The sequence below is a fragment of the Odocoileus virginianus genome, chromosome 25 (genome assembly GCF_023699985.2).
Source record: "Odocoileus virginianus isolate 20LAN1187 ecotype Illinois chromosome 25, Ovbor_1.2, whole genome shotgun sequence".
NCBI lineage: Eukaryota > Metazoa > Chordata > Mammalia > Artiodactyla > Cervidae > Odocoileus > Odocoileus virginianus.
In genome coordinates this window covers 47677764-47749852 of record NC_069698.1, presented here as the reverse complement: position 1 = coordinate 47749852, position 72089 = coordinate 47677764, and the positions used below count along the sequence as shown (strand labels likewise).

Genomic DNA, 72089 nt, shown 5'->3' with positions numbered 1-72089 from the left:
CGGTCCCCCCTCCCACCTCCCTCTCCACCCGATCCCTCTGGGTCTTCCCAGTGCACCAGGCCCGAGCACTTGTCTCATGCACCCAACCTGGGCTGGTGATCTGTTTCACCCTAGATAATATACATGTTTCAATGCTGTTCTCTTGAAACATCCCACCCTCGCCTTCTCCCAGAGTCCACAAGTCTGTTCTATACATCTGAGTCTCTTTTTCTGTTTTGCATATAGGGTTATCATTACCATCTTTCTAAATTCCATATATATGTATTAGTATACTGTAATGGTCTTTATCTTTCAGGCTTACTTCACTCTGTATAATGGGCTCCAGTTTCATCCATCTCATTAGAACTGATTCAAATGAATTCTTTTTAATGGCTGAGTAATATTCCATGGTTTATATGTACCACAGCTTCCTCATCCATTCGTTATGACAGTTTTTAAATTTCTTGTTTCAAAATCCAATATATGGCTCACCTTCTGGTTACCTTATATTGCTGGTTGATTCTTTTGTGTTGTTTTATAGCATTTCATGAACCCAACATTTGATTAAAAAAATTGTAGAGGATCCAGAATGATATTATACTGATATTTCACCATAGGGATTTTTTTTTTTTTTTTTTTTTTGCCCTTGGCTATTAGGAAAAATCTGATTGGTTTAACCTAAAGAAAGACTAACCTAAAATGAGGTTCCTGATATTTTGGTAAGGGCTTTTCTACTTCTGTTTAGCTTCAGGTTAATGGAAAATTTCTTCTAATTTAAATATGGAAACTCTGAAAGAAATAGGTTTTCAGCCTCTTTCAACCATTCAACTGTTATTATTTGTTAACAACTATGTGTCAACCATTTTTAAGACATTGCATTACTGATGCTTTCCAACTGTGGTGCTGGAGAAGCTCTTCAGAGTCCCTTAACTGCAAGGAGAACAAAACAGTCAATTATAAAGGATATCAACCCTGAATACTCATTGGAAGGATTGTTGCTGAAGCTCCAATACTTTGGCCACCTGATGTGAAGAGTCAACTCATTGGTAAAGACTCTGATGCTGGGAAAGGTTGATCAACAAAAGGAGAAGAGGGCAGAAGAGGATGCCATGGTTGGATAGCATCACCAACTCAGAAATGAATTTGGGCAAACCCCAGGAGATAGTGGAGGGCCCAGGAGTCTGTCATGCTGCAATCCACAGGGTCACAATGAATCAGACCTGATTTAGTGACTGAGCAACAGCAATTGTTCCAGTGTCTCCTTTTGTCACTTGCTTTCCCATCCATGAGACTCTAGAAATGGCAGAAGGACATTAGCCACACTTCCAGAGAAAAGGAAAAAAAATGTCTTCTTTCTTTTGAAGTTGAAAAATAATCCTTATTTTCTTCATTGGGTAAAATGTATCTCTGACTTTATTGGAACACTGCACATTTCTTCAAATAATTATGACAAATTTTCAGGTTTAAAAATAATGCTTAACATCTATGTTAGTCAATTAGACTTGCAATGGTAGTACTTACTTTTCATATATAATGATGCCTAAACAGTTTTGGGGTAAAATATATTAATTTCTTTAAAAAATGTAATGAAAAATCTATTTAATCAAAATCATCTTTTGCTTGTCTGACATCATATTTCATAAAATCTTGTTTTTGCTTGTGTTTTGTCTTTCACCATTTCCCAATGTCTTTAGTCTTCTTAAGAAAAAAAAAAAAGCAGAATAAGTGGACACATTCATTTTTGGGACTTCAAAGGGAAACTGTGGATCAGCAGTATAAGAGAGAGGCAGTGATTCAGTGCATTGAAGACTGTCCAGCTGAGATGGTGAACCGTGGGCAGATGCTTCCTGGCGTATTTGAACATCAACCTTCAGGCAATGAGTCAGCAGCCATCAGACACAGGATGCTTTGTGAACGATTTTGTGAATGACATGTGGAGGATAAATAGAAGCATGTGAGGTGAGAAGAGCGAGTTATTTCTTTTCAGAGGACAGTTTACCTCAATTCAGCCAAAACTAAGGTATCAAGAAATAGACAAAGACAAGGGTTTTAAATGTGGTGATAGGAAAAAGGGCTATTTTGATAAGCAAAAGTTTCATTTAAAATTTAACATGTGAATGTAAATCAGTAGCAACATCAGATATAGCTGTGGCTGCTCAATCATGTGAAGCCTGGGTCATGTATGGCCTCAGATAAAAAGAACTGATGCTCAGATCTTTGAGTTTTCTGGTACATCAAAACCTTAGGAGACATCCCAAGTCAGTGTTTGTCCTTTGGCTCTTTTCCCTGTTTTTCTCATTGTCTCTTTTCCTCTCTTTCACATACTTGGACTCATGCTCAGTAGCTTCAATCGTGCCTGACTCCGTGCGACCCCATGGACTGTAGCCTTTGAGGCTGCTCTGTCCATGGGATCCTCCAGGCAAGAATACTGGAGTGGGTTGCCATGCCCTTCTCCAGGGGATCTTCCTGACCCAGGGATTGAACCCAGGTCTCCTGTGTCTTCTACATTGCAGGTAGATTCTTTTATCCACGGAGCCACCATGCTGCACACACATATATATTTTAAAAGGGGGAAGTGATGGAGTGGAAATTAATATAAATATAATATTGGTGAAAAAAATGATTTTAATACAAGATAAAAGTAGGATTTCCCTAGTGGCTCAGATGGTAAAGACTGCCTGCCAATGCAGGAGACCAGAGTTTGATCCCTGGGTCAGAAAGTACCCCTGGAGATGAGAATGGCTAACCACTCCAGAGTTCTTGCCTGGAGAATCCCATGGACAGAGGGCCCTACATTCCATGGGGTCACAAAGAGTTGGACACAACTGAGTGACTAACACACATACACACACAAGATAAAAGTAGCATTTTTCTATAAATTTGAAGACACTCTTTTGGTTTTGGTTAATGAAAATGGTGCATGTTGAATCTGTATTACTTTTTTCCCAGTAGGCAGAAGTGTAGCTGTCTGATGTGACTGTGGAGGTTCAGTTACAGAACACAAGAGAAGGAGTCCAGCGGATCAAATTACTCAGGAAAGACCTAGATAGAACCCAAAGGACAAGAATACTCTGCTGGAGTATGAATGGCCCATAAGCAGAGGTAAAGCACCATAGAGATTGCCATTATGACTCTTGATGACAGAAATGAAAGGTTCAGTCAAGAAGAGGGAATCTGTTCCTCAGATTGAATGTCGCCAACTGCATGGTACAGGATCTTTTATCTTTAATTTTCTAAATTGAAGTGTCATTCAATTATTTTATTGTATAACTCATTATACAATATATAACTTGCAAGTATATAATATAATGATTCACAATTTTTAAAGGTTATACCCCTTTTATAGTTACAAACCATGAATATAAAATATATTATAAACTAATAAAATAGTAACTATAAAATAAAGTGGTTATAGTCTATGTGAGATATTTGAACTAATGAACAGAGAATAGATTCATAAATAAAATAGAAGTTTCATACAAAATAGTAAACTCACCCAGACCTACTCAAGGACTTAACACTGAAGGGAAGAACGGAGAGAATGAAACCAGAGTTGTTCTTATAGGAAAATAGATTCAGAGACTAAAATAGACTCCCATTTTATAAGAAAATAGACTGAGAATGCGGAATGCTGCTGTCAAAGAGCAATGAAAATAATTAAAATTTAGAAAATGAACATCCTAGCTCAAGCATGTGTGCGTGTGTATGGGTGTGTGTGCTCAGTCACTCGGTTGAGTCCAACTCTTTGTGACCTCATATACTGTAGCCCATCAGCCTCCTCTGTCTATGGGATTTTTCAGGCAAGATTACTCAAGTAGGTTGCTTTTCCTACTTCAGGGGATCTTCCTGACCAGGGATTGAACCCACATCTCTTGTGTCTCCTACACTGGCAAGTGGATTCAACAAAATTGTCCTTTGTCTACCTTTTTGTTCTAGTCAAGCCCTCAGTGGACTGGATAGCACTCATCCATGTTGGTGAAGGACGTCTACTAATTCAAATCTCTTCCAGAAACACCTTCACAGACACCTAGAAATAATGTTTTACCAGCTGTTTGGACATCCCTTAGCCTAGTCAAGTTGGCACATAAAACTAACCCTCACATCATCTCATTTGCCAATACACCAAAACACACACAAACATACACATACACAATGAGGAAAAATAAACCTAAGCACAATAAATTAATATATTCAAAGATATAGAGGTTTATTAAAATTAATTTAAACACTTCTCACCTGAGGTGTTCATCAATATTGTAAGAAAATTGAAAGAAAATACGGTATCAAAGGAAAAGTGTAAAAAAAACTGTGGAACTTTTCAGAGGATTTCAGTTACTCTAGATGAGGCTTTCAGAAAAAGATCTCTCTCTCTCTCTCTCTCTCTCTTTTTTCTAAAAGACAGTTTAGGATGTTGTAGACTTTTAGAATAGAAAATGGATTTATTCATAGGAATACAGATTCAGGAAGCTTAAATGGACCAATTAGTTGAGTTTCTCTGGAATTTTCTCAGTAGAACCCATATGACCAGTATCTTCTGCAACAGGATGGATGGTAGCAGCCATACCCATACATGCCATAGCCACAGCCTAGACTACTGTAGCCACACCCGTAACCACAGCCCAGGCCACAATAGCCATAACCCAGGCCACCATAGTAGTTGCCGTAGTAGCACATGGTTTCAAGAGTGGAGGGTTTGGTTGAAGAGCAGGGAATCTGTCTCGACAGTCTGAGTATCATCATCTGCATGTGTCCCTTTATATGCACCCTCCACTGTGGGTGGACACATCACAGGGCTTGTTGACCACATGTATCCTACTAATTTATGTTAGTACACTTCCTGAATCTTTGTTTCATTAGACAGTCACAAGCAAGATGACTTTGCTATTGAGTCAGATTTTCTTTGATCAAATTGTGTGCCTTCCATATGCTTTCCTTAACCTCATTTGAAAACCCTCACTCACCCTTTATTTATTTAGCTTAAAATATGTGACTATTATCCAGTTTAAGTGGTGACAAGGTTCTAAAATGTTGATATTTAAAATTTTTCATTAATTCTGCCCTTGTTATGTGAGAATCTTCTATAAAGTGAAAAGTAGCTTTCTTACCGATAGAGTTTATTTTACTAGAGTCAGGTAATTTTTTCCATATTTATTATTTACCTTAACAAGTAAATTTCATGCAGGCTTAAAAGCAAATAGAATAGTATTTTGAAGCATTATAAACACATCCTCAGGACTTAATAACTGTTGATATTTCACCATAAGTTCCTTCTTTCCCTGTGTGCCTTTTGTAGTTATTGTTATTTTTGCCAAATATTTAAAAACCAATCCAAGACAATGTATCATTTTTTTCTTATAAATATTTCAGGGTATAGCTCCATCACAAATGAGTTTAAAAGTATGTCTATTAACATAATACTATCATCACAGAGATGAAATTTTTTAAAGTTTTATCATTCAATTTCAGACCATTGTACCTGTAGCCCAGACTGCCATTGTAGTTGCTGCTAAGATAGTTGTTATTAGTGGAAGGTTTCATTGAGGAACAGAAAATTAATTTCCTGACTTTGAATGTCACCATCTGTAAAGGACATTTTATACAAAATAAGTAATAGATGGGATTAACCACAGACAATGTTGACCTCATATTTCAGGTTAATTTACAATAGAGCTTCTCATGAATCTCTATTTCTTTCATTACGTGACATAAGTTCCCCAAGCCATGACTACTTGATAACGATGCCTGGGTTCTTGCAATCTAGTCACTTCTATCAAGGGAAGATTCTATTCTATTTTGAACAGCTTTGTCCATTCTATGTGGCCTACATTTGTTGCACAGTCCTTGACTCATGCTTGCCTCTTTGAGATCCCAAGGACTGCAGCAAACCAGGTTTCCTTGTCGTTCACTATCCCTGATGTGCTGTGTGTTTAGTCACTGGCATTTGCTCAAATTCATGTCCATTGAGTTGGTGATGCTATCTCACCATCTCATCCTTTTGTCCCCTTCTTCTTTTGCCTTCAACCTTTCCCAGGATCAGGGTCTTTTCCAGTGAGTTGGCTCTTCACATTAAGTGGTCAAAATAGTGGAGTTTCAGCTTTAGCATCAGTCCTTCCAACGAATGTTCAGAGTTGATTTCCTTTAAGATTGATTGGTTGATCTCTTTGCAGTCGAAGGGACTCTCAAGAGTCTTCTCCAGAACCACAGTTTGAAAGCATCAATTCTTTAGCACTCAGCCTTCTTTATGGTTCAACTCACATCAGTGCGTGACTACTGGATGTCACCTACACAAAATATATATTTAATATTTTGGATAAATCTCTACATAATTCCATGAAACATGTAAGACCTTATTGTGGTTTTGCCCCCATTTCCATTTGAAGAATATTAACTTCCAGTACATAATCAGATACGCAGTAGATAGTTGGAAATGGAAAGTTACTTGAAGCCATATGTCTATAAATTTTAAGAACTGTTTTCAGTTACAGCAAAAGATTTTTCACACCAAAATGTTTTTCATTGACTAATGGCATTGACTAATTGACTAGCTACAAACATATTTCTCTCCTACTATTAATACACCTTTCTTTAAATATGATTTTAATTTTTTTCAATGTATGTTTGATCATATTTCATGAAGTTGACACTTACCCATGATATTAGCATTTATTTTATATATTATTTTTCATTAATTTATCATGGTTCCACATCCAGAAAGCTTTTAATCTATTTATTAGTAGAAATTGATGGCATTTTATGCATTCATCTGCACAGTGTGACTAAATCCTATGAAATAGATATGGAAAATGAGGAAGTCTCAGTTTAATGATCCTGGTGGAGTTGTTTTCTCTTTAATCTCCTCTTCATCACTGTGAGGTTCCTAGGGTGTCTATTTACTTTTCTGGGTTGTCTCTGAAAGATGCATGTACAGGTTAACTTATCAGTAGCAGAGGGTCCTCTTGTATCATAAGACAGATGTTATGCTCAGGAATCCGCTGGATGTTCTTGCTGCATACAGAGAAATATTTCTTGCTTATAGGAGAGCATGCTTTCATGTTTCCATGTTTAATAGAATGTTTACTCTTTATAACTCAGCTGGGTTTTGTTTTTCTTGCCAACATTGGTTATATCTGTGCATGTGTGCAGGCTCAGTCACTCAGTCGTGTCTGAGTTTGTGACCCCATGGACTGCAGCCCACTAGGCTCCTCTGTCATGAGATTCTTCGGACAAGAATACTGGAGTAGATTGTCATTTCCTCCTCCAGGGGATCTTCCCTACTCAGAGATAAACTTGCATCTCTTGTATCTCCTGCATTAGCAAGGATATTCTTTACCAAACACCTGGGAAGCCCCTGGTTATACCTAAATGTGAACTAAAAAGGAGAGGTAGTATTTGTCCAATTGGCTGAAGTCTACTGAAGCAATGGTGCATGCACATTATCACTTAAAAAGGGTATCATGAACATAAGAGAGAACTAATGACGTTTTCAGCCTAGGTATAAAAACTAATTTTAGCTTATTTTATATTTTATTATTTTATTAGATAATTTTAAACACATAATACAATTCTCTCATTAGAATCATCAGAGAGAGATTTGATATTTTGCACTTGTCTTCCAGGTTTTCATGGCCTTCGGAAGGTAAGGTAAGATGGTGGAGTGAGAACCCTCTTCTCTCCCATAGCTACTGAATTCACCTTTCCCTCCGAGGTTTCCCTGGGAAGGATATGAATGATACCAATTCGATAAAATAGAATTATTTGAGTGTTGAGGCTCTGGAGAGAGATATACATTTGAATAGCCATGTTTTTTTCACATGCCCTTAATTTTAAAATTAAACTCTCAATTTTAAAACAACTTTAAAGTCACATAAAGGATTAACAAAGAATCACCAGTCTTATTCATTGATTCATTTATTTTCTGTTTATTCATTTAAAAAATCTAGAAATGAAAAGAACTTGATTTCTTATAATTGCCAGGCACTGCCTTTGGTGCTGGAACCATGTAAATTCCATCAGTGGTGCTGTGTGTTCTTACTATTATTTGATTTTTCTTTCATAACATCATCACTGTAATATTTTTAGAAAGGCATTTGAGAAAACTCCATTATACTAGAGGGATACATGAATTAAAACATTTTTCATACTGAGAAAGTGAGACCTGACTTCTAGTACTTTATGGCAAACCATAATGTTCTTATTGAATCTTATGACCCAGTTTTTAGAATAAATTTAATTTTGCAATTCTATATTAGTCTTAATAATATCTGCATCACACAACATGTTGATATTTCATATTGTTAAAATGGCTTTGCCTTACCGGTAATTTGGGGAAAAGTTTATAATTTTAAATGAAGGTTGAAATGAAACAAAATGTCAAATCAAAATGAGTCTTCAACAGACTAATGCTGAAATTATATTATTCTGATTTTTTTTCTTGATAGAGTTTGAAGAAAGGTTGCATTCAACATAAAATTAAGTTTGATAGCTTCAACAGAGAATTTGAAAATATAAAATTCAAAACTACTCTTCTGCAAAAGCAGTGATTTAATTTCTAATGCCTGCTGTGCTGATGTGGTCATGGGGTGGTACTTTCTAGAGTTCCTCAATGACAGAAATAATGTGCAGACCTACTCTGTGCTACCATCACCCAGAGATGGGACATAGAGGATAATTTAAAGACTGTGAAGTGGAAAGTCCAAGCCTACCACCAAGAAGCACAGTCCTAAATATCCAGATATATAAAGAAGGAAATAGCCAAACACACAAGTACACAGAATATGGTGACAGGGTGTAAGAGTACTGTTGTGGAGTTTACACATTATTTCAAATCTTAGCTTGTGGGCTACTGTTTTAATATGATAATGTGTAAATGGTTGCAGTGAGGACAGTTTTATTAAAAGCAAGTTTCATTTAGAAATAACTTATTCTTAGTTTTTGACTTCTTAACATATGAAGGAAGACAGTGTTTCTGTCACAATAACACTCTCACACTTGTGCAGGAAACAGATATAAAAAAAGTCATGTTAAACACTCAATGTTGTCAATACAGAAGATTTTATTGAAAATGGGAATAATACTTTTTCCTGCATGAAGGATTTTTGTGTTTGTTGTTCAGTTGCTAAATTGTGTCCAACTCTTTGTGATCCCATGGACTGCACTCCAGGCTTCCCTGTCCTTCACTATCTCCTGGAAAGTGAAAACAAAAGCATTAGTCACTCAATTGTGTCCAACTCTTTTGCAACTGCATGGGCTGTAGCCCACTAAGCTCCTCTGTCCATGAGATTCACCAGGCAAGAATATTAGAGTGGGCTGCCTTTTCCTTCTCCAGGGGATATTCCTGACCCAAGGGTGGAACCTGGGTCTCCTGCATTGCAGGCAGATTCTTTACCATCTGAGCCACCACCACTGGCTCCTGGAGTTTGCTCAAATTCATGTCCATTGAGTTGGTGATGCTATCTAACCATCTCATCCTCTGCCACCCTCTTCTCCTTTTGCCCAGACTCAGAGTCTTTTCCAATGAGTAGTCTCTTCTCATATTCAGAGTAATACTTGTAATACAGTAACAGCAGAAATATTTTGTATTATAATGCAAGATATTTCAGATGATTAGTCAAGTGAGATGATACAGCTAAATGTCAAGGATTCTTTCCTTTCTAATAATAGCCTGGAAATTAAATAATCTCTATTTCCTAAAAAGAGCTCAGAAAGTGGAGTCAAGGGAACACAGGAGTCCTAGAATGTCTCTAGAAGTTTCTCAGTAAAATCCATAGGACCAGTATCTGCTCAGCAAGGTGGGTGACACCTGTCGGAGCCACACCTGCCTTAGCCATAGCCATAGTCACAGCCTTGCCCACCAAAGTAGTTGCCGTAGTAGCAAAGGTGTCAGAAGTTGAAGGTTCAGTGGAAAATCAAGGAACCAGTGTCCTCAGTCTGAATGTCACTTTTCCTAGGGCCTTTTTTTTTTTTTTCCACACAGAATTTCTAATTTTTATTGGGTGGCAATCAAGAACATTAATTTAACAACGTGATAGAGGTTAGCAGTCATATTTATTTATTAGGACAAATGTGTCTATGTTTTATATAAACCTTCAGTTAAGCAACTAAACTGGTAATAAATGTAAGAGTTATCTTTTTATTTAGATCTACTTCACATTCCTGTTTCTTTCACAGGTTAGGAAAACACATCTTCCCATAGGAACTGATAGAGCAAAGGAAAGGAGAAGCTCCTTACTGGCCGGGATCCACTTCTGGCACTTGTTGCAGAAATAGGACAGATGCTCCTCCATCCACGACACGTCCCCTTCATCACTGTTGAGGGAGTCCCCGCTCTGGTCGTGAGACAAGTCCACGGATGCCTGGTCCTCTGACTCCACAATCAGCAGGGTCTCCCCCTCCACCTCCCCCTCCTCCAGCCCCTCCGACGTTGATGTTCTCGTGGCTTCATCGTCGTGTCGACTGATCAAACCGCTCAGGTGGATGCTACCCTCCATTCCTCCCGGCTCACAGGGTCAGGGTTCTCAGGAACAACCCCAATCCCTGGACACCAAGCTTGAAGTGCTCCTCGCTGACCACACAAACAGAAACTCACAAGAATGTCTGCCCACCCCTACTCAGACACAAGGGGCTCTAAAGACAGTATTTAGAATATATGAGCCATTGTCCTTTTTCTGACCAAGTTTAAAAGGTCAGTGAGCAAAAAAGCTTTCACTAAGCTGTTCTTCATCAACACACACATCATGCTGTCTCTTTCATCAATACTTCACACACACTTCAAGTCACGTTTCTTGAGATCCCTTTGCCAACACCATTTTCTCTCTTTCTGCTTCAAGCTGCTCAGTCAGAAGAATCTGTTCTCCCAAAAGACGAATATTTTCTTTTTTCCAATTTTGCCTTTCAATGTCTCTGATCACTCCATCACGAAGCCTAGCTGGAAGTTGGCTCCTGGTGCAGTTCTTACTCCTCGGGTAGTACTGCCAGTTTTGCTGGCTTCCTGTGAGGATGAATGCTCCCTACAGCGCCGCCTGCCGGTCCTGGCGCTGCTTCAGATGCACGGCCGTCAGCAGCACCGAGAGGCCCAACACCACCTTGGAGCACCTCGACATCCCCCGCGCCTGCCTGCCTGCCGCGGCCTCTGCTCGCAGCGCCTGAGACCCGGGGCCGCCGCCGCCGAGTTCCCTACAGCTTCAGTGGTGGGTAGGCCAAATCATAGGAAGGTGCTGAGCTGGTAATTCACGCCAATATACATAATATGTGTGTGTGCTAAGTCGCTTCAGTTGTGTCTGACTCTTTGCTCCCCTATGACCGCAGCCTGCCAGGCTCCTCTGTCCATAGGATTCTCCAAGTATGGATACAGGAGTGGGTTGCCATGCCCTCCTCCTGCAGATGTTTCCAACTTAGGGATCAAACTCGAGTCTCTTGCAACTCCTGCATTGGCAAGCAAGTTCTTTACCACTAATGCCCCCGAAGTCCAAATTATGTAACTTGCAGAATAAAATTTCCTTAAGCTCATTTGGTTTTATCAAAGAGGCTCTCATAGGCTAGATTTTATTTTTCCTTCAGGTTAGGCTTCTTAAAGTAAAACCATAAGACTCTAGTAATAAATCTTTGTTACATTTTCAAATCTGCATCAAAGCAGGATAGTTAGGGAAAATTCCTAGACCAGGTTTTATGGAATTTCTACAGAATGCTGACCCCTCATTAGGGTTTATAAGTGCACAGGCAAATAATTTAACTAAAGTAAAAATTCTGCCAAAATGCTTATGCATTTTTTATATAATTTCTCTCCCCAAGGGAAATATTCCTTCAATGTTTCATAATGGATATACTGTTTAAATGCCACTATAAAAGCACCTGTAGTTTTATCTGAAATTATGCTTCTTTTTTTATTTTTAGGAAAATGTACAATCTTTTATAGAATGAAACATCAGCTCATGTATTTGCTGTTCTTGTGTGCTGCATGCTAAGTTGCTTCAGTTATGTCTGACTCTTTGCAACTCTGTGGACTGTAGCCCACCAGACTCCTCTATCCATGGGATTCTCCAGGTAAGAATACTAGAGTGGGTTGCCATGTCCTCCTCGTGGGGATCTTCCCGACCCAGGGATCAAACCCCTGTCTCTTACATCTCCTGTATTGGCAGGCAGATTCTTTACCACTAGAATAAAAAAATGTTGAAATATTGGAAGCTTTGTACACTGTTTTGGGTAATATAAAATGCTGTAGTATGACAGTTGTTCAAAAATATAAAAACAGAACTAATAAATAATCCAACAACCCCACTTTTGGGCATATAACCAGGTATATAGTCAAAAGAATTGAAATCAGGATCTGGAAAATATATCTGCACTCCCATGTTTAAAGCAGCATTATTCACAATAGTAATGCCACATTAAGAAATCCAAATGTCTATTGATGGATGAGTATATTAAGACAACGCAGTATAGATACACAGTGGAATATTAGTCAGCCCTAAAAAAGAAGGGCTTCCCTGATGGCTCAGTGGGTAAAGAATCCATTTGCCATGTAGGGTCACAGGAGACGTGGGTTTGGTCCCTGGGTCAGGAAGATCCCCTGGAGAAGGAAATGGCAACCCACCCCAGTAATCTTGGCTGAAAAATCCCATGGACAGAGGAGACTGGAGGGCTACAGTCCAAAGGATCACAAAGAGTCAGACATGACTGAATGCCTAAGAATACACACACATTAAAAAAGAAGTAAATTCTGCCTTTGTGACAACATGGTTGAATCTGGAGGACAGTTAATTGCTAAGTGAAACAAGCCAGTCACAGAAGGACACATAGAGCATGATTCTTATAAGAAGCATCTAAAATAAACAATTCATAGAAATAGAGTGGAATGGAGGTTCTATAATACATTGTACCTGTAGTTAGCAATACTGTCTTGTGTACTTAGAAGTTTGTTAAAAGTGTAGACCCAGAGGGAGCGGGTAGAGAGGGAGGTGGGAGTGGGGATCGGGATGGGGAATACATGTAAAATCATGGCTGATTCATGTAAATGCATGACAAAACCCCCTACAATATTATAAAGTAATTAGCCTCCAACTAATAAAAATAAATGAAAAAAAAGTGTACATTTCATGTTGAGTGTATTTACCTCAATAACAATAAGAGAAAGAAAAAGGCAGGAGGAATCTTTTGGAGGTGACGGATATGTTTATTACCTTGATTGTAATGACAGAGTCACAGGTTTAGTCATATGTCAAAATTCATCAAAGGGTACACAGTCCTTTAAGCATATGCAGTTTTTTTGCATATCAATTACACCTCAGTAAAACTATTAAGACTGATCTTTCTGCAGAGATTGGGCAGGATTTTTTTTGCTGTTTTCTATCACAGTGTCAAATTTGTTCCAAAGTAGGGTTCTTCTTTCATCAGCCCAAGTAGAGGTCTGAGGACTCCTCCATCCATCTCCCCCACACTGCTCTGTCTTCCTCAGGGTTCTATTGCTCTTACAGTTGTCCTGGGAATCTGGAGTGAGGTGTCCTCCCAAGGCTGCTAGGTTTCAGCACAGGGAGCACATAATTACTTGTGTGCATATTGAATTCTGTTCTGAAGGCAACTATAAGGAGAGTGCATGATGGAGACAAAAAACACTTCTCACTTGTGAAAAAACTGGTTCTCTCTTAGTAGAGGCTATGGGTCAGGTTAGACTTTAAAATGAACACTTAAATTCAGTGTTGGAGGCATTCATTCTTGCTGACTTTGCCTGGAAACTGGATGGGGAAGCAAAAGAGGTTGGCTTGGAAAGGCTGAATGGGGAAGACACAGTGATCTATTCGATGGAAACCGAGCTCCAAGATGATATGCAAATAGGACCTTTTGAAAAGTAGCATAGATTTACATAGGCAAATTCATACATCTAGTCCATTATAGATTAAAAAATAGTTTTTATCTACCCTACCTGTGTATTCAGAGTCATCTAATTCTTGTCTTCAATCTCTTTGCAGCCATAGCACAGTTGAGTGAGGGTTGAGAGTGTCTCTTTTCCTTTTATGATAAAACTCTGTTCCATTCTGAGTACGCTACTGAGAGCACACAATGAGATGAGCAATACTTTGTGGGTGAAATAACATTATTTGCACATCAAGACTCTGGAGATAGTTTATATTCCTACTTTCTCATCGTCTGTTAAAGTAAAATATGAAATTCCAGGGAGACATTTTTTGACATTATTCAGTGTCTTTATTTGTTAAAAATATTTATTAGGCACTTACTATGTACTAGCCACTCTTCTAGCTATAGCATTTCAATCCCTTGCTTGTGATATTGTGTGGAATAATGTCTTTTTTATTATTCATTACTTGATCATGTGTCAGTTATGCAAAGTCCTTTGAGAAAAATCCACCATCCCACAGGAAAAATTGGAGGAGAATTCTTTAAATCAGTTGCTGAGACAATGAAATAAGACTTCTTATAATGTAAAGTGTTATACTGTTGAAAGTTCTGCAAGGAATAATAAATTTTTTGAAATATCTGGAGTGCTTCTAGCCATATGTGTTGATATCTGAGAATACTGTCTGGATGGTGCCTGGAATATTCAGATGTTCTGCTCCTCACTGATGTCTCATTAATGGAGATTTCTTTTCCTCACTTGCCTGGGGAAGAGAGCTAGGATAATTCAGAAAAGTCATTTTGTTTTATTCAAATTGAAAGTGAAAGAACAACCTGAATATCTCTAATGCAAGTGAAAGGTGGTGATCTAGCCTGCTGAAACATTGTTTACCAAGAAGGGAGCCAGGGGCTTTTTCTGGTAGATCTCATTACTAAAATGTGAACAGACCCAGCAAAGATGAAGGCATGCATTGTATTCTTTTTCTGTTGAATTCAGAGGAAGAGCTAGAAATAGGAGAGGCAGAGTAAGCCATTTTCATATACCCTAAGGCAAAAACCTGAAGATACAACCTAACTGCAGAATTTTTGAAAAACAAGCCAAAGATAGATACTTCCTGCATATGTCATAGAAAATAGGGCTATTATTGTGTGAGATGGCATTTAATGTGTTTACATTTGAATAATAATGCTGCCTATAAACACAGGTTTTATACTCATGTTGTTATAAAGAACTGATTGTCATAGCCGTACTCTTTCAGAAAATGGTTGTCTCAGAAAAAAAAAGCAAAGGGAATATTCAAATGCAGTTTCCCACAGAGACATGCAGATTAATGTAAACATAGCAAAATAATACTGAATATAAGAAAATAAGTTCATTAAAAATTAACTTAAAATTGTTGCATATGAAAGCTAATGATCAACAGTAGAAAACAAATATATTGGTGTCAAAGATAAAGCATCTATAATTTTTAACACGTTCCTGGCTATTTTCATCAGCTGAGAAGTGTATCAGATTTGAACTTCATGTTTTCCAGGTTAACCCATAAAGGGTAGAATTATTATAGAATTTTTATAATTATTATAGAATTATTCTTGCGACCTTCTTCCCAGTGACCCAAAGGGTAAAGAATCTGCCATAATGCAAGAGACACAGGAGACACAGGTTCAATCTCTGGGCTGGGAAGTTTCCCTGAAGAAGGAAATGGCAACCCACTCCAATATTCTTGCCTGGGAAATCCCATGGACAGAGGAACCTGGCTGGCTACAGTCCACGGGGTCGTAAAGAGTCAGACATGACTTAGTGACTAAGCACACACACACATTCTGGTGGTTAACCAGGTATGGTACCACCATCCCTATGGCCAGAGCCAGAGCCAGAGCCACATCCCAGACCACCGTGGCGATTGCCTGGTATCAGAGATGAAAGTTTCATTTGTATAGCAGGGGGTTATTTTCCTCAATTTGAGAGTCACCATCTGCACATGGAATTTTATACACTTTCTATATCATATTTCAGAAAACTTGAATAGTAAAGCTTCATAATAATAAAACTTCAAAGCTTCAGCAGCATATATGTGAGGCTGCCAGGGCTAACACCATGACAGGCGGCCTGGACCTAAGTTTAGATTTCCCCCCGAAATGGTAAGATTCCCTACCCCCATCAGGCCACCTGGAGCCAGCCAATCAACATGCGTCCAGTAAGAAAAAGGGAACCTATCAGGGGAAAGCTGAAAAGCCCTCAATTACCCAAGTTTGAAAAAAGGCCCGCGAAAGTTTGGACCAATAAAATTGCTTTGCAAACATGTAACCAATCCACGTAAGCCAGCTACCAACTGCTTATGTTCACCTTATAAATTTGTGTAACAGCTCGGGCTCGGGGCTCTCTGACCCGGCACCACTGCGTTGGATGCAGCAGGAGCCCTGACTCCAGTCAGCAATAAACTTCCCTTTTTGTGAGTTGCATTGTCTTGGAAGCCTTCTCTCTTCCCGCTCAGGGATTCGGACATCGGGCATAACAAAATATACAAAAAAAAAAAAAAAAAAAAAGGAATGATACAGAGATTAGCATGGCTCCTGTACAAGGATGACATGCACACTCATGAATCATTCCGTATTAAAAAAAATAAAAATAAAAACAAAACTTCCTGAAACACTTGTTTGAATAAGTAAGGATAGGGCCTTACAGCATATATTATAAACTGTCTGTCTGGTCTCCAATAATCCTTTCACAAGTCCTTAATTTTAGAGACTCCTTTGTATTTTGGAGATTTTCTCATTCAGTTTTAAAGTCCATACTCAGGTTCTTTGAACTGTTGTCAATTTTAAGCCCTTTGGTTCAATTTTAATAAATTTTTTCATGTGCAATGATGGAACCCAGAGAATGTCTATTTGAGCAGTGAAGTGATAAAGTGAGGAGGTACCTGAAGTAAATTATCTTTTAAATTATGTAATTCTTTCTTTCAGGTAAATGACTCTTCAGACCAAATAATATTTTCTACTCATTATTGTCAATAAATTAGTCAGTAAATAAAATATTTACTACATTCAAGTGTTAATATAAAATCATGTATCATTTTTTATCTTGAGAGTTTTATTTAATTGTTACCATGACTTGATTCATTTCATGAGTATACCATTATATTATGCAATTAATCATTTTTTAAAAAAGAAATCAAAGTATTAATGCTGGGTTTTCCCCTATATTTCACCTTTTAGGTTCCCAAATCCTCAACTTGATTTTAAAATTGTCCTTGAGTTTTTTAAGAAAAGTTTTCTAGAAATAATGGCAGAAGAAATGTGTGGCATGGGTATCTCATATTTGCCTCTGTATTTAAATCAGTTGTGGTAGTATATGTTCTATTATAACATATATCTGAAAAATGTCTATATATTCATGAGTTTATTAGATTAAAAAATGAACAAACATGTGAAAATATTTTGAGTCTTACAGACCCCTTGAAATTGTCTTCAGTTCCCACAGATGTCAAAAGATCACACTTTGAGAATTCCTGGTCTAGAGTAGGAATTCTTTAAACTTTTAGGTGAGAAAACCATGGGACTTCCCCAGTGGCTCAGCGGTAAAGAATTCACCTGTAATGCAGGAGACGTGAGCTCCATTTCTGGGTAGAGAAGATCCCTGAAGGAGGGCATGGCAACTCAATCTAGTACTCTTGCCTGGAGAACCCCATGGACGGGGGCTACAGTCCATAGGGTCGTAAAGAGTCAGACATTACTGAAGCGACTGAGCACGCATGCAAGAAAACCATACCAGCCAATATTTTGAGGTTGAATCTCAAACTTGAATATAACAATTTATCTCCAAACTTTTATATGCATTAATAACCAACAAATACTCATTAAGTACAAAACATACAGACTTGCTTATAAGAGAAATAATTTATATTATGATAGATCATGGTATAGGACATTAGGAAATTTTTGTTTAAAATTTTGTGAAAACATAGATTTGAAATTTATTATCAAATTCAATTTATTTTAAAAGTTGGAAAATAAGTTACACCAACCAAATCATTTTTACTTTTTAATAAATTTTAATTCCACTATCTAGTTATGCAATTTGTTTTTTAAATTTGGCTAATAATTTAATACCCTCTTTAATTTCAACCGTGTGTTTTTACAGACTAATTGAGAAGTTTTCTTTTTACAAATGGGGTCAAAGCCCATTAAAACTGTTCATTTAGCAAAAACTTTAAAATGAATTAGAATATTCTACATTCACACTTTAATATTACATGGATGTCAGGATTTTATAAATGTTATACCCAAATAAAATGTAGTAGTGTCACAATAAAAATATTTTACAAAACATTTTACAAAAATTATTTTTACAAAGTAATCTTTTACAAAATGCTCTCTCCCAACACAGCAGCATGTTTGGCATACTTTAGGAGCTGAGTATTGAAGGAATGAATGAATGGCTGAACACGTGAAATGAACTTTGTAATCAAAATGGTCTATGATAAACTTGCTCAGTTGCTCAGCCATGTCTGGCTCTATGTGACCCCATGGACTGCAGCATGCCAGGCTTCCCTGTTTGTCCTTTACTATCTCAAGAAGTTTGCTCAAACTCATGTCCATTGAGTCGATGATGTCATCCAACCATCTCATCCTCTGTCACCCCTTTTGCCTCCTGCCCTCAATCTTTCCCAGCATCACAGTCTTTTCCAGTGATTCAGTTCTTCACATCAGGTGGCCAAAGTATTGAAGCTTTATGATAAAGAGATTTATTAGAAGGACATCCAGGTTCTTACGGCTGCCTCGGGACTTTATATATTCAACTTCAAGCTTGACACAAATTCTATATGAATGACATCAAGCAACTGAGAGTATACCAGCAAATAGAAAACAGACACCTGGAAAACTCACAGAAGCACCACTTAAAACATGCTTGTGTTCCTCTGTGTTCTAGGGAAACAGGGACAGACAACCCCATGCAACTATCAGACTTCATGTGTGTTTTGAGCCATTTTGTTTGTGAGTTAAAAGGAAGTTGAATTTATTGATGAGGAAGCAATTAACTATGTCACATGGAAATTCAGCTTTAAACATGAGAAATATGTAGAGGGACAAAAACTAGGAAATAAAGGATGGAGGTAAGCTTTGGGTCAGTCAATCTCTTGGGATAGTAAATACAAGTTTTTATGTTACAGTCATCCATATGCAATGATGTGAAAGTGTATCATGTTTGAAAAGAGATTAAATTTATTTAAAGAAATACTTAGAGAACAAAAGGAAACTTTTCATTGCATTTAAGAAAAAAAAATCCTTATGATCTTGCATGATGGAACCAGGGAAAGATGAGATCTGAATTATTTTCATGACGGTTTAGATTTTGATTTAGATTGTTGCTATTTTGAAGAGACAGGATGAGATGAGTAAGCCCAACAGCAGAATCCATATTTCACAAGAGGGAAAATAGGGGAGGTTCGGTGGATCTAGAGTTTTTCAGTAGAGCCTTTGTGACCAATATCTTCCATAGTAAGATGGGCAACAGCAGTCACATCCATAGTCACCATATCCTTGATAGTCACAGCCAATCCTGTCATATTCATGGCCCCATAGTAGTTGCCATAGTAGATCATGGTGGCAGGAATAGACGGTGCCAGTGTAGAAGAGGTGGATGGTTTCCTGAGTTTTAACATCACCATCTTCACATCATCTTCTACATTTCCTCAGTAGTAGGTGTGGCAAGTCACAGGTAACGCTGTCTTCAAGACAAATTATTCTGCCTTAACCACAAACCATACCAACAAGAAGTTCTCGTAAAGCCTTTATTTCACTAGGCATAGTGAAGCCTTCACAGGGAAGTTTACACTGCTGTTGTGTCAACAAGATATGCACAATCAAATCATGTGCTTTGAATGACAAATATTTAACTTGATTTGAAAGCCCTTTCTCCTTAAGGGCTCAAATTTAAATTTTGTCATGAAATTCTATGAAATCACAGAAACTATGCAAACTGGAATTGATTAAAATTGTTCTGAGGTTATTAGTACCTTCAAGTTCACCTACCCACTGCAGTAGAGGAAGTCATTTTCTTTAGTTTTGAAGAAATAAAAATGCTAAAGTCAAAGTGAAAGTTGCTCAGTCACATCCTACTGTTTGCGACATCATGGACTATACAGTCCATGGAATTCGCCAGGCCAGAATACTGGAGTGGGTAGCCTTTCCCTTCTCCATGGGATCTTCCCAACCCAGGGACTGAACCCAGGTGTTCCACATTGCAGGTGGTTTCTTTACCAGCTGAGCCGCCCGGTAAGCCCAGAAGTGCTGAGTCACTTTCTTTACTTCAAGTATGAGGTGTGTGATATTGCACAGTATTTCTTTGTAGAAAAATATACATTTTATTTTAAATGCATAATTCAGATAACATTTTTTCAGAATACAACTTTGCAAGTGCACAAATATGTTTCATTTCTCATATTTTACCGAATTCTATTTTGACTTGATGTTTATCCATTATCTGTGCTCACACTCAGTTGTGTCTGATGCTTTGTGACCCTTTGTACTATAGCTTGCCAGGCTCCTCTGTTCATAGGATTTTCCAGGCAAAAATACTGGAGCATGTTGTCATTTCCTCCTCCAGGGAATCTTCCTGAACCAGGGACTGAGTTTGCATCTCCTGTGTTTCCTGCATTACAAGCAATTCTTTACCTGCTGAACCATTGGGTAAGCCTGCTATTTATACTGGATGTCAAAACATTTATTCTTGGTTCTTCCAAGTAAACTCAATGAAATTCAATGACATTCTAGTTGTTAGGATTAAACTCATTTTTTTAAAGGTTTGCCATTCCTTCTGTGCATTCTGAGGTGGACTTCAATGTGCAATGGGTACGTTATTAATTGAAAAGGAGTGTCTTAATCTGTCTCATGCTAATATCTATGGATGGTAGAGTGGAAATTGCCACTTTGCATGGCCATAACCAAAAACTCTTCTGATGAGTCAGTTACCTACCATTTAGTGTTACATCTTTGTAGATCTACAGCCAGAAAGGTCTTTTGTTGTGCCAGGGAAATCAGTGAGTCTGCACTCAGATCCACATAGGTAGGTACCAACTGTTGCATTCTCTACTTGCCTGTGATATGTTTGTTGAGTAACTCATGGGACTTGCTCATTCATAGTGTGATTTCCACTTTCAGATGCATAGTCTTAATACATGGTTTCCCTTCCCTTCAGCTTCAATGACACAAAAGGAGGACTTAACTATAGTTGAGTTCTCTTTATCAACTCAACATTTCTATGAACACCATTATCAGATGAAACAAGTAGTAGCCAGTGTTAGCCTAGTGCCTACAATGTGCCAGACACTGTTCTGAATGCTTGATACATATCAGCTAAGTCAGTTCTCAAAATTGCTGTGGGGGGTAGGTATTACTTACCATCCCATTTGCAAATGGAAAACAGAGGCACACAGTTACAGTGGTCACTAAACTCTAAGTGTTAGTTGTGGGTCTTTGCAGACCCATAGAATGTAGCCTGCCAGGTTCCTCTGTCCATGGCATTTTCTAGGCAAGAATACTGGAGTGGGTTGCCATTTCCTCCTCCAGGTCATCCAGCTATAAGTGATGGAAATAATATTTCAATCTGGAGAGCTGATTCCAAAAGTTTTAGTTTTATCTATTAGGCTCTGCTGACATCTGTGAAATCATCTTTCTAAGAACACGAGTTTAGAGGGCTTTTTTACTTAATCCAAGGGGTCACAAAGAGTTGGACATGACTAAGTGACTGAACTGAACTGAACTTTACTTAATTACTCAGCTCAGATTATTCATTGCATACAAAAATATATATGTCATAATGTTTCTCATAGTCTAAGCAAGTTTACCAAGGACTCCTAGTCTACTAGCATCATGAAAGGTATCTCTGCCAGTATCATTGTTTTAAATAAAATAATATTCACCTTTGAATCAAAACACAAATATTACAAATATGTTGAAATTTGAAGAAAACCCTTTCATGAAAATGCAACTTTATAAGTGAAATCACTTAATTTTTTGTTTTCTGGTGGTAGATTCAAGATATGATTTTAAAACTATGGAAAAAATTTAAAATATAGAATTTAAAGTATAGAGTCATAAGAAGAAATATTAATGTAAGTGAGAAAGAGAAGTCCAGTTTTCTCAGACCTGGTGGCCCAGAATTTCAAACTACCTTAACTGCAGTATTGGATTTTTGTCAATTGTCACATGAAGCTGAGTGATACCCTTTGGCTTTTTCATAGTAAGCCATCTCTTACATGAAAATAAGGAGAATTTCTAAAGGAAAACAAAAAAATTTGGAGCAGCAGATAGAAAAGCTCAAGGTTAAGGTAGATTATCATGATGTATTGAATGCCATCAAAAGAATATATAATCATTGATTGTCTGGGAAAGGTTAGAATATTTACTCAAAACGCTATTTCTTGCCATAAATATTGGTTCGAAATGGATAATTTGAAGATCTTATATGAATAGAGTTTTGAATATGTGACAGTTGTTTCTTACTAATGGCTCACAAATGATTCAGGTGTGACTAAACATTAGCAAAGATCCTCAAGCCCGCTGAGGCCATGACTAAAAGCCAGGAATCAGCAAATTACTCAAACTGGTCCTGCAAATTAGCCAATAGCATTATGACTTGTGTAGTGGTTCCCATCCACACTAAGTATATAGAAGAGGCCCTCTGCAGGGAAGTTGTCTGGGCTGAAGTCACCTATGCTCCTTCTCTGTCCACGGAAAGCCTCAACACTAATATCATGTGTAGCTACTATGAAAACTACTATGGGGGCCATGGTTACGGAAGCTGTAGTTACGGAGGCCTTGGCTGTGGCTATGGGTGCGACTCTGGCTATGGCTCTGGCTTTAGCTACTACTATTGAGGACACCGTGGAAGAGTCTCCCCTTCTGCACCTGGACATCAAGATTCACCAGTTCTGAACCCTATATATTCTGTGTCTTTCCCTGGATGATGATTATGTCGTATCATGGAAATCTAGTACAGTCTGTTGTTGCTTGACCATGTAACCTATAAATTCCCTGAATTTACTCCATTAAGTGGGAGATAGTGAAATTCACATGCAACCTCAGACTTCTGCTTTCATTAGGATGATGGTGTCAAGAAATTGCCTTGACATTCACTCTGGAGCTTGCTTCTCTGTTGACCTAATAAACTTGTTCAACCTAAACAGAAACTCTGGTCACTATGTCAGTTATTTGATTTTCAGTATTTCTGATAGTGTTTGTGTTTCAGTTTTTAAGAAAACCAACAATTACTTTCTTGGGGAGCTATTTTTCTCTTATTATTCTTAGGTTAGTTTCTTTATCAGTTCAAATATAAGTTGTCTTAGGAAAGTAACTTACTTTCTGTAGACTTCAGTTTCCTCCTCTGCTTCTGAGGGAATAAGGAAAGTTATGTCAGAAAACTCTTAACACAAAGCCAAATATCACTTCTAACCATTTTAAAGGTATGAGAGATATAACATTAAGAATAAGTTAATAATGAGTTGCATCTCAAGCTAGCAATAGATTGTAAAAATATTTGGCAGGCATAGTGGACTATAATATTAAGATAAAAACACTATTTTAGATATGGGCTGAAAAGCTTCAACATCTCATAATGTCCTAATTAAAGATGCTGGCTTAGCTAGGGTAGGATCCACTTCCAAGTTCACATTGTTGTTGGCAGTTGCTTTTAGCTGTAGAAATGAAAGACTTATTTTCTTGCTGGCTGTTGATCAGAGTCCCTTGCAGGATGTCTTCTAGAAGCTATTCTTGGCAGGAAAAGACTGCCCATATTCCCTTCCCAAATAAATTCCCAAACATGGGATGCTTGTTTACTCAAAGACAGCAAGGAGGAAGAGAGACTCCAGCAAGAGAGGTAATACAGTCTTGTGTAACATAATCACATAATCACACATAATAATATATATTTGCCATATTTTACTGTCTACAAATAAGTCACAGGTCTCATACTCAGAGGGAGAGGATCACACAAAAATATTTACATCAAAAGGTAGGAATCAAAGGGGCAAGTTACCTATCACAGACTCAATGCTACACATTTTTCATACAAGAAATTAGGAAGTTGTTCATTTTCAGTGCTCTTTAACAATTCTTACAGTATTAGGATTTTCTTGTGCTTGAAAATTTGATAGAATGCTGAGAATTCATCTGGGACTAGGCTTTTATGTAGGCTATCTTGTTAATAATATCCTCTTTTCCTTCCAAGGAAATTGGTATGTTTTTGATCTCTAAAATTAGCAGTGTCCATTTTGGTAATTTGTATTTTGCTAGGAAATTATCCATTTCACCTTTGTTTTCAGATTTATAAAGTTCTAAAAAGTAGTTTCATATGATGTTTCAAATTTCTTCCATTTTAATGTTCATTTTTCTTTTGCTATTTATTTTGTATGTGATTCCTCTCTTTTTTATTCAAGTTAGCAAGTAGTTTATAATTCTGTTAATTCTTTCCAATGACAGCATTTTGGCTGGTTATTTAAATCACTTCTTATTCTCATTACTTTCTGTTTTTTGATCTATTTTTTCCTTTTCTGGTTTCTTTATTTCTCCTTTATGAAGTGTTCTGACTGAATTATTGATTTTTCTTTTATTTTTAGTGATAAATGTGTTTGGTGCTATGAATTTTTCTTTAAACACTGCTTTAAATATTTCTCAAAGACTATTATGGATCATTTTCTTTAGTTATTTAAAAATCTATAATTTCATTCATATTTCATCTTTTACCCCCCAAGTTTTCCTAAATAGAAGACTTTTTATTTTATTTTATTTATTTTATTTTCTAGGTTGTAAAGAACTCATTGTTTTCCCTACTGCTTGATTTTGTTTTTAAAGGGATTTTGTATTCTTTCCTTTCCCCAGTAATTATGAGTTTTGCTGCATGAGGTAAAGAAGTATTCTTGCTTGTATTTCTACTCTACAAAAGATGCTAATTCTGTGTAACATAATATTAAATATATGATCAATTATGGTGTTTGTTCTGTGGGTGTTGGAAAAGAAGATTCACTTTATATTATGGGATGCGAAGATCACTATATTATAAGCTTTATCTAATTGATTATATTGTTTAGGCTTTACTTATTATTTCTACTTTATCTGTCTTGTTCTGAGGAAAGTAATCCATTATTAGTGTGTTTTTATCTGCTTCTCCTAGATATAGTTAGATAGATAAATATAAATGATTCTTCATAAAGATAGTTTTTGTGTTTTTCATGTATTAAATAAAATACTCATAAGTTAAAAATATCTCTTGCTTACTAGTGCCTTTAGAGAAAAATATTTGAAGTCAATTTCCCAGTCTCTGTAATTTTCTTAAAGCAAAACAAGCAAGTAATTTTCTTAAGGTACCCATAAATATGCTGTGTAAATATTTAATAAAATTTACCACTGAAGATATCTATGCCTAGAGTTTATTTAGGGGAAATTTGTTTTTAACTATGCATTCATTTTCTTTATTAGATAAAGTGCTACTCAAATCTGAATGCAGGCCAAGAAGCAACAGTTAAAACTAGATATCAGCAGACTGATTCCAAGTTGGAAAAGAAGTATATCAAGGCTGTTTATTGTCATGCTGCTTATTTAACTTGTGTACAGAGTACATCATGAGAAACGCTGGGCTGGATGAAGCACAAGCTGGAATCAAGATTGCCAGAATAATAACTTCAATAACTTCAGAAATGCAGATGACATCACTCCTATGGCAGAAAACAAAGAGGAATTAAGGAACCTCTTGATAAACGTGAAAGAGGAGAGTGAAAAAGCTGGCTGAAAACTTGACATTCAAAAAACTAAGATCATGACATCTGGTCCCATCACTCCATAGCAAATAGATGGAGAAACAATGGAAACACTGACAGACTTAATTTTCTTGGACTCAAAAATCACTGCAGATTGTGACTGCAGCCATGAAATTAAAAGACATTTGCTCCTTGGAAGAAAAGTTATGACCAACCTAGACAGCATATTAAAAAACAGAGACATTATTTTAACAACAAAGGTCCATCTAGTCAAAGGTTTGGTCTTTCCAGTTGTCATGTATGGATGTGAGAGTTGGAATGTAAAGAAAGCTGAGTGCCAAAGAATTGATGCTTTTGAACTGTGGTGTTGGAGAAGACTCTTGAGAGTCCCTTGGACTGCAAGGAGATCCAACCAGTCCATTCTAAAGAAGATCAGTCCTGGATGTTCACTGGAAGGACTGATGTTGAAGCTGAAACTCCAATAATTTGGCCACCTGATGTGAAGTGCTGACTCTTTTGAAAAGACCCTGATGCTGGGAAAGATTGAAGGCAGGAGGAGAAGGGGACAACAGAGGATTAGATGGTTGGATGACATCACCAACTCAATGGACTTTGAGTTTGAGTAGCCTCCAAGAGTTGGTGATGGAAGGGAAGTGATGGAAGGGAAGCCTGGCATGCTGCAGTCCATGGGATGCAAAGAGTCGGACACGACTGAGCAACTGAACTGAACTGATGTATGTATGTGAGAGTTGGACTATAAAGAAAGGTGAGCATCAAAGAATTGGTGCTTTTGAACTGTGGTGTTGGAGAAGACTCTTGAGAGTCCTTTGGACTTCAAGGAGATCACACCAGTCAATCCTAAAGGAAATCAACTCTGAATATTCATTGGAAGAACTGATGCTGAAACTGAAACTCCAATACTTTTGACTACCTGATGCAAAGAACTGGCTCATTGGAAAGCCCCTGGTGCTGGGAAAGATTGAAGGCAGTAGGAGAAGGGGACGACAGAGGATGAGATGGTTGAATGGCATCACTGACTCTATGGACATGAGTTTGAGCAAGTTTTGGGAGTTCGCGATGGACAGAAAAGCCTGGCTTGCTGCAGTCCACGGGTTTGCAAAGATTCGGACATGACTGAGCAGCTGAACTGACTGACTCAGATTTACTGGAGTTGGTTTTGGTAATTGGTGTGTTTAAAGGAAATTTTTCCATTTCAACTGTGTTGTGGAATTATGACTAACGTCTTTCATGTTATCCATTATGTTTGGAGCTTGTGGGATCTTAAAAAATGTTTATTCTTTCATTCTTCACACTCGTAATTTGTAGTCTCTCACCTATATTCTTGATCAAACTCTAGAATTCGTCATTTTGACAGATCTGTTCAAACTACCAGCTTGAGGAATTACTGATTTTCTTTATAGTTTATCCATTTTATATTGAATTAATTGTTCCTGTGTCTTCATTTTTCCTTTATTCTCCTTACATTATACTTAAAAGTATTTATAGTAAAAATTTCCCTTACTATTTGCTTTTCAAAGAGGTTTGGAACACTGATGTTTTAAATATCCTCTTCTTTTTACATAAATATTTTTTATTCAGTGATAAGCCATACCTCTAGTTATTTAAAGGGAATCATTTCCAAATTAAGGAAGGCTCTGTTCTCATGTACCTGACACTCTCCTGTCCTCTGCAAACACATCTTGACAGTGAAGAAGATATACGGGGAATATTGCTATCCTCCTACTCCACCAAAAGACAGAGACTTGGCTGATGAAATTCCTTCTGCACTTTCAGGCAGCAATGTCAGGGATCAGGGAGACAGCCAGTGACACAAGATGAGCCAAACAGACTGCAAACATAGCTGCAAAAACTCTGAAAATTATTAATCATACTCCACAAGAACTTTGAACTAACTGAAACAGAGTGGCTATCCTTTTTTTTTTTAATAAAAAAGATTTTAAAAAAATCAAGATGCTTTTAATAAAAAAAAAAAAAATTATCTTGTACTCAGACGGTAAAGCATCTGCCTGCAATGCGGCAGACCCGGGTTTGATCCCTGGGTCAAGAAGATCTCCTGGAGAAGGAAATGGCAACCCACTCTAGTACTCTTGACTGGAAAATTCCATGGACAGAGGAGCTTTGTAGGCTACAGTTATGGTGTCACAAAGAGTCGGACACGACTGAGCAACTTCACTCACTCACTGATAGACAGTGAAAGGGCCAAACACCTCACATGAAACACACAATCAAAGAAATCTACATAAATAATATATGTCAAAGTATTGTAGGTAGGGAAAACAGAGAAATTTGAACAAAAAAATCAATTTAGACATTTTCCTAAGGGAAGTGGTTAAGACTATTCTTCTGAGAAACCTGTATACAGGTCAAGAAGCAACAGATTGAATTAGACATGAAACAATGGGCTGGTTGAAAATTGGGGAAGGAGTATATCAAAGTTGTATATTGTCACCCCACTTATTTAACTTATATGCAAAGTAAATCATGCAAAATGCCAGGCTAGATGTATCACAAACTGGAATCAAGATTGCTGGGAGAAATATCAACAACCTTAGATTCAGATGATACTACCCTAATGGCAGAAAGGGAAGAGAAACTAAAGAGCCTCTTGATGAGGGTGAAATAGGAAAGTGAAAAAGCTGGATTAAAACTCAACATTCAAAAAGCTGATCATGGAATCTCATTCTATTCCTTCATGGCAAATAAATAGGTAAAAAGTGGAAGCAGTGACAGATTTTAAGTTCTTGGGTTCCTAAATCACTGCTGATGGTGACAGTAGCCACAAAATTAAAAGACACATACTCCTTGGAAGAAAAGCTATTACAAACCTAGACAGCATATTAAAAAACAGAAACATCACTTTGACAACAAAGGTCCATATAGTCAAAGCTAGGGCTTTTCCAGTAGTCACGTATGGTTGTGAGTGCTGGACCATAAGGAAGACTGAGTGCTGAAAAATTGATACTTGTGAACTGCAGTGCTGGAGAAAACTCTTGAGAGTCCCTTGGACTGCAAGGAGATCAAACTAGTCAATTATAAAGTAAATCAACCCTGAATATTCACTGGAAGAACTGATGCTGAAGCTGAAGCTCCAGTCTTTTGGCCACCTGATGTGAAGGGCTGACTCATAGGAAAGACTCTGATGCTGTAAAAGACTGAGGGTAGGAGAGGGGTGACAGAGGATGAGATGGTTGAATGGCATCACTGACTAAGTACATGAGTTTGAGCAGGCTCTGGGAGACAGTGAAGGACAGAGAAGCCTGGCTTCCTGCAGTCCATGGGTCTCAATGAGTCAGACCTTAGTGACTGAACAACAATAAATTTGCATTGAATCATATAGTAGTAAGATAGATCAGATGAATATTTTTTATAAATTGTTGGAAACTGGCAATTCAATAGAAAATTCTGATGTTGCATAGTAGCTTAGATTTGGTACTCATTTTTTAACAGACATGAACATCCTTAATATATAAAATGAGGGAGGTATACATGGATCCTCATAAGAGAACATTCTGAAAAGATGAGCAATCTAGAATTTGTCAGAAGAAACCAGAAGAGCGGTATCTTCCATAGCAACATGGATGATAACAGATATGTCTACAGCTACCATAACCATATCCATAGCTACATCTCAGGTCGCCAAAGCCATAACTCAAACCACCATAATAGTTGTTGTAGAAGATCATGGTGTGCATAGAAGATTCAGTTGAAGAGAAGATTCAGTGTCACGAGCTTTAAGTTTATAATCTGCATAGTACCTTATTTACCAAATGAGTGCCACGTGCAATAAACCACAGGCATTGCTGGACTCACATATCAAGCTAAACTGGCATTAAAACTATCTCAAGAATTCCTCATAACCAACGTATCCAAGCCAAGACATCTGTAGTGTGTGTCATGATGCCTATCAAAATATCATATGCCTTTAGGGAGAGAGATTTGTGGCTTGATGTTTATTCTAGATTCCAAATTTAGACTCAGTTACTAGCTCTATGAATTCATTTAATCCATGAAGATTCAGCTTGTTGAAAAGTTTATTTTAATTTAAAAACTAAATTAAAACCTTCCACCTGCATATAGGTAGACCTGGAAACAAAAGGGTGACTTTGAAGGGGAAGAGAAGGATGGGATTTTTGTGGGACAGATGACAGGGTGGCACAGTTCACTTGTAAAACATTGAATAACTGTATTATAACTTTTATTGAGAAGCAATGTTATATACTACACTTTGGTTTATACTTGGCATAAATGGGTATCAATAATTTTATACATGACACAAAACCAAGGCAAGACCATGAAGGTTAACCTCATTTACCCTGGAGATACAGGGAAGGGTTAGAGAAGGACTTATTCAATTAGAAATTAGAGTTTAAAAATGATCCCAGAAACTCTCAAAGATTTATGGATGTGATGTGTCTCCTGTTATACCATGCTGAAAAAGGCACATCTCTTTTGGTATTCTGCTGAAATGTATAACCTCAGCCTAGGTATGAGAAAACTTCAGACAAACCCAAATTGGGAAATATTCTACTAAATATGACACTTTTATGGCAGAAAGTGAAGAAGAACTAAAGAGCCTCTTGATGAAAGTGAAAAGAGTAGAGTGAAAAAGTTGGCTGAAAACTCAACATTCAGAAAACAAAGATCATGGCATCCAGTCCCATCACTTCATGAAAATAGATGGAAAAACAATGGAAACAGTGACAGACTTTATTTTTAGGCTCCAAAATCACTGCAGATGGTGACAGCAGCCATGAAATTAAAAGACACTTGCTCCTTGGAAGAAAAGCTATGGCCAACCTAGATAGCATATTAAAAAGCAGAGACATTACTTTGCCAACAAAGGTCTGTCTAGTCAAAGCTATGGTTTTTCCACCTGTCATGTATGGATGTGAGAGCTGAACTATAAAGAAAGCTGAGCACTGAAGTTGCTTTAGAACTGTGGTGTTGGAGAAGACTTGTTTTTTTTAAATTTTTTTTCCATTTATTTTTATTAGTTGGAGGCTAATTACTTTACATCATTAGAGTAGTTTTGGTCATACATTGAAATGAATTAGCCATGGATTTACATGTATTCCCCATCCCGGTCCCCCCTCAGTCTCTTGGAATGCAAGGAGATCAAACCAATCCATCCTAAAGGAAATCAGTCCTGTATAGTCATTGGAAGGACTGATGCTGAAGCTGAAGCTCCAATACTTTGGCCACCTGATGCAAAGAACTGACTCATTGGAAAAGACCCTGATGCTGGGAAAGATCGAAAGCAGGAGGAGAAGGGGATGACAGAAGATAAGATGGTTTGATGGTGTCACCAACTCGATGACATGAGTTTGAGCAAACTTGGGAGTTGGTGATGGACAGGGAGGCCTCTTGGGCTGTAGTCCATGGGGTCACAGAGTCGGACACTACTGAGCAACTGAACTGAACTACTAAATATCCAACTCTTTAAAACTTCAAAGGACATGAAACTCAAGGAAAGATGGAGTACCTCTTACTAACTGGAAAAGACTGAAAATATTAGGGAGCAAAGACAATGTGAATTGGATCCTGGAACCTAGAAAAAAAAAAAAAGTTAATGAAACAAATAATGAAGTAAGAATCTATAGTTAAGAATTTTGTACAAAATTAATTTATTTGGCTTGATAATTGCACTATGGTTATAAAAGATATTAGGGGACATTGCGTAATGGATATATGAAAAATTTTTTTGTAGGTTTAAGTAACTTTTTATAAATATAAAATTATTTCAATATATGAAGTTCAAAAGGAATATAAAAGTACTCTTTCTGTTTCATTGATTTGATCATTTATGACTTCTTTCATGCATCAAACTTTGTTAAGAACGAGTCATATACTGGACACGATTAAGGATGGAGCAGTGAACATACCAGATAAAGTCAATATTTTTATGGAGCTAATAATCTAGATTAACCCAAATCAGGAAATTTAAGACAGACAAAGATATAAGAAATGAATGAATTAATTTCTGATAGTGATGGGTTTATGTAAACACTAAACCATTGTCAGTTATGGGGAATTTAAAGACTTATTTGTAAGGGATGTCTTCAAACTGAGTAGTCAGAAAAAGCTTCTCCAGGAGAAGAGAGAATGCAAAGTCATTCTGGATGTTACTTCAAGGACTGGAGGGTGGAAAACCTAAAGTGGAAACAAAGTGGGTCTATTTGAAGGACTGAAAAGCCACTCATAGACGTGTGAATTTTTAATGGAGAGGAAAGGGATTACCAGATGAACTGATGGATGTGGTCATGGCTTTGACTTGTTGATTATGTCAGCTATGTTTCCCAAGATGTATCCAGGTATCGCACATAAAAGTGCAAGCAAATCAGTTAAATCTGAATGTCACATAAACAAATGATTTTTAGTATAAGTATCCCTCTTGCAATCTTTGGGAAATCCAATCTTCTGAATTTCAGATTTGAAATTCAATATTTTGAAATTGAAATCTAATTGCATGTCTGGTATCTACTCTAGCAATCCCAATGTGGAACACTTACAGGATTTTGGTAAAGGAGAATTAGATCTAATTTGTGCCATGCGTGCTATGAGATGGAAAAGAAATTAGGCTGGGGAGTGTACAGAATGATGAATGCAATTTGTCTTAAATTTTTAATCACTATTCATATATGAAAATAGCAGTGTTAATTTGAAGATATGTGGAAAACATTGGAAATATATATGAAAATTATATATGAAGTAATAAGACTGAAAATGGAATTGAAATTGATTGAACAAAAGAATGCATCCATAGTGCTCTAATTAAACAGAGTTTAGGTAGAGACTAGAGATTATGAGTGGGTTGAACACATCTCTGGGAACTCTAAGATTTGAGGGCAAAATCTGAGAGGATTAGAGAGGATACTGAGAGGCAGCAGCTGCTGAGGTGGGAAATGAACCAAAGCTGTGTGCATAGTGTGAAGTTAAAGGTTGGAGTTTTTAGGGATAAAAAAAGAGGTTGGTGGATCTATATGTACTCAGAAGCTGGGGAAAATGAATGCTTGACCTCTGTATTTGACAAGACTCAGCAGTTTTTGTTTTCTTGTTTTGTATTTGGCCATGCCACATGGCATATGGGATCTAAGTTTCCCTACCAGGGATGGAACCCATAACCCCTGCAGTGGAAGCATTGAGTCTTAACCACTGGACCACCAGGGAAGTCTTGATTATCTCTGCAGGAGCATTTCAGTAGAGCAGTGGAGGCCAAAAACCCAAAATTATGATTGAAGTGCTAAAGAGATACTAAAATGCCTCCATGAAAGTATACATATGACATTTTACAGTCATATGTATAAGCAGAATATGGGAATAGAGATTACTTTGAAGGGTATGAAGGGTGAAATAAGACTTGCTTTATTTTTTGGAATATATTTGAGAATTTAGTATATCCAGAACAACACACTAGAAAAGAATGGGAGAAAAAAGTGATGCTGTGCAAAGCTCACATCGATATGATCAGAGAGGGCAACTCAATTAAGAAGAAGCAAATTAATTCCTGAAAATAAATAATAGGAGAAAAAAATCTAGTAAACGTTATTAGGAATATTGTGTTGTAAAAAAAATGTATTCTATATTTTAAAATCAGAAACACAAAACTACAGGTTACTTGTAGTGTTTTTTTAAAAATTAACTGATATAATTATGGCTTACCAAAATTAGTCACTGTTCTAAGGACTTAAATATCCTTGAAGACTAATTGTTTTGTTATTTCAACTAGTTTTTACTAAAAAATTAAGTTATTGTTTGACTTATTTTGCACTGTGGAAGATGAAGCCTTTGCTAGTTTCTATATGAGAAATTGAAGATGCCCTCTGCTTACAATATCTCAATCCAGTAGATAGTGAATTAAATGTCACAATAGAATATTTATGTTACGAAAATGCACCTAACAAGAAACACACATGGAAAATAGATTCAAAAACACATGATGGAAGAACAGTTGAATGCTCTAAAGATCTGATCTCCAGCATGAAAATACTTTTGTGTTTCATTAAGATGCTATGTTCTCTTGACCATTTGCATAGTTATGATGTTAGATGAATCAAGTAACTTAACAAAATCTATGTCCATGTTGTGATGATCCCCAGAGAGAGTTGATTGAAGTTCAGAGGATGTCTGAATTCTTAAACCATCTTCACTGCAATGTAAACCAGTCCCACATTTTACTCTCTAATTCCTATCTAAGGTTACCTGAAGAGATAGTCACTCAGTGGTATTTGACTCATTGCAACCCATAAACTGTGGCCCAACAGGCTTCTCTGTCCATGGGATTGCCCAGGCAAGAATACTGGACTCAGTATTTCCTTCTCCAGGGCATCTTACTGGCCCAGAGATCAAACCCAGGTCTCCTGCATTGTAGGCATATTCTTTACCATCTGAGTCACTAAGAAAGCCCGTGGTTACCTGAAGTTACCTATAAAAATAATATTTTGAAGAATAATTATCACTGTATATCAGAAATTCTTGTGATGTACAAAGAAAGCTGCTTTCCCACAAGGATTTCCTTAAAGACACAGAAATACACTTTTTATCTATAACCCTACTACCATTTTTCTTTGGCTACTCAACAGGATGAGTTTCACAGCCATTTGAATGAAGACAAGTTGTAATTCAAGGGCTATGCAAGAGAGCTCAGTATAGCAGGTTACAAAGCTTTTCATTTGATGTATTGAGGCTGAAACTCCAATACTTTGGCCACCTTATGCGAAGAATTGACTCATTTGAAAAGACCCTGATGCTGGGAAAGATTGAAGGCAGGAGGAGGAGTGAATGACGGAGGATGAGATGGTTGGATGGCATCATGGACTCAATGGACATGAGTTTGAGTAAACTCCTGGAGTTGGTGATGGACAGGGAGGCCTGGCGTGCTGCGATTCATGGAGTCGCAAAGAGTCGGACACGACTGAGCGACTGAACTGACTGAACTACTTGACTGATTGAGAAAGAAACACTTCTCTAATTTATTATTAACACAAACATGAAAGTTGAAAAGTCACTTAAAAAATTAACTAATTACTTAGGGGGGAAAAGGAAAATGTAGAAATTGGGTTCCAGAGAACTACTTCTATTATGTTCTTCACTAGAAGTTGAACATAAATAAAATGTACACTCATTGATACATAAGAAAGTAGAAGGCATTTTTTTTTTCAGAACTGACTCCCCTGACATTTTAATAAGTAAAATAATCAACTTTGTGGACGTGAAAGATCCATTATGATTTTGCTTAGAAAAGACACTGGATTCCTGAAAAAAAGCAACAATTTAGATCAAAATTTAAGATTCAAAGGAATTTTTTGGTATAAAGTGCTACAAAATAACAACCTTAGTGATCCAATTGGATCCTAGGGATCCAATAACTAACATATCTTCTTTTTAAGATATAAGGAATGGTTCTAAGAAGTTAAAATGAACATGTAATCTGGGACAGGGCTGTGTAGGTGTGAGTTTATGTCTCCCCTAATTTAAATGCTCAATTAAATAAAAGGAATCCAAACTCAGATGTCAACACAACAAAGCTGCTGAATTTCTCTGAGGTTTCATCTTTGGTTGTGAACAACAAACTAATTAGATCAGTCATAAAGCTAGCCAGTGGCATGAAGGTGTGGTGGGTCACACCCACACTGAGGGCGTATAAAAGGCCCTCTGCAGGGAGAACTCTCCACACTCAAGTGACACTTCTACTCTCCTTCTCCACCCGAGAACAACCTCAACAACCAACACCATGTGTGGCTACTACGGAAACTACTATGGCGGCCTGGGCTGTGGCAGCTACGGCTACGGAGGCCTGGGCTGTGGCTATGGCTCCTGCTATGGCTCTGGCTTCCGCAGGCTGGGCTGTGGCTATGGCTGTGGCTACGGCTATGGCGCCCGCTCTCTCTGTGGAAGTGGCTACGGCTATGGCTCCCGCTCTCTCTGTGGAAGTGGCTACGGCTATGGCTCCCGCTCTCTCTCTGGCTGTGGCTATGGATGCGGCTATGGCTCTGGCTCTAGCTACTACTATTGAGGACGCTGTAGAAGACTCTCATCCTCTACACCTGGACACCAGGATTCACCAGCTCTGAAGTCCTCATGTTCTGTGTCTGTGCCCTGGATGATAATTAGGCGGCATCATGGGAGTTTAGTGTGGTCTATTGTGGACCTACCATCTAACCAATACATTTCCCAGAACTTACCTCATTAAGTGGATAAAGTGAAATTTGCCTGTGAACTCAACAGTTCTTCTTTCATTAGAATCATGATATCATAGTAACTTGATGCTTTCATCCTGGAGCTTGTTTGTTTTTTGATCTAATAAAATTAATCAATCCAAAGAGCAATCCTGGTTTTTAAGTCAGTTATTTGACGTTCAATATTACCTACACACTTTTCTTGGGCTGAATTCCATTCTGTGTGGTTATGTAACTGAGGGGCTCAACACTGACTATTGGTGGGAGGCATTTGCAAGCTGACTACTAGAGGCCACTCTCAGCTTTAGGAGGCTGCCTGTAGTTCCTTACATGTTTGCTTGTCTATTCAAAGCCCAGAATGGTGGGAAAACACTCCAGTAAGATGGGCACTATGGTGGTGGTGGTTTGGTCGCTAAATCCTGTCTGACTCTTGAGACCCCATGAACCCTCTGTTCATGGGATTCTCCAAGCAAAAATACTGGAGTGGGTTGCCATTTCCTTCTCCAGGGGATCTTCCTGACCCAGGAGTTGAACCCAGGTCTCCTGCAGTGCAGGCAGATTCTTTACCAGCTGAGGTATGAGGGAAGCCCAAGATGGGCACTATAATCCCATACAATTTTATGTAACATAATCACATAAACAATCAAATGTTTCATCACTTTTTCTGTATAATATTAGTTAGAAGTAATTTACATATCTTGTCTATACTCAAGAGGAGAGCATCACACTAGGCCATTGACATCAAGAGGAAGAAATCATAGTGGCATCTTAATTGTTTACCTAGCACTGATATCAATGCTATGCATCCTTTCTATTGGGAATCAAGCAGTTTCCCTCATTTGCAGTGCTCTGGAATAATTTATAGGACATCAAATCATTTTGTCTCTGAAAATTTGGTAGAATTTTCATGCATAATTATCTAGATCTAGAATATTTTGTAGGGTATTTCTATAATGATTTTCTCTACTTCTCCTAAGGAAATCAGTCTATAACTCCTCAGTGTAAATGTATCAGTTCTGGTACTCTATATTCCCCTAGGAAATTATTCACTGCATCTGGGTTTCAAATTTATATCCACAAAGATCTGTAAAGTAGATTCATAACATTTTTTAAACTTATTTAAGTGTTTATTTTTCATTATTTCTAATTTTGTATAGGCTTTTTCTTTTTCTCTTTTACTCTTTCCCCCTTTGATCAAATTAGCAAATGATTTATAAATGCCAATCTTTTCAAATAGTAATATTTTGAGGCATATTAAAAGCCAATTGATTTTTTTTTCTGTTTTCTATTTCATTAATTTCTGCTTAGCTGTTTATTACCTCCTTCTTTGCACTTCCTTTGGTTTACTTATTTTTATTTAAGACTCCTTTAACCAAGATATTAATTATTTATGTTATTTCTTTCATCTTTCACTGACAAAAGTGGTTAGTGTTGTAAATTTTTCTCCAATTAGTGCGTGAATATTTTTCATCAATTTTCTTAATTAATATCCCCACTACCATTATTTATTTTGAAATTCTGTGGTCTCAGATTATATTTATTCTTTCACCTGAGGGATGCTTAATCAAAGATTTACTCACTAGAACAGGATTTTCTGTCCCTTGTTTTTGTTAACAACCTCTAGCTTCATAGCAAAGCAGTCTAAAAATGTTTTCTGCAGCATCTCTATATTAAAAATGGACAAATTATTTTCCTTTTAATCAATTTTTATATATTTTCTGTGCAAACTTGAGGTTTTTCTCTACTATAAGTATATAGATGGACATATATCCACAAAATCTACCTTATAAATTAAATTGTAGGTGCCCTCTTGTTTCACCAATTTTTTTCTACTAGATATGCTTGTTCTGAGAGTGGTGTATTAAAGCTTTTCATTATTGATATGTTTCTACTTACATCTCCTAGATAGATAGATAGATAGATAGATAGTTATGAATTCTGTGTTCTGGTACAATTAATAAAATACTTGTGAATACAGTATATACCTTTTTAGGCATTGTTTCAGAGAATATATTTGAGGAAAGCTCCTAGATTACTATCTTTTTCTTAAATTAACAATAAAAATGATGTTTAAATATTTAACAAAATTTACCTTTGAAGTCATCTAAACCTAGAGCTTATTTTGTGGAAAGCTGTTTTGAATAATGTATTCATTTTCTTTAATAGATAAAATGGTATTCAGATTTACTCATTAATTTTGATAATATTTTAATTAAAAGAAACTTTCCATTTCATCCATGTTGTGGAATTTACTGGCATAACATCCTTTCTACTTATCCACTATTATTTTTAGAGTCTGTTAGATTTAAAAGGTGTTGATTCTATCATTCTTCAGATTGGTAATTTGTGTTATCTCTCCTATATTCTTGATCAATTTGTCCAGAATATATCAGTTTGGCCTACCAAACTTGTGTATTATTTTCTTTATGGCATGTCCTTTTCTGTTGAATTGTTTCCACTTGTGTATATTTTTCCTTCATCTTTCTTACTTTATAGTTAATTTTATGTTACTTTCTAGCTGTTTAAATAAACTTAGAACATTAATTTTAAATATTCTTTTTTTCTAACATAATATTTTAAAATTTTAAATTATATAAATTTAAATTATAATTAAAATTATATAATTATATAATATATAAATTATATAATTAAAAATAATAAAAATAAAATTATAAATTTCCCTCTAATCACTTCTTTATTGGTAAGCCATACATTGGTACATTGCATTTCTTTATTAATCAATTTTAAATGTTTTCCAATCTTCCATGTGATTCATTTTTTATTAATATATTATTTGAAGGGAGTTTTTCTGAATCCCAAAAGCCTTTGCCCTAGGTACCCAAGACTCTCCTATCCCATCCAAGAGTCATCTTGGTAGTGAGGGAGGTAGGTGGGAATCTCACTATGCCACTACTCCACCAAGAGACACACAGAGCCTGAGCCAGTGAAATTCCTTCTGCTCTTTCAAGCATCAGGAACCAGTGGGTCAGCCAGTGGTCAAGATAAACCAAAGACACCAAAATAACACTGCAGCAATTCTGAACTTTATGAATCATAGCTCACAGAACCCGTGTGCTAAACCTGAACAAGAGGACTGCCAACTTAAAAAAAGGGAGAGAGAGAGATTTAAATAGAACCAAGATGCTCTAACAAACAAAATTTCTCTTATACCATCATACCAAGAATCAACAAAATGACAACTTCAATGGAAAAAGATAGTCAACTGACCCTAACACTAAGTTAATCGAATTATCTGACACAGATTTTAGAGAAGCCATCAAAAAAATGTTTCAATAATTAAATTCTCTTGAAACAAGCACAGACAAATGCACATATATATACATATGCATACATATATGTGTACATATATATAGTGCAAACAGCTACCATTAGAAAGCTGAAGTACATATATCAATATCAGACTAACTAGACTTTAAAACAAAGAATTTCAATAGTGATAAAGATGGACCCTTTTTATGATAAATAACATAATCGTTCAAGAAGATATAACAATTTAAAATTCATATGTACCTAACAACAGAGCTCCAAAATTCATAAATCAAGAATGGACAGGACTGAAAGGAGACTGCAATAAAAATAGATGGCTGCTCTAATATCCCATTTTGAATATTAAATAAAATAACTATATAGAAGATTATAATATAAATGGTTGAAGAAAATTATAAACCAACTAGACCTAGCTATCAAAAGAATACACAACTACAAGAGAACACAGATTTCTCTTAGATTTCTTTCAAGAACCCATATATAATATATAATATTCTCCAAGACAGAGCATGTGTGTGGAGTGTGTGTGTGTGTGTGTTAGTCACTCAGTCATGTCCATCAGGCTGTAGCCCACCAGGCTCCTCTGTCCTTGGAATTTTTCAGGCAAGAATACTGCAGTGGACTGCCATTTCCTCCTCCAGGGGTCTTCCCTCTCAAGAGTTAAACCCGAGTCTCCTGCATTGCAGGCAGATCCTTCACTGTCTGAGCCGCCAGGGAAGTCCCAAGATCGACCTTTTGTAAAGCCAAAAGGAGCCAGTGAGTTTAAATAAAACAAATTCATGTGTAGTTCCATGCGTAACCTGTCTTCAACTGATGAAGCAAGGCATACCTACACAATTCTTCCCTCTAAATGCTTCTAAAAAATATGCATTTGGGACAGTTTAAGATTTTAGCAGTCTCATACTTTGACCCCCTATTCAGAAAGTACTTGTGAATAGACAGTTACGAGTGTGTCATTTAAGTTACTCCAAATTTTAACATTAGTTACTAAAAACATATTTATAACTCACTAATTTATATTTTTGTCCTTGTTGATATTATTATTTATATATAATAAATAGCAAAAATTAACTAAATTTATAATAACAGGTTTGCTGAACATTACCCAGACTTACCAGGATCAAGGATACACTTTTCAGCCTGTATCCTGCCTCTGGCCTATGTTTGAATGGTTTCAGCCTACCAAAGCCATTGCCTTGTTATGAAAAAATAACAGGTCTCTTCCCAAAAGACATGCAGAGGCTGACCCCTTGAAAATTTCACTGAAACAGACCTCAAATTCTATATTTTACTATGACAAGGTAAAATGAAATAAATGAAATAAAGCCCTTTGTTGCAGATACAATGCCTAAGATGAGTTCAAGCACATAGTTGTCAATGAGAAAAAGGCTAGTAATAATACAAAATTGAGGAGAAAAATTACATCTCCCAGAACATATCTTAAAATAGTATCAAGAAAGAATGAAATTCTTAAGAATTAGCATGAAGTGGTGAAAATAGAGCTATCACTTTGCCTATATCTTTAGTGAAATTTTATTTGATCAAAGATAAGACTTTGATGATACCAAAGTACGTAATAGAAGCCCTTGGATATGCTCACGAAAACATATATTAGAAAAGCAGTGGTTGAATATAACCATCCATGCGCCAAAATTGTCTACTGTAGAGTAGTGAAAGTGTCAACAATCTCATATATTCACACACTCACATACAATCTGAAGAAAGCTAGATTAAAGAATACACATGAAAATGAAAAGGTGTGAAAACAGAGTACCTTTAATGAAAAATGAAGTTAGATATATTTTACCAAAGCAATTGCTCAAAAATTGTTTATATTCAATCATACAATACTAACATGGATTACATGAATAACTTTCTAAATTTTGGATTCAGGCAATTTAATCATAAAAGGTCTAATGTTGTATGGTAGCCTAAGATTCAGTAGTCAATGTTTGAATATCCCTCCTTATTATAAATAATGCAGAAAGTATACATTGTGCCTTATAAGATCATGTTTCGAATAGATGAGCAATTTAGAATTTCTTAGAAGAAGCCAGAAGACCAGTATCTTCCATAGCAGCATGGATGATAGCAGGTATATACACAGCCACCATAGGCACATCCATAACCACATCCCAGGCCACCGTAGCCAGAGCCTAGGCCACCATAGTAGTTGTTGTAGACACTCATGATGTGAGGAGAAGGCTCAGTTGAAGAACAAATTTTGTTTCAAGAGTTTTAAGTTGATAATCTGCACAGCACCTTATATAACAACTAAGTAGCATGTGGGGCAACCACAGTCACTATTGCACTCATATTCCAAGCTAATTGGCATTAAAACCATCTCAAGAATTCTTCATAACCAATGTATCCAAAACAAGACAACTGTGCTGTGTGTCAAGATGCCTATCATGAAATTATATGCTTTTAACAGAAGATTTTTTTCTAATTCAATGACTTGTTTATTTCAGGTTTCAAGTTCTAACTATGTTGCTAGACATCATGAGATCATGTAACCAACATAGATTCTACATGTTAAAAATTAGTTTCATTTAATAATACCCTCCTTCTATCTGCATACATGCAGTCTTGGTAACAAAATATGGCTTCAAAGTGGTAGGAACAATGGAAAAGTTGTGGCGGAGACTTGGAAAAAGACGTACAGAAGATGTAGAAAAGACATAGTTCATTTATAAATCCTTGAATGATTAATATGTTTTATTAATTTTTGTGGAGCAATGTTATTCACTTTGATTTATACTTCATATGAAAAAGGCCATGGTAGAGTCCCTGAAGTTTAAAGCCGTGAACCATAATTATATAGAAATAGAAATACTTAGTCTATCACTACTTTGAGATCAAAAATCTATTCCAGAGACTTTTAAAATTTTACTGATATTATGAAACTCCTCCTATGGCCCAATGTAATACCCAATCTCTTCTGGTATCTTAGCTAAAACATATAACTTCAACTTTGTTATGAGAAAACAGACAAACTCAAATTTAGGAATAAACTACAAAACATTTGGCTCTTTGAATCTGTCAGTGTTATAAAAGAAAGATTGAAAAGCTCTCACCAATTGGAGGAGACTAAAGAGATAAGACAACCAAAAGCCATGTAGGAACTTGGACTGGATCCTGGAGCAGAAAAAGGACATTAATGGTAAAAATGTGAAATTCAAGTAAAATGTGTAGATTACTTAAGAATATTGTGCCAGGTTAATTTCCTAATTTTGTACTTGGTTATTAAAGATATTAGCATAAGTATAACTGGGTAAAGGGTATTTTTTTTCTACTTTTGATAACTAAAATTATTTCAAAATAGAAAAGCAACAAAAATTTTAGATGTCCCTGATTATATTGATTTGAAAATTTGTTGATTCTTTTGTACATAAAGCTCTTGAGGATCAATTGTATGTTAGGGATTGTTATGAGCACAATGGATGGTGCAATGAACAGTACAGACAAGATCCATTTTGTGTTGAATCTTACACTCTGAACTGAACATCGGCAGAAAATATAGGCAGATATCTGAAAGCAAATTCTTTAGGTGAATGAGATCATTTCTGATAAGGTTAAGCCTATTTAAGGAATGAGTCAAGGCAAGGAATAAGGTAAATCTAAGGACTATTGGTGAGAGATTATTTCAGACTAGATGATCAGTTCAGTTCAGTTCAGTTTCTCAGTCATGTTTGACTCTATGACCCCATGGACTGCAGCACACCAGGCCTCCCTGTCCATCACCAACTCCCGGAGTTTATTCAAACTCATGTCCACTGAGTTGGTGAAGCCATCCAACCATCTCATCCTCTGTCATCCCCTTCTCCTCCTGCCTTCAATCTTTCCCAGCATCAGAGTCTTTTCAAATGAGTCAGCTCTTCCCATCAGGTGGCCAAACTATTGGAGTTTCAGCTTCAGCATCAGTCCTTCCAATGAATATTCAGGACTGATTTCTTTTAGGATGGACTGGTTGGATCTCCTTGCAGTCCAAGGGACTCTCAAGAGTCTTCTCCAACACCACAGTTCAAAAGCATCAATTCTTCAGTGCTCAACTTTCTTTATAGTCCAACTCTCACATACATACATGACTACTAGAAAAACCAGTCAGGGAAATTCCATTAGAAAGATCCAATTGAAGATAAGATTCTAGCCTTTTGCTATTATCTTCAGAGGGTCAGCAGAGAAGGCAATGGCACCTCACTCCAGTACTCTTGCCTGGGAAATCCCATGGATGGAGGAGCCTGGTAGACTGCAATCCATGGGGTCGCAAAGAGTCGGACACGACTGAGCAACTTCACTTTTACTTTTCACTTTTATGCATTGGAGAAGGAAATGGCAACCCATTCCAGTGTTCTTGCCTGGAGAATCCCAGGGATGGGGTAGCACAGAGTCGGTCACGACTGAAGTGACTTAGCAGCAGAAGATCAGTGACCCAAAGTTGGAAACAAATGGTACATCTAAACAGAAGAAAGGTTATTGACTTATGTATGGAGAAGAGTGTTTCAAGGTGCACTCATAGGTGTACTTGAGACTAAAACAGGGCAGATCATAAAGGCTGTGCTTTCTATGGTTTGGGTTTGCAGATACAGCAAATACAGACACTGACCCAGATACATTTGATTTTCAGATACATGATTTTTTGTGCATATACATATGCCTTGCAATACCTGAGAAATTCAATATTCTGAGATTTAATAATTTGAAATTCAAATTTAAGTGGTGCCTGGTATAGCATAGCAACATTAATGCAGAAAGACATGAATGGATAAACCATTGGGAGAGGTCTAACCTGACTTAGGTCTTACATGCTTTTAAATGTAGCAAAAAAACAGAGGAGTTTTGAGGGTATGAGGAATCAGGAACTCATTTTCATTCTGATAAATTATGATGATCATTAACAATCAAAGGAGATGTCAAGGGATCATATGACTATATATCAGAACTGAAAATGTCAATTGAGATTAATTGGCTAAAGTAACATTTCCAGTTATGCAAGCAAAGAGAATTTAAATAGAAACTATAAGAGGAGCAAACAGCTAACTGGGCACCTTCACATTTGAGAAAAAAGTCTGAAAAAGTAAAAAGAGAAAGGATATGGAAAAGGAGCAATTGGGTATACTGCAATTGAACCAAATGTGAGTGGTAGGGTGTAAGTAAGAGTTGGAGTGTATTTTAGTAATGAAAAGGGAAGTTGGTGAACCCGAGTACTACTCAGAGACAGTAAAAAGAGGTGGACCAAGACAAAAGGGATAAAGAGAGAATAGAAAACACCATAGAAATATTGATTTATGTGAAATTTTGCCATGAAGTAGAAGAAAATGGGATATTAGCAGGAAAGGACCAAGGAGAGAAAGAGGGCTTTTTATCTGTTTTTGATTTTGGGATGTACTTGAGAACAGAACGTAGTTAAGAAAATCACACCAGAAAAAAAAAAAAAAAATTAAAAGGAATCTCATAGAGTACAATGCTCTCCGTTGTGACTAGAGAGAAAGGAACTCAGTGCTCTTAGAGAAACAAATTAAATCCAGGAATTAAACTCTATGAAGAAACAACATAGTAAATGTTATTATCAGGGACATTATTTTGTTCAACATAACAATGTCTTTGTAACTACTCTAATAAAATACCTCCCCTAAAAAAAGTTAATTGCATTTTTAAAAAAATTGAGAGGCAATTTTAGTCATACCAATTTCAGATTATGTTTTAAGAACTTAGATAGCCTAGAGGAAGACTGATCATCATTCTATTTTAATGAGCTTTTTCCTGGAAACATATTTTGTTATCTCTTGATTGACTCTGCATTGTCATAGTTGAGGTGACATTAATTGTCTGTACAGGAAATCTGAAAATGATATAGTAAAGACGTTTTGTAATCCCAGTATCTCAATCCAGCAAGGGGTGAACAAATGTCACAATACTATGTCTATTTTACAAAAGTGAACTTACCAAATAAACACATGGAAACAACATTCAAAAACACATGTTAAATGAATGATAATTGTGTTTGGCTTGACTCTTAGTATAAAAACACTCCAGTTTACTAAGAAGCATTTTCTGACTCATTAAAATGTACTTCTCAAGAATTAGAATTTTTTTTTAAAACCTCATAGTTTTATTCTTTTCATCTCCAGAGGAGATTTTACTAAAATACACGGTGTGTCCAACATCTTATACTCTCTGTCCTTGCCTAAATTTATGAGAGGATTATAAAAATAATATTTTGACTCAGAAATATCCTTCAGTTCAGTTCAGTTGCTCAGTCATGTCTGAGTCTTTGCGACCCCATGAATTGCAACACACCAGGCCTCCCTGTCCATCACCAACTCCTGGAGTCCACCCAGACCCATGTCCACTGAGTTGGTGATGCCATCCAGCCATCTCATCCTCTGTCGTCCCCTTCTCGTCCTGCCCCCAATCCCTCCCAGCATCAGGGTCTTTTCCAATGAGTCAACACTTCTCACGAGGTGGCCAAAGTATTGGAGTTTCAGCTTCAGCATCAGTCCTTCCAGTGAACACCCAGGACTGATCTCCTTCAGGATGGACTGGTTGGATCTCCTTGCAGTCCAAGGGACTCTCAAGAATCTTCTCCAACATCAAAAGCATCAATTTTTTGGCACTCAAGCTTTCTTCACAGTCCAATTCTAACATCCATACATGACTCCTGGAAAAACCATAGCCTTGACTAGATGGACCTTTGTTGGCAAAGTAATGTCTCTGCTTTTTAATATGCTATCTAGGTTGGTCATAACTTTCCTTCCAAGGAGTAAGCATCTTTTAATTTAGAATAATAGAAATCCACTGATAGATTACACATAGATGATGGATCATGTTACCTCCCAATGTGCATCCTCTTAAGGGTACAAAGTACAGTTTAACTATAATAAGAAACTTTCCTCACTTTCCTTGTGCTTCCCAATGGGAGGAATTGTCACACTAATTTTAATTAAGTGAGCAATAACACTAGGAATATGCAAGAGAACTCAGTATGACAGTTTCAAAACAAACTTAATAATTGAATATGTTGATAAGGGACTTGGTTTAGCACATTAATAAACATAAATGCATGTTAGTCTATTGGATATTTTCTTAGAATATAAATCTAATATTAATGAACAAACTAATTTTTATAACTATATATTCAATTTAGAAAAACAAGTGGAGAAATCACATTTCAAGAAATAACTCCTATTTTGCAGTCCTTCAATAGAAATTGAACATAAATGTGAATTAGTCATTGGCATAGGCAGAAAAATATAACACACATTTTGCTCAGACTTTGCTTACTGGAAATTTTAACTGGTTGGATTATGATCTACATCATGGGAATAAAAGATACATTATGGTTTCAATATAGGAAAGAAATGAATCCCTGAAGAAGATAATTTGGATCAAGAGGATAAGAATCTTTGAGTAAAAAGGAGTTGTTAGTCTTACAAAAAATTTTTTAAAGTTTAGTGAAACAAACTGAGGTCAAGAGCAAATAAGATTAAGATCAACAAATATCTTTCTTACTATACTGAAGGTGCCAGGTGGTTAAAATAAAACATAATCTGGGACGGGACTGTGTAGGTGTGAGTCTGCGTCTCCTCATTCAAGTCCTTAATTGGACAAGAGGAATCCAAACTGGGATGGCAACATAGCAATCCTGCTGAATTTATCTGAGGTTTCATCTTTGGTTGTAAACAATAAACTAATTAGATCAGTCATAAAGTTAGCCAATGGCATGAAGGCGTGCTGGGTCACACCCACACTGAGGGCGTATAAAAGGCCCTCTGCAGGGAGAACTCTCCACACTCAAGTGACACTTCTACTCTCCTTCTCCACCCGAGAACAACCTCAACAACCAACACCATGTGTGGCTACTACGGAAACTACTATGGCGGGCTCGGCTGTGGCAGCTACGGCTACGGAGGCCTGGGCTGTGGCTATGGCTCCTGCTATGGCTCTGGCTTCCGCAGGCTGGGCTGTGGCTATGGCTGTGGCTACGGCTATGGCGCCCGCTCTCTCTGTGGAAGTGGCTACGGCTATGGCGCCCGCTCTCTCTGTGGAAGTGGCTACGGCTATGGCGCCCGCTCTCTCTCTGGCTGTGGCTATGGATGCGGCTCTGGCTATGGCTCTGGTTTTGGCTACTACTATTGAGGATGCCACGGAAGACTCTCATCCTCTACACATGGACATCAGGATTCACCAATTCTGAATGAACCCCATACATTCTTCATCCTGCTAAAGCCTTGCCTTCTGGTGCCCTCTGCATCTGATACACCAACCCTTCCCTTTCTGAATTTAATGTCTAAAGAGTGGAAGAATGTGAAATTCATTTGAGAACTCTAGTCATGATCTCTCATTAGAATGATGCCATCACAGAAACTCTTTTGACCTTCATGCAGAAGGCTTTTCTCTATTTTCCTAATAAACCTGTTCAATATAGAATCATAAACCTGTTTCTTTCTTTTCTTTTTTTTTTCATTTTAAATGCATTATTTGTCATTTGGGGCTTCCCTGGGTGACTCACTGGTTAAAAACTCACCTGCCAATACAGGAGACACAGGTTTGATCCTTGGATCAGGAGGATCCCCTGGTGAGAGAAATGGCAACCCACTCCAGTATTCTTGCATTGGAAATCCCACGGAGCTTGGTGGGCTACAGTTCAGAGAATCACAAAAAGAGTCAGACACAACTTAGCAACTAAACAACAACAAAAGAATATGTCCTTTTGGTTTTCTTTTTTCCTTTTTTGAACTAAAGAAAAGAATCTTCTTTAGAGAATAGCTTCTTTTAGTATTTCTACTTTAGTTGCTCTACCAAATTCTTCACTTGTAACATAAGAAAGTAGAGGTCTTAAAGCCTTCAGTGTCCTGCTCTGGTAAAGCAGTGATCTGTGCTTGCTGGTCCATCATGAGGATTAAAGAAATTTACATCTGCCAATGTAGGTAAGCGTTGCCTGGATACAATGTGTATTCCAAACAAATTATTCCAAATTCTTCATCTACGTGGAGTCCTTTAGAAAATACAATCTGATATATAGTTATCAAATTCTAATTTCAGTTTTAGGTATATTTAAACAAAAAGTGTTTCCTGTGCTACCCCAGCACAAGAAGGAAAGAAATTTTAACCTACCCTGCCTTCACCAAACTTTTAAATGCCTTGAACTATAGTTTTTTGTTTTTTTTTAAGTGACACCTTTTCTAACATCCACTGTGTATTTCAGTTTAGAGCCATTTAATAGTATCTGATACTCTTGTTATCTGACACATATTAATGTATTTTACTTATCCCCTCTTTGTTACCCAAAGTTTTCACACTTTTTGCATTCTGTTATTTAAAATTCTTATCCACATTTTTTACCCTCTGTGCTCAGGTTCACACTTTCAGGCAGGAAATTTAGGCATTGAAAAATGAATCACTGCAGATTTTAGTACTCCAAGAATAATATTTTTCTAGATTTAAATTCATTTCTCCCAGAAGTTAATTTAAAAATTTTTGAATTCCTCAATTAATTATAGGAAGTAATATTATGAGTACCTAAAACTGTCCACCTATATTGATTTGGCAGTTTTTAATATTTTGCAAGTTTTGTTTCCTCTGTCTGTCTTTCTCTTTCTTCCTCTATCTCTCTCTTTCTCTGTGTCTCTCTTCCTACACATACACACACACACACACACACACACACACACACATATTCATATACTCAAACACCCAAACATTATTCCTGAAACATATGAAAATATACTGCAAACTTCATGACACTTCATTCTTAAATGAATATAATAAGATATGTGCTAAGTCTCTGCAGTTGTGACCGACTCTTTGCAACCCACAGACTGCAACCGCCAGGCTCATCTGTCCATGGGATTTGCCAGGCAAGAAAACTGGAGTGGGTTGCCATTTCCTTCTCCAACGGTAAGATATGGCTCCCCACATAACCAAAATTCCATTATCACAAAAAGAAATATAGTTCTGATACAATTCTATTATCTAATTCTTAATCTTCCCAACCCAGGGATCAAACCCGAGTCTCTGCAATCTTCTTCATTGGCAGATGGGTTCTTTACCATTAGCACCACGTGGGAAGCCCATATAATTCATAATCTAGGTTTAATTTTTCCAATTTTTGTAGCTTTATTTTTGATACAGAATCCAATTTGTACAAATCGTCATACTTTGCAATTTATTGTCTGTTGTAATCTAACATTTCATAAAATCTAGAGCATTTCCACAGGCTTTCAAGATTTCATGTTGTTAATACACGAATACATTTTTTAACATTCTGAGACAATCATTCACTGATGATCATCACTGACTCAAGGGAGATGAATTTGAGTAAACTCCGGGAGTGGTGATGGACAGGGGGTCTGGCGTCTTGTGGTCCATGGGGTCGTGAAGAGTCAGACACGATTGAGCGAATGAACTGAACTGAACTGAGACTATGTCACCATCAGTTTTTCTATGATTGTATCAATTATAATAATCATATATTTCTTAAACCAATATTTCCAAGACTAAAATTAAGATCATTACACATGTCAAAAATTAAGCTTATAGTTCAATCAAGTATATAGAGTGTGTATAATGTAGAATGCCCTCAGCTAACTAGCAACCCTCATAAGAGATCATGCCTACTTCCAATCCCCAGTGATTGATCAGAGTGGTGGTATAACATGCCTTGTTCAATCCCAGTAACTGTTCGGACATCCCCATCCACAGTCCCACAGATGGTTTCCTGAGGTTTCCACTGAGTGCTATGTCAACTCAACTTTATCCTCTATCGAAATCTTTTTTCTCTTTCTTTTCACAACATTCACTCAAGAATAGATTGCTCCAATAAATCTTTTACAGAAGAATAATCTATTAAGGTCATGTAGTGCATTCAGTTGTCATGCTGTCAAGTATTTCCCATAATCATAAATTTTTTGTAGATTATAGCAATTTTTTTTTCTTTTAAAGCATGCTTCAGTTTAGCTTTAAAGTTTCCAAGTGATTAGAACAAGATTATGAATTCTGTCAAAATAGTGAATAGGTTTGCTTTTTATTATATCTATTTTTAGGCACTTATTGATTTGCTTCATTACTTATGATAACTTTGCAACTTGGTCAGTTGTAAATATTAGATTCTTCTGCTCAAAAGTTACTTTTATTATTTTTTTTTGCAATTAAGAAGTATTTTGGTAGAGATGTTTTGTGACTGTATAAATATTCCATTCATATGCCACAGTTTACCACATCTTATCATTTATTTTCCTTTCTTGCCTAATTATTTATTATGATGGATTGCAAATGTTGACTTTTCTGATTTTCATTGTATTTTTTTCAAATACATTAACAGGTATTCTACTGAAAACAGTTTTTCTTTTTACTCGATTGTTCATTTACATGGGTTTAAATTCATGGATTTCTATTATAAATAATCCACTATTATTATAAAAGGGATAGCAATTCCCAGACTGTCTCATCAGTTAGAAAGTACATATAATTACGTTGCACTAAGATTTAAGTTGTGCCTATGACATTGTGCAAATGCTGCAACTTCTTTGAGCTTGGCATTCTTACATAAAAATTACAAACTATTCTAGGATTTTTGCGAGAGCTAAGTGTGTTAAAATATGTAAAGCACTTAGATAATGCTTGGAATTTAATAAATGCTTTGTATGTGTTATCATTTACTATTGTATGCACTGTTTATTTTGTCTTTTTTTTCCTCTGTCTTTGATTTTATCTAAGAATATTCTATCTTATCTGCTGTTATTCATAGAATTCTACATCCAAACTTTGAATAACTTTTAATTATTGTGTTAATAAAGTAATATTAACTAAAGTTGTTAGCTATTTACTATAGAGCAATCACTGTGCAAAATACCTTATGTGCATTATCTCATATTATTCTCAGAACCACTGTAAGATGTGGTAAAACTCTCCATTTTACAACATTCAAAAAGGAAGGATATAAAGTAACTTACTCAAGTGGCAGCTCTTATAACTAAACTTTTTTCCTCTTTTTATATAGATATAAAATATTCTTTTCTGGTCTAGATATTTTCCCCAGAAAAGGCAAAGGAGCACTCATAATTTCCTTTTATTTTTGAGTGTAAATTCAGGGTATAAACTTGAAACCATGGAAAAAATATTTTATAATTTAAACACAGAATTTTAAAAATGTACAAAATACTAACGTAAAAGATAAAGAAAAGTCCAGTCTTTTTCAGGCCTAGTGTTCCATAATTTCAAACTATTTGCTGTCAGTCAAGTCTCATGTAGCTCAGTGATAACATTTGGCTTTTAGCAGTAAGCAATCTCTCACATGAAAATGAGATAAATCCTTAAAGGAAAACAATGGATTGGGGGAGGAAGTAATATTATAGAAGGAGAAGTTCAAGGTTAAGGTTCAATACTATGATTTGTTGAATGTCAATATAAAGTAAGGCAAAATTATTGTTTTTCTGGAGCAGGTCAGAGTTTGTCAATAAAAATGGTATTTACTGCCATAAAGATTAGTTACAAAGGGCAATTTAAATATGTCATGGGTAAGGATTTGAGGATGAGACAATTGATTCTGTTAATGACCCACTAACTGGCTCAGATGTGGTGAAACAAAACATATCTGCTCAATGCTTGTGAAGTCATCCCTAAAACCTGTAGTCAACAGATTACTCATATTGGTCCTGAAAAATTAGCCAATAGCATGAGTGTTTGTGGTGGATCACACCCACAATGAGGGCGTATAAAACGTCCTCTGCAGGGAGAACTCTCCACACTCAAGTGACACTTCTACTCTCCTTCTCCACCCGAGAACAACCTCAACAACCAACACCATGTGTGGCTACTACGGAAACTACTATGGCGGGCTCGGCTGTGGAAGCTACGGCTACGGAGGCCTGGGCTGTGGCTATGGCTCCTGCTATGGCTCTGGCTTCCGCAGGCTGGGCTGTGGCTACGGCTATGGCGCCCGCTCTCTCTGTGGAAGTGGCTATGGATGCTGCTCTGGCTATGGCTCTGGCTTCCGCAGGCTGGGCTGTGGCTACGGCTGTGGCTATGGCTATGGCGCCCGCTCTCTCTGTGGAAGTGGCTATGGATGCTGCTCTGGCTATGGCTCTGGCTTTGGCTACTACTATTGAGGATGTGGTAGAAGACTCCCATCCTCCAATTCACCAGTTCTGGACCCCAAAAGTTCTCTGCCTCACCCTCAGATGATGCTCATTGTACACAACACTACAGACTTCTGATATGATTTGCTAAAGGCCTGATATATGTATCTGATGCCACTTGATATCTGGAAGAATATGAAATTCACCTTATGAGCTGATGTTCTTCTTCACATTGAGATGATTTTGGTATAGATTCATTTTCATAATTTTATCCTAAATTTGTTTCTATTTTCCTAATAAATTTTGAACTAATAAATGAGGAGAAGAAAACTTGTTTCATTTTTGTCTATTTATTATGCACAATCTGCCTTTTATTTTTTGGTTGTTATCAGGGTAACAATTACTTTTCTTTGGGAAATACTTTCCTCAATCTTTATTTATTTTTGCTGTACTGATTTCTAGATTTGTAACTTCAGAAAAGTCTGTGATGCTAATGATGAGAAAACAGAAAGAGAAATTAAGTAAACAATCCCACTCACCATTGTGGCAAAAAGAATAAAATACCTAGGAATAAATCCACCTAAAGAAACAAAAGACCTATATATAGAAAACTATAAAACATTGATGAAAGAAATCAAAGATGACAGAAATAGATGGAGAAATATACTATTTTCATGGATTGGAAGATTCAATACACTGAAAATGAGTATACTACCCAAAGGAATCTGTAGATTCAATGCAATCCCTATCACGCTACCAATGGTATTTTTCACAGAAGTAGAACAAATAATTTCACAATTTATATGGAAATACAAAGACCTTGAATCGCTAAGGCAATCTTGAGAAAGAAGAATGGAACTGGAGAAATCAACCTGCCTGACTTCAGACAATACTACAAAGCCACAGTCATCAAGAAAGTATGGTATTGGCACAAAGACAGAAAGATAGATCAATGGAACAAAACAGAAAGCCCAGAGATAAATCAACACATCTATGGACACCTTATCTTTGACAAAGGAGGCAAGAATATACAATGCCGAAAACAGTCTCTTTAACAAGTGGTGCTGGGAAAACTGATCAACCACCTCTAAAGGAATGAAACTAGAACACTTTCTAACACTATACACAAAAATAAACTCAAAATGGATTAAGGATCTAAATGTAAGACCAGAAACTATAAAACTCCTAGAGGAAAACACAGGCAAATCACTCTCTGATATAAATCACAGCAAGATCCTCTAGGACCCACCTTCCAGAGTAATGGAAATAAAAGCAAAAATAAACAAATGGGATCTAATTAAACTTAAAAGCTTTTGCACAATGAAAGAAACTATAAGCAAGGTGAAAAGACAGCCTTCAGAATGGGAGAAAATAATAGCAAACAAAGCAACTGACAAGGAATTAATCTGAAAAATATACAAGCAAGTCATGCAGCTCAATACCAGAAAAATATATGACCCAATCAAAAAATGGGCCAAAGAACTAAACAGACATTTCTCCAAAGAAGACATACAGATGGCTAACAAACACACGAAAATTTGCTCAACATCACTCATTATCAGAGAAATGCAAATCAAAACCTCAATGAGGTACCATCTCACACCAGTCAGAATGGCTGCTATCAAAAAGTCTACAAACAATAAATGCAGGAGAGAGTGTGGAGAAAAAGGAACCCTCTTGCACTGTGGGTGGGAATGCAAACTAGTACAGCCAATAGGGAGAACAGTGTGGAGACTCCTTAAAAAACTGGAAATAGAACTGCCATAAGACCCAGCAATCCCACTGCTGGGCATACACATTGAGGAAACCAGAATTGAAAGAGACACATGTATCCCAATGTAAATTAATTAATTTTAAATATATATAAATATTAAAATATAAATTAAATATATTATATATTTATATTATATTTAATATATAAATTAAATATACATTAATATATATATTAAATATATAAATAAGTGTGTATATATATATATATATATATATATATATGAAAAGTCTGTGATGACCTAGAAGAGTGAGATGGGGAGGGGGGGTGTGAGGAAAGCTCAAGATAATGGGGATATATGTGTACTTATGGCTGATTCACATTGTTGTACAGCAGAAACCAACATAACATTGTAAAACAATTATCCTCCAATTAAAAATAACTTGAAAAAAATGTGAATTTTGTAGATCTCAGTTTCTTGTATGGTAAGAGAAGGAAATTTTTTTTTCTTATGATGAATTTAGCTCTTCATATTTTTTTGCTCTATAGATGTATATAGTCTTTCAGTTGGTAGTTCAGGATGCCTCTAGTCTCAAGAGAAATCTGGCATGTTGGACTGAAGTTGACATTCCTCTATGTGACCAGAGAGCAGAGCGTACTCAAGAATTTTCATTTATAGGGCTTAGGTAGGATATTTAGGGGGCTTCCCTGGTAGCTCAACTGGTAAAGAATTCATGTGCAATGCAGGAGACCCTGGTTCAATTCCTGGTCAGGAAGATCCCATGGAGAAGAGATAGGCTACCCACTCCAGTATTTTGGGGCTTTCCTGGTAGCTCAGACAGAAAGAAACTCACACATTCGTACATGACTATTGGAAAAACCATAGCTTTGACTAAGGACATTTTTTGGCAAAGTGATGTCTCTGTTTTTTAATACACTGTCTGCATTTGTCAACTATTCTTCCAAGGAGCAAGCATTTTTCATGACTGCAGTCACTGTCTGCAGTGATTTTGGAGAACAAGAAAATAAAATCTGTGTTTCCAATTTTTTCCCATCTACTGGCCATAAAGTGATGGGTTGGATGCCATGATCTTAGTTTTTTAAATGCTTAGTTTTAAACCAGACGATGTAGATCATAAGGTCCACTTTTTTTTTTTTGCATACGTCATTCCTTGAAGGTGTTGATTATACAGTTACATTGTGAACTCCCAATGAAAGGGCCCATTTGGGAAGGAATTGAAAGTGGCCTCTAGTCAATAGCCAGCAAGGAACAACAGGAAACCCTCAGTCCAACAATCTGCAAGTAACTGAACCATCGCAACAAACATGTGGGTTTAGAAATGTATCTTCTCCAGGCAATCTTTCAGATGATACCACAGATTTTGCTGGCATAATGACTGTAGCCTCTTGAAAAATTCTTAATAGAGGACTCTGCTAAGTTGTGTCTAGAGTAGAGACCAACAGAAAATAAGTGACATAACATGTGGTTATTAAGCTGTTAAGTTTTTGCTAATAGCATTATATAACCATTACAGACACCATCTCCAAAATGATTGAACTAAGACATTTAAGCCACTATTATCACCATAATCCATGAGGTAAAGATAAACACTCTTGAACTAAATGGGAGAAAATTATATCTTCAGCAGAGAAACAGAAATGTAGAAAATAATGAATGGCAATTTTGTAAACAAAAAGCACAATATCTGAATTTTAAAATACTATTGAATTAGTTCAACTGCAGAATTGAGATGTCAGAGGAGTCAGACAACTGGATGATAATGAATAGAAATTGTTGAATTTGCAGAGCTAAGAAAATACAGCTTTAAATACAAGTGGAGTCTCAGAAATGTGTGGAATGTACCAAAAATTCTAACGTTTGTGGCATTGGAATCTCAAAAGGGGGGAGAAAGTATTTTGGTGCAGAAATCATATTTGAAAAAATAATGGTTCAAAATTTCCCAAATTTGATAGAAAGTCATAGATTTATAGTAAAGAAGCTGTAACTCTCAATCAGAATAAACTCAAAGGAAGTTATCTTCAAGTACATCATAATCAAGCTTCTATTAACAAATAAAAAGGGAAAATTCTTAAAAGCAACTGGAGATAAACCACACATTACTTATAGAGAATAATAATTCAAATTACTGTTGGATTTCTTATCTGACATAATGAAGTCCAGAAGACAGTGGAAAACATGCCTAAAAGTGTTTATAAAAAATAATCCAACATTCTATTCCCAATAATATCTTTCAGGAATTAAGGTGAAATAAAAACTTTTTCAGATGAAGAAAAACTGAGGAGTTGTGTCCAGGAGAAATTTTCTAAACAAAGGCAATATTTTCAGGTTAAAGGAAAATAATAGCAAACTGACACTTGGTACTTCAGAAATAAAGGGAAGACATATAAATTAGCAAACATTTGGGTGAAAAAATAATTATTTTTATCCTTTTAAGTTCTTTAAAGTACATATGATTGCTGAAAGCAAAAACTTGTAATAGTGAATGAAGAGACTTGAAGGTAGGTCAATATAATATACATCAGTGTAACAAGAAGAAACAATGGTAAAGGGGATTGCAAACTTTTAAGACTTATGCTTTTTAGTTTAAGTAGCAAAATAGTAGCCCTAAGAATACTGTCAAAGATTAGTTATATAAGCTATAATCCCTATACTAACCTCTAAAACTTACAAAGGTATACCAAATGGTAAAGAATCTGCCTGCAATTCAAGAAAACTGGGTTCAATCCCTGGGTTGGAATATCCCCTGGAAAAGGGAATGGCCACCCACTCCAGTATTCTTGCCTGGAGAATTCCATGGACAGAGGAGCCTAGAATATGGGCTTGCAAAGAGTGGACACAACTGAGCAATTAACTTTCACTTTCAGCCAAAAAGCACTAGATAAATTAAAACCTGATATTAAATATATTCAAAGAATACAAAATAAGACAGAGAAGTGGAAACTGAGAAATAGAAACCAGAAACAGTTAGTAAAATGATAAAACTAATTCCAGTCATGTCAACAATTAAATTACATGTAAATATGTAAATACACAATTAAAAGACAGATCTTCAAATTGACAAAACCAGATCCAGCCATACATTGTGTATAAGAAATCATTTCAAATGTGTGTGTTTGTCTACATATGTGTCTTTGTGTGTGTCTAAGGGAGATTTTCTGGGAATATTAAAAATATTTCAAGCTAAATAAAAATGAAAATAGAAGGTATCAAAATTTGTTAAATGAAATAAAGTAGTGTTTAAAGAGAAATTTATAGCAACAAATTTTACACTGAAAAAAGAAGAAAACTCTATATTAGTAATTTAAGCTTTCTCTAAAATAATTACTAAAGAAGCACCCATAAGGAAAGGAAGAAAATAATACAGTAGATTACTGGATCAATATATTTTGAATTGAGAAACAGAGAAAATAAATGGAACTAAAAAGTGATTCCATGAAAAGTTCGATTAAATTGATAAACCTCTAGCAGGACTGAAAAAGAAAAAAAAAAAAAGAAGATATTTTAACAACAGTAAGAATTAAATACTCTGAAGAAGTATCACTAAAGACCTTACAATAACCAAGATAAGAAACAACAACAACGGCAACAACAAAATACATCATGCTCATAAATTTAATAACTTAGATAAAATTGACCTATTCCTTAAAAGGCAGAACATTTCAAAGCTAGGTCAAAAGGAAATAGATCATCTAAATGGCCACATAACTAATGGAAAAATATACTTTCTGATTAAAGTCATTCTAATAAAGAAAACTCCTGGTTTATGTAATTTCACCTGTAAATCCCATCAAACATGTAAGGAAGAAATAATACCAACATTTTGGACTCTCTCCAGAAAAAAAGGAGAAAGAGTTTAAAAAGAAAAAAAAATGGAGGGAACAGGTCTTCACTCACTATAAAATCAGTGTTTCACTGATACTAAATCTGAGAATTAGATTTCAGCAGAGTTCTCATCAATCACTAACTGATAAGGTGGCTCACTGCATCTATACTGCTCATACAAATAATACAGTCATTTGCTGAACTTGTATTTTCTTCTAGGGGTCTGGAATTTTGTAGGCACCTTTTTGACATTATACAGGTGGCATTGATCAAGACTATCCCCAAGAAAAAGAAATGCAAAAAGGCAAAATGGTTATCTGAGGAGGCCTTACAAATAGCTGAGAAAAGAAGAGAAGCAAAAGGCAAAGGAGAAGAGGAAAGATATACCCATCTGAATACAGAGCCCCAAAGAATAGCCAGGAGAGATAAGAAAGCCTTCCTCAGTAATCAGTGCAAAAAAAAAAAAAAAAAAAAAAAATAGAGGAAAACAATAGAATGGGAAAGACTAGAGATCTCTTCAAGAAAATTAGAGATACCAAGGGAAATTTTCATGCAAAGATGGGCACAGTATGGTGTGTGTTAGGTATGGACCTAACAGAAGCAGAAGATATTAAGAAGAGGTGGCAAGAATACACAGAAGAACTGTACAAAGAAGATCTTCACGACCCAGATAATCATGATGGTGTGATCACTCACCTAGAGCCAAACATTCTGGAATGTGAAGTCAAGTGCGCCTTAGGAAATATCACTATGAACAAAACTAGTGGAGGTGATGGAATTCCAGTTGAGCTATTTCAAATCCTAAAAGATGATGCTGTGAAAGTGCTGCACTCAATATGTCAGCAAATTTGGAAAACTCAGCAGTGGCCACAGGACTGGAAAAGGTCAGTTTTCATCCCAATCCCAAAGCAAGGCAACACCAAAGAATGTTCAAGCTACCGCACAATTTCATTCATCTCACATGCCAGCAAAGTAATGCTTAAAATTCTCCAAGTCAAGTTATATCATTACGCTAACTGTGAACTTCCAGATGTTCAAGCTGGTTTTAGAAAAGGCAGAGGAACCAGAGATCAAATTGCCAACATCTGTTGGATCATCAGACAAGCAAGAGAGTTTCAGAAAAACATCTACTTATGCTTTATTGACTTTGCCAAAGCCTTTGACTGTGAATCACAGCAAACTGTGGAAAATTCTGAAAGAGATGGGAATACCAGACCACCTGACCTGCCTCCTGAGAAATCTGTATGCAGGTCAGGAAGCAACAGTTAGATCAGGACATGAAACAACAGACTGGTTCAAAATTGGGAAAGGAGTACGTCAAGACTGTATATTGTCACCCTGCTTATTTAAGTTACATGCAGAATATATCATGAAAAATTCTGGACTGGATGAAGCAGAAGCTAGAATCAAGATTGCTGGGAGAAATATGAATAACCTCAGATATGCAAATGACACCACCCTTACGGCAGAAAGTGAAGAATAATTAAAGAGCCTCTTGATGAAAGTGAAAGAGGAGAGTGAAAAAGTTGGCTTAAAATTCAACATTCAGAAAACTAAGATCATGGTATCTGGCCCAATCACTCCATGGTAAATCCATGGGGAAACAGTGACAGACTTTATTTTTGGGGGCTCCAAAATCTCTGCAGATCATGACTACAGCCATGAAATTAAAAGATGTGTGCTCCTTGGAAGAAAAATTATGACCAACCTAGACAGCATTATAAAAATGCAGAGACATTACTTTGCTGACAAAGGTCCATCTAGTCAGAGCTTTTGTTTTTCCAGTAGTCATGTATGGATGTGAGAGTTGGAATGTAAAGAAAGCTGAGTGACGAAAAATTGATGCTTTTGAACTGTGGTGTTGGAGAAGACTCTTGATAGCAAGGAGATCCAGCCAGTCCATCCTAAAGGAAATCAGTCCTGAACATTCATTGGAAGGGCTGATGCTAAAGCAGAAGGCCACCTGCTGCGATGAGGTGACTCATTTGAAAAGACCCTGATGCTGGGAAAGATTGAAGGGAGGAGGAGAAAGGGACTACAGAGGATGAGATGGTTGGATGGCATCACTGACTCAATGGACTTGAGTTTGAGTAAACTCTGGGAGTTGAGGATGGACAGGGAGGCCTGTTGTGCTACAGTCCATGGGGTCACAATGAGTCAGACATAACTGAGTGACTGAAGTGAAATTTTGATCTATGCTCAGTTAAAAACCTGGGCAGAAAAGTCATATATAGAATGGTTTATTTCTATTTTTAGGAGAAAGTTAATTTCTGTATGGATCCTCATGGATAGAAAGAGCTCACAAATTAGCACCCAAGTTAAGCATACAAATACCTCCTGAATCTTCCTGGCTCTCTTTCCTATTTGATCCAGCTGTGTACCCTTACTACTTTGCTGTAACAAACCTTACCCATGGGCACAATTTTATGCTTAATCCCATGAGCCCTTCTAGCAAATCTCCATAATGCAAGTGGCCTTGTGGATCCCCAACACTTTGATCTTCTGGAAAAGGCAAAAGTATAAGAATTTAGAACCAGGAGTTACTTACAGGGTTTAGGAGTGTGGGGAAGGACTGACTGCAAAGGGATTTTTAAAAAGCATGAGGGGTTTTATTGGGTGAGTGATGGCACCTTTGTGGCTGTGGTGGTTGTACCACAAGATCATGCATTTTTCAAAATTACAGAGCTCAAGAGTGAATCACAGAACCAAATGAGCAAATTTCTGTCTGCGTAATTGAAAAATAAAGCATAGGAAGAAAATTTGGGAAAGTGTGAAACTTTGCAGTCGATGGTCTCTGAAGGTGAAATATGCAGAATATTAACTATATGTTAAGCAACAATTAAACTGATTGACATTATCTCATTTAGTCTGAGAATTCCCAGCAGCAAAAACATGATCCCCTCTTTAACAAAAAAGGAAATTTACAGCATTAAAATAATTTTCAAAAATCACAAACCTAGAACTGGCAGAGCAGCTGAGGTTGAAATATCAACAGACTATATGTCATAAACAGGTAACACAACATTTTTTCGAATCAAGGTAGTTAATAATTGCAAAATTTTTAAAAAATTCTATTATATGTAATAAGTAGCAAGAAAACCAAGATTTTTATTCCAGATTTATTGAAAACAGTCTAAAGCAGAATGCATGAAAATTATCAATGTATCCCAATGATTGCTTCACTCCGGTAAAAGGAAATAAGTGATTCACAAGGTGGATATCACATTCTCTCACTTCTCAGGAGGTAAAGCCTGGGAATAAATGACTGTGGGTTTTAGATCCAGATGGGAGTAACCAGCAAATCACATCAGGAGTCTATGGTATAAGGTTTATCTCAACCTACAGTGGGCATTTAGCATTGTAGCCTGAATGTGTTCTTCTTGCTTACAAATTAGTCCTTGACCCATTTGATCTCAGAACCAGTTGTTGCCCTTCGTAAGCTCTGCCCTATGACATGGGGAGTTGATCCCTGTGGGTGCTGGGAGCCAGCACACGAGATCCCACCCATGACAAGGTCATGAGGAGAAAACCTGACAGGCAAGGCGGAGCAGGTTTTCAGGGATTCTGAAAAGCTGCCCCCGGTGCTCACCTTAAAGATGATATCTGTCTTTTTGATGCTTGCTTCAATAGACTACTCCCTAATTTCTGTGACACAGGCAGAAGGCCTTCCCCATCTCTTTCCAAATAAGAATCAATTTAAAACTTTAATCAATAAGTTTCCCAGGTTGTGGTATTTTATGAGATTATCCAGGATGAAAGGAGTGTTTCAACTTAAGCTCCTTTGCTGGTATTTTAGTTTGTTTGGCAAATGTATTTATGCCCTTGGTACTAATATGCATGACTGCTTATAATACCCTAATCATAAAATAATGTAAAGAACCTGATCATGTAAAGGCCCTAATAGACATAGAGCCTTTTGGGGGGGTGAGGAAGGGCTATTAGGCTATTTTCCTATTAGAAAACACAGGAAAAATTATTCTAAAAGTGGTTATTGGGTTAACGTTTGCTTGCTGTGTTTTTGCTCTTAATGTGCTAAGGTTGTGTTATGGAAACCATTGTTAATATAGTTATAGATCTAGAAAAATAAGAGCTTAGCCCTAGTGTGCTACCAATGAGATGGTTGTTAACTGTTAGCCAGGAGTGCTAGGCAGAGGCTGCCTCACTGAAGTCACAGAGTCTGTGTGGGGTAAACCTCTTAGATAAATTCAACTGACAACTTCTGCAGAAGAACTGACTTTTATGTTAACACAGTTATTCTTCTACTATGTTGTGACATGCTGTACTGTTGCCCTATGAGAATGTAACTTTTCTGTTAAGGTCACCACAGAAACAGAAATAGGTTTACATTCACCTGACCTGCATAAAATGTCAATAAGCCCCAAGGCCAGAAGATAATGTACAAGGCCCTCACAAACAAAGAAGTATGCAGAAAACACCCTGGTTTCATGAAGGACAAGCTGATGTAATGTTAAACTATCTTCCCCTTAGAAATGTACTAACTTAGGGTATTAAAGCTACGATAAAAAATAAAGCATTGCCAGACTCTGCTGGACACCCCCAGTCTGGTCTTTCTCTCTTTCTCCCTCTCTCTCTCTTTTTCTCTCTCTCTCCTCGCCGACACCGTTCATCCTGAGGGTACCCCTTGATCCCGCCAGGGCTGGACCCCGGCAAGTGGGCTTTTGTTTTCAAGCTCCCATATTCACTGCCTTCTGACTGGATGTAGCCCATCTGAGGTGAGAAATTGGAAGGCAGGAGAAAGCCAGGATGTTTCTTCACTCTCTCTGCCTCCAGCTCCTACTTGCAGGCCCACTTTGCTTCCAGCTTCTAGAGGGAAACCTTGGAGCCCTGAACTCCAGGAATGCCATCTCCTCCCTTCATCCCATCATTACTTTTGTCAATATATGAGGGCTTCAGGTACAGTGGCCCAGCTGGTAAAGAATCTGCCTGCAATGCAGGAGACCTGAGTTCAATACCTGGGTTGGGAAGATCCTCTGGAGAAGGGAAAGGCTACCAACTCCAGTATTCTGTCCTGGGGAATTTCATGGACTGTATAGTTCAATGGATCCCAAAGAGTTGGACATGACTGAATGACTTTCACTTTTTCAGGCACAGAAGATTGAATTAATGACACAGTTCTTGGTACAAGATATTCACTGATCAATGTCTTATCTTGTGTTTTTCAATAATAATAATTAAAACAGTTAAACAATTATTATTTAAATAATAACTTAAAATAATTTAAATAATTTAAAATGATAAGTATTTAAAATAATACTTTTTTAAAAGTATCCTTTTATTTCCATATCCATTTTTCATTTGCCTCCTCTCAAAAACTCACCATCCCAATGCATTTAAGGCTCACTTTTGTTTGTATTCTTGCAAAATATGAATTGATTTATGATCAGGTGGCTCAGTAGTAAAGAATCTGCCTATCAAGGCAGGAGATGCAAGAGATGTGAGTTGGATCCTTGGGTCAGGGAGATCCCCTGGAGAAGGTAATGGTAACCCACTCCAGTATTCTTGACTAGGAAACCCCATGGAGGAGGAGCCTGGTGGGCTATTGTTCATGGGGTTGCAAAGAGTTGGACACGACTGAGCACAACAGCACCCCACAGTGTAGACACAGGATGTGAGATTCATGTTTGGTGAATCATGACATTATGTGCATCTGAGATAAAAACATCCGGTGGTGTCCTCAATAAAAGTAGCTGGGACATCAATAGCCATACCACAGAGAGAGTGGGAGCCATAGCCACAGATTAGGCCCCCAGAGCAACAAATTCCACAGCCACGGCCCCCATAGCAGTTTCTATAGTACACACACAAGGTGTTGGTTGTTAAGATTGCCCTGCAGTAGAGAAGGATGTGGAAGTGTCCTTTCAGTCTAAACAACATCCCTGCAGAAGGCCTTTTATATGCCATCAAGGTGGGTGGGAACCACCACACATATCATGCCATTGGCTTACTTTATGACTAATCTAACTAGTTTTATGTTTCTCAACCATAAGATAAAGCCTCAGAGGTATTAAGGAAGCTTGTTTTATTCAGCTACTTGGGACTCTTCTGAAACAATTCAGTGCCAATAATAGAGGAGATGGTTGTACATATAAATTCCTTCATTACACTATGTCTTTTTTTAACTTCGATAAACAAGCATCATTTCAAGAAGTAGCATTTGCAGGATGCCAATTTTGACTCTCTCTTGGCACAAAATAAAATCTATATTCTTCTCCTTATCTTTCTATAACCAAAAGTATTCATTTTTAACCAATGAGTTTTGTTTCTATTTTGCTTCAAAACAATTTTTCCTTTTTAGGACTTTAGTTGTTTCTTCTCTGAAAGTATACAGCATAGAAAATCCCAACTGTCAATTGCATCATCTCTGTGATGCAATTAAGAAAGAGCCAGCTTTTTAAATTTTTCTAAAAAATGTTGAGCCAACAGTATCTTTTGGATTTTTACATTAACAAATTATTGTTTTATTTTTATATGCCTAATTCTTCTTCATATCACTAAATATGGTTTTTCTTATGAATTCCAATTTCTGTTCAGACCCTACCACCTGAAAGATTGGTAGTACTGTAATGGATCCCATTTTACTGAAACTTCTTTCAATTGTCATTTTCAATATATACATTTTTTAAACTTTTAAGACATATATGAACTACTGTCAATTGTGTGCTTATAAGCTTTAGTATATGAAATGTCAGTGTTTCACAAGGCAAGACTTTTTCTCTTTTTTTGGTAATCTCTTTCTAGTCAACAGAGAGATTTGGTCAAATTTAGAGATACACAATAATCAGCTAATACTCTGATTAACTGAATTTTTTCTTCAGATATTTGATTTTATCAATGTCTTAGATGAAGATAAGTTCATTTGTAAAGATACACAACATTAAATAGGTAATCTATTTTTATCAAATTCATGGAACTCTCTTAAATAATCATTGAAACATCATTTTATGTCATTTTTTTTCACTATGATAATTCAGGCTACTAGGAGGCACAGCAAAGTCAAGAGAATCTTGTTATTGTCCAAAAACAATAAGATGTGATGTCTTTGGGAGGATGCAGGACTAATGTGTGATTATGGACACATCTGTAATCAATGACCAAGGTGTTGACATTTCATTCATAATCTGGTCATTATAAATTTCTTCATATGATTTACAAGCATAGAGGAATTGATTATGCAGCAATGAAGAGATTTCAGGACAGGAAACTACCTGCATTTCAGCTAACCTTCCTCTGGATTTCAGAAAATAGTTTTGTAATTCATTCAACTTATCTGCTTTGGTAAGTAATTTAACTTAATATAAAAATAGACTTTTAACATAATATAACAATATTTTCCTAAAATAATCAGATCAAATGCAATTATTTATTCATTTACCATGCATTTTTTTTCTAAGAAATCGCATTGTTATTTTTTCATCAATGAATATGGAGTATTGTCTCAGTGACAGATATTAAGACTTCACTGATCATAATAGCAAACATAAAGCAGAGAGTTTATTAGCAAAAAATGACACCCGCTAGGTTTCCCTATTATATAAAGCATACTTTTAAGATGGACTTCCACAGTCATTTAGCTATTTTTTTTTTGCCATTTATTTTTATTAGTTGGAGGCTAATTACTTTACAACATTGCAGTGGTTTTTGTCAAACATTGAAATGAATTAGCCATGGATTTACATGTATTCCCCATCCCGGTCCCCCCTCCCACCTCCCTCTCCACCCCATCCCTCTGGGTCTTCCCAGTGCACCAGGCCTGAGCACTTGTCTCATGCATCCAACCTGGGCTGGTGATCTGTTTCACCCTAGATATACATGTTTCGATGCTGTTCTCTTGAAACATTCCACCCTCGCCTTCTCCCACAGAGTCCACAAGTCTGTTCTATACCTCTGAGTCTCTTTTTCTTTTTTTGCATATAGGGTTATCGTTACCATCTTTCTAAATTCCATATATATGTGTTAGTATACTGTAATGGTCTTTATCTTTCTGGCTTACTTCGCTCTGTATAATGGGCTTCAGTTTCACCCATCTCATTAGAACTGATTCAAATGAATTCTTTTTAATGGCTGAGTAATATTCCATGGTGTATATGTACCACAGCTTCCTCATCCATTCGTCTGCTGATGGGCATCTAGGTTGCTTCCATGTTCTGGCTATTATAAACAGTGCTGCGATGAACATTGGGGTGCACGTGTCTCTTTCGGATCTGGTTTCCTCAGTGTGTATGCCTAGAAGTGGTATTGCTGGGTCATATGGCAGATCTATTTCCAGCTTTTTAAGGAATCTCCACACTGTTTTCCACAGTGGCTGAACTAATTTGCATTCCCACCAACAGTGTAAGAGGGCTCCCTTTTCTCCACACCCTCTCCAGCATTTATTGCTTGTAGACTTTTGGATAGCAGCCATCCTGACTGGTGTGTAATGGTACCTCATTGTGGTTTTGATTTGCATTTCTCTGATAATGAGTGATGTTGAGCATCTTTTCATGTGTTTTTTTGCCATCCATATGTCTTCCTTGGAGAAATGTCTGTTTAGTTCTTTGGCCCATTTTTTGATTGGGTCATTTATTTTTCTGGAATTGAGCTGCAGGAGTTGCTTGTATATTTTTGAGATTAATCCTTTGTCTGTTGCTTCATTTGCTATTCTTTTCTCCCAATCTGAGGGCTGTCTTTCCACCTTGCTTATAGTTTCCTTTGTTGTGCAAAAGCTTTTAAGTTTCATTAGGTCCCATTTGTTTATTTTTGCTTTTGTTTCTAAAATGCTGGGATGTGGGTCATAGAGGATCCTGCTGTGATTTATGTCGGAGAGTGTTTTGCCTATGTTCTCCTCTAGGAGTTTTATAGTTTCTGGTCTTACATTTAGATCTTTAATCCATTTTGAGTTTATTTTTGTGTATGGTGTTAGAAAGTGTTCTAGTTTCATTCTTTTACAGGTGGTTGGCCAGTTTTCCCAGCACCACTTGTTAAAGAGGTTGTCTTTTTTCCATTGTATATCCTTGCCTCCTTTGTCAAAGATAAGGTGACCATAGGTCGTGGATTTATCTCTGGGCTTTCTATTCTGTTCCACTGATCTATATTTCTGTCTTTGTGCCAGTACCATACTGTCTTGATGACTGTGGCTTTGTAGTAGAGTCTGAAGTCAGGCAGGTTGATTCCTCCTGTTCCATTCTTCTTTCTCAAGGTTACTTTGGCTATTCGAGGTTTTTTTTTGTATTTCCATACAAATTGTGAAATTATTTGTTCTAGTTCTGTGAAAAATACCGTTGGTAGTTTGATAGGGATTGCACTGAATCTATAGATTGCTTTGGGTAGTATAGCCATTTTGACAATATTGATTCTTCCAATCCATGAACATGGTATATTTCTCCATCTGTTTGTGTCCTCTTTGATTTCTTTCATCAGTGTTTTATAGTCATCTATGTATAGGTCTTTTTTTCTTTAGGTAGATATACTCCTAAGTATTTTATTCTTTTTGTTGCAATGGTGAATGGAATCGTTTCCTTAATTTCTCTTTCTGTTTTCTCATTGTTAGTGTATAGGAATGCAAGAGATTTCTGTGTGTTAATTTTATATCCTGCAACTTTACTGTATTCATTGATTAGCTCTAGTAATTTTCTGGTAGAGTATTTAGGGTTTTCTATGTAGAGGATCATGTCATCTGCAAACAGAGAGAGTTTCACTTCTTCTTTTCCTATCTGGATTCCTTTTACTTCTTCTTCTGCCCTGATTGCTGTGGCCAACACTTCCAAAACTATGTTGAATAGTAGTGGTGAGAGTGGGCACCCTTGTCTTGTTCCTGATTTCAGGGGAAATGCTTTCAATTTTTCACCATTGAGGGTGATGCTTGCTGTGGGTTTGTCATATATAGCTTTTATTATGTTGAGGTATGTTCCTTCTATTCCTGCTTTCTGGAGAGTTTTAATCATAAATGGATGTTGAATTTTGTCAAAGGCTTTTTCTGCATCTATTGAGATAATCATATGGTTTTAATCTTTCATTTTGTTAATGTGGTGTATTACATTGATTGATTTGCGGATATTAAAGAATCCTTGCATTCCTGGGATAAAGCCCACTTGGTCATGGTGTATGATTTTTTGAAGATGTTGTTGGATTCTGTTTGCTAGAATTTTGTTAAGGATTTTTGCATCTATGTTCATCAGTGATATTGGCCTGTAGTTCTCTTTTTTTGTGGCATCTTTGTCTGATTTTGGAATTAGGGTGATGGTGGCCTCATAGAATGAGTTTGGAAGTTTACCTTCTTCTGCAATTTTCTGGAAGAGTTTGTGTAAGATAGGTGTTAGCTCTTCCCTAAATTTTTGGTAGAATTCAGCTGTGAAGCCATCTGGTCCTGGGCTTTTGTTTGCTGGAAGATTTCTGATTACAGTTTCGATTTCCTTGCTTGTGATGGGTTTGTTAAGCTCTTCTATTTCTTCCTGATTCAGTTTTGGAAAGTTATACTTCTCTAAGAACTTGTCCATTTCTTCCAAGTTGTCCATTTTATTGGCATAGAGCTGCTGGAAGTAGTCTCTTATGATCCTTTGTATTTCAGTGTTGTCTGTTGTGATCTCTTCATTTTCGTTTCTAATTTTGTTAATTTGGTTCTTCTCCCTTTGTTTCTTAATGAGTCTTGCTAATGGTTTGTCAATTTTGTTTATTTTTTCAAAAAAACAGCTTTTAGCTTTGTTGATTTTTGCTATGGTCTCTTTAGTTTCTTTTGCATTTATTTCTGCCCTAATTTTTAAGATTTCTTTCCTTCTACTAACCCTGGGGTTCTTCATTTCTTCCTTCTCTAGTTGCTTTAGGTGTAGAGTTAGGTTATTTATTTGACTTTTTTCTTGTTTCTTGAGGTAGGCCTGTAATGCTATGAATCTTCCCCTTAGCACTGCTTTTACAGTGTCCCATAGGTTTTGGGTTGTTGTGTTTTCATTTTCATTCATTTCTATGCATATTTTGAGTTTTTTTTTTTTTATTTCTTCTATGATTTGTTGGTTATTCAGAAGCGTGTTGTTTAGCCTCCATATGTTTGAATTTTTAATAATTTTTTTCCTGTAATTGAGATCTAATCTTACTGCACTGTGGTCAGAAAAGATGACTGGAATGATTTCAATCTTTTTGAATTTACCAAGACTAGATTTATGGCCCAGGATGTGATCTATTCTGGAGAAGGTTCCGTGTGCACTTGAGAAAAAGGTGAAGTTGACTGTTTTGGGGTGAAACGTCCTATAGATGTCAATAAGGTCTAGCTGGTCCATTGTGTCCTTTAAAGTTTGTGTTTCCTTGTTCATTTTCTGTTTAGTTGATTTATCCATAGTTGTCAGTGGGGTATTAAAGTCTCCTACTATTATTGTGTTACTATTAATTTCCTCTTTCATACTCGTTAGTGTTTGCCTTACATATTGCGGTGCTCCTATGTTGGGTGCATATATATTTATAATTGTTATATCTTCTTCTTGGATTGATCCTTTGATCATTATGTAGTGTCCATCTTTGTCTCTTTTTACAGCCTTTATTTGAAAGTCTATTTCATCTGATATGAGTATTGCGACTCCTGCTTTCTTTTGGTCTCCGTTTGTGTGGAATATTTTTTTCCAGCCTTTCACTTTTAGTCTGTATGTGTCCCTTGCTTTGAGGTGGGTCTCTTGTAGACAGCATATATAGGGGTCTTGCTTTTGTATCCATTCAGCCAGCCTTTGTCTTTTGGTTGGGGCATTCAACCCATTTACATTTAAGGTAATTATTGATAGGTATGGTCCCATTGCCATTTATTTTGTTGTTTGAGGTTCACGTTTACATCACCTTTCTGTGTTTCCTGTCTAGAGAAGATCCTTTAGCATTTGTTGAAGAGCTGGTTTGGTGGTGCTGAATTCTCTCAGCTTTTGCTTGTCTGTAAAGCTTTTGAGTTCTCCTTCATATCTGAATGAGATCCTTGCTGGGTACAGTAATCTAGGTTGTAGGTTATTCTCTTTCATTACTCTAAGTATGTCCTGCCATTCCCTTCTGGCCTGAAGGGTTTCTATTGATAGATCAGCTGTTATCCTTATGGGAATCCCTTTGTGTGTTATTTGTTGTTTCTCCCTTGCTGCTTTTAATATTTGTTCTTTGTGTTTGATCTTTATTAATTTGATTAATATGTGTCTTGGGGTGTTTCGCCTTGGGTTTATCCTGTTTGGGACTCTCTGGGTTTCTTGGACTTGGGTGGCTACTTCCTTCCCCATTTTAGGGAAGTTTTCAGCTATTATCTCCTCGAGTATCTTCTCATGGCCTTTCTTTTTGTCTTCTTCTGGGATTCCTATGATTTGAATGTTGGGGCATTTCATATTGTCCCAGAGATCCCTGAGGTTGTCCTCATTTCTTTTGATTCTTTTTTCTTTTTTCCTCTCTGCTTCATTTATTTCCACCATTTTATCGTCTAACTCACTTATCCTATCTCCTGTCTCTGTTATTCTACTCATGGTTCCTTCCAGAGTGTTTTTGATCTCATTTATTTCATTATTAATTTTTAATTGACTTTTTTTTATTTCTTCTAGGTCCTTGTTAAACCTTTCTTGCATCTTCTCAATCTTTGTCTCCAGGCTGTTTATTTATAACTCCATTTTGTTTTCAAGATTTTGGATCATTTTTATTATCATTATTCTAAATTCTTTTTCAGGTAGATTCCCTATTTCCTCCTCTTTTGTTTGACTTGGTGGGCTTTTTTCATGTTCCTTTACCTGTTGGGTATTTCTCTGCCTTTTCATCTTGTTTAGATTGCTGTGTCTGGAGTGGGCTTTCTATATTCTTGTGGTCTGTGGTTCCTTTTTATTGTGGAGGTTTCACCCAGTGGGTAGGGTTGGACGATTGGTTTGTCAAGGTTTCCTGGTTAGGGAAGCTTGTGTCAGCGTTCTGGTGTGTGGAATTGGATTTCTTCTCTCTGGAGTGCAGTGGAGTGTCCCGTAATGAGTTTTGCGATGGGTCTTTGTGTTAGGTGTGACTTTGGACAGCCTGTATGTTGACACTCAGGCCTATGTTCCTGCGTTGCTAAAGAATTTGTGTGGTATGTCTTGTACTAGAGCTTATTGGCTCTTGGGTGGTGGTTGGTTTTAGTGTAGGTATGGAGGCTTTTGGATGGTCTCTTATTCCTTAATGTTTCATGTAGTCAGGAGTTTTCTGGTTTTCTCAGGTTTTGGGCTTAAGTCTCCTGCCTCTGGATTTCAGTTTTATTCTTCCAATAGTCTCAAGGCTTCTCCAACTATACAGCACTGATAATAAAACTTCTAGGTTAATGGTGAAAAGATTCTCCACTGTGAGAGACAACCAGAGAGATTCAAAGAGTTACATGAAGAATAGGAGAGGGAGGAAGGAGATAGAGGTGAGCAGGAGGAGAAAAAGGGGACTCAAGAGGAGAGAGACAGATCTACACAGTTATCTATTCCCAAAGTGTTCTCTAGCCCAGACACCCACAAAGATTCACAGAATTGGATTGGGAAGAGAAGGGGAAAGGAGGAAATAGAGGTGTTCTGAGGTAGAAAACAGAGAGTCAAAAGTGGGAGAGTAATCACCACACTCCTGAATAGAAATGGCAACTGAATATTGGATTCTTAAATGTCCAAAATTTATATCACATACTGAAAAACAAAGATTAAAAATCTAGTGTAGAGGTTAGACTCTTTGAAATACAATATTTAAAAACAAAAACAAAAACACACAAAAAAATTAGAAATGTATATGAAGTTTGGTTTAAAAATAGAGTTTCTCTATCTTTTTTTTTTTTTTTTGGCAAGGTTATAGTGAAATGAAAATGAAAATTAAGGAATAATAGAGGAGTATTAGAGGACTTTAAAAGGAAATAGAAGAGAAAAACAAGAAAAAGAATAAAAAAAATTTTTTTCCTAATTAAAAAAATCGTAAAAATATATGAAAATGAAAGTTGAGGAGTAATCGGGGAGTAATAGGGAATTTTAAAAGAAAATAAAAGAGAAAAAATAAAAAATAAAAAAAAAAAAAGGAAAGAAAAAAAATTTTTTTTTTTTATAAATTAAAAAAAAAAATACATATATATCTAGGAATTCCTCTGGAGTTGTTGCGGTCAGTGTAGGTTCAGTTCAATTTCAGATAGCTCCTCTTTCCAGCTTACACTTCTGGATATCTATAGGCCCCTTCCGGTGTAGTCGGTGTTACCTTCAGGGATTTTGATCTGTTGCACCGGTCCTTTCTTAAGCAGTTCCCTTTGTTTATTTTGACTTCTCTTTGGTGTCTAATTTCTGCCCTGACACAGGCGGGCGGAGGTGATCTCTTATTTAGGTTCGCTAGTTCAGTTCAGTCCTGCTACGGGGAGGGCGGGGCGCTGCAGACAGATACCGCTCCGTGTGGCTAGCACTCGCCGGCCACCCTGGGTTTGCC

At 36.7% G+C, this 72089-nt stretch overlaps 5 protein-coding genes and 1 pseudogene across 5 annotated transcripts; 4 read left to right on the top strand and 2 right to left on the bottom strand.

Moving 5' to 3' along the window:
* Nucleotides 1–10004: 10004 nt before the first annotated feature.
* On the bottom strand, nucleotides 10005–11142 carry LOC110135151 (protein PET117 homolog, mitochondrial-like). The gene is made up of 2 exons (XM_070455252.1): nucleotides 10990–11142; nucleotides 10005–10914 (listed from the first exon to the last, which is right to left on the bottom strand). Exons 1-2 carry the CDS (start codon nucleotides 11076–11078, stop codon nucleotides 10752–10754), a joined length of 252 nt encoding a protein of 83 aa, XP_070311353.1. The 5' UTR covers nucleotides 11079–11142; the 3' UTR covers nucleotides 10005–10751.
* Nucleotides 11143–16358: 5216 nt separating this feature from the next.
* LOC139031158 (U6 spliceosomal RNA) lies at nucleotides 16359–16443 on the top strand (annotated as a pseudogene).
* Nucleotides 16444–35328: 18885 nt separating this feature from the next.
* Nucleotides 35329–35610, top strand: LOC139031079 (keratin-associated protein 6-1-like). The gene has a single exon (XM_070455201.1). The coding sequence runs from the start codon at nucleotides 35329–35331 to the stop codon at nucleotides 35608–35610; it is 282 nt and encodes a 93-aa protein (XP_070311302.1).
* A 5494-nt stretch (nucleotides 35611–41104) lies between these two features.
* On the bottom strand, nucleotides 41105–41251 carry LOC139031121 (keratin-associated protein 20-2-like). The gene has a single exon (XM_070455251.1). It carries the CDS (start codon nucleotides 41249–41251, stop codon nucleotides 41105–41107), a length of 147 nt encoding a protein of 48 aa, XP_070311352.1.
* Nucleotides 41252–46866: 5615 nt separating this feature from the next.
* LOC110135152 (keratin-associated protein 6-1-like) lies at nucleotides 46867–47474 on the top strand. The gene has a single exon (XM_020890050.2). The coding sequence runs from the start codon at nucleotides 46913–46915 to the stop codon at nucleotides 47198–47200; it is 288 nt and encodes a 95-aa protein (XP_020745709.1). The 5' UTR covers nucleotides 46867–46912; the 3' UTR covers nucleotides 47201–47474.
* A 4347-nt stretch (nucleotides 47475–51821) lies between these two features.
* LOC110135155 (keratin-associated protein 6-1) lies at nucleotides 51822–52455 on the top strand. Its single transcript, XM_020890053.2, has one exon. The coding sequence runs from the start codon at nucleotides 51868–51870 to the stop codon at nucleotides 52168–52170; it is 303 nt and encodes a 100-aa protein (XP_020745712.2). The 5' UTR covers nucleotides 51822–51867; the 3' UTR covers nucleotides 52171–52455.
* The last annotated feature ends 19634 nt before the right edge of the window (nucleotides 52456–72089 follow it).

Bases quoted from the DNA above. Each gene is read 5' to 3' on its own strand.
- LOC139031079 (XM_070455201.1), top strand. From the start codon at position 35,329: ATGTGTGGCTACTACGGAAACTACTATGGCGGCCTGGGCTGTGGCAGC.
- LOC110135151 (XM_070455252.1), bottom strand. From the start codon at position 11,078: ATGTCGAGGTGCTCCAAGGTGGTGTTGGGCCTCTCGGTGCTGCTGACG. The intron at 10,915-10,989 runs GTAGGGAGCATT...CTGCACCAGGAG, and splicing joins CAGGACCGGCAGGCGGCGCT to CCAACTTCCAGCTAGGCTTC.
- LOC110135152 (XM_020890050.2), top strand. From the start codon at position 46,913: ATGTGTGGCTACTACGGAAACTACTATGGCGGGCTCGGCTGTGGCAGC.
- LOC139031121 (XM_070455251.1), bottom strand. From the start codon at position 41,251: ATGAGTGTCTACAACAACTACTATGGTGGCCTAGGCTCTGGCTACGGT.
- LOC110135155 (XM_020890053.2), top strand. From the start codon at position 51,868: ATGTGTGGCTACTACGGAAACTACTATGGCGGGCTCGGCTGTGGAAGC.